Raw genomic sequence first — 72,089 nt, 5'->3', positions numbered from 1 at the left:
AAAGAAAATACAAAGGTAAAGCTATAAATAGATAAAGGAAAAAGAAAAGATTAAACTCTCTAGGTGGGAGATTACAAATTAAGAACAATAAGATTATCAGCATTATGGTAGTTAACATTAAAACTAGATGAATCATCTTGGAAGCTTTATCTTGGATAATCTTAAGAAGAAGAATGTTTGTTGTAAATGAAATGGAGTTGATAATTGGTTATTTATAGTGAAAATTTATAACCGTTTTACAACGGTTATATTACCGTTTTATAACGGTAACATTACCGTTTGTATGTGTGTGTGTGTATATATAATATTAATTATTTTTTAAGTAAAATAATAAATAAGATATTAAATAAAGTTTATTTTATAAAATATTTAATTAGTATGCATAATAATAAGAATAGAATTGTTAGTGTAAATAAATCTAACTTCTAAATGAGATATTAGTGTGCATATATAAATAAAAATTAGAATGGTTATTAAATTTTAATAACAATGTTTATACACATTATTGCTATTACTTGGTATATGTATATGCATATATATATTTCCAATAACCATAATTAAAGAAGTGTTTATGATGCTTATGTGGATACCTTTGTGTCTATTACCTTTCTTGATTAGGATATTAGCGGCTCGTGCTGATAACGTGTTATAAAATTAGCCATAATTATAACAATATTTCCGAAGTAATAATTGAACTTGAATATAACTAAGAAATATGCGAGTAAAGAAATATGAGATTTGTTACTTCTGGATATCAACCTTCATACAAATACATTCTATTTATAAAGCAAAAACTACTGTGCAAAAGTTCTATTTAAGGAGACAAACGAAATATAATTGGTGCATATAAAAATATAGTTGATAAAGTCATGGTATCATACAAATAATAGTGTTGGTAATTCATACCATAATAAAAATAATCTGTCGTTTTGTTTTTCTCGGAGGTTTTGTAAAATCCAAACTTATATAATATCTTAACAAAGACACCATACTGGAGACTCGCCACTGGAACTTATTAGTAAAGTCAAACCCTAACATCTGAGGTGATCCATAGGTACTAGGTACTAGGCTTGGACAGCAACACTGCCGACACATAGGTTGGATGGAGACACATGTATACATGTTGCTTGTTTATTCTCGTGTTTCTTGGCACACATGGGTTTTGATGGCGACATCACATGGTCGATCGAGTTTAATCAACATAACCTAAGCTTTGGCCTTCCAAATTCAATAATATTTCATTTTTATTAACATTTAACACAACCCAAACTACATCTAGATAATGGGTAAGCGAGCAATAAGTTGCGCAGCAACAAGCTACATATGGATAATTTCAATTTTCTTCAACTTGCGTTAATGATTTTGTTTCTATATAATATGAACCGATTTTGTCCATTACTTCCAGTAAATTCACTAAATCCTTTTGTTAATATGAGAGAAAACTGATACTTATGTGTTATTTATAATAGAATACAATTTTGTAGATTTGCTCGTCTGTGGTACTGTTATTCAATGTTAATCCAGACATAAGATCGATATAACACTTTATTGTTGCAAAAGAAAATTGACTTGAAAAATCGTTATAATAATTTTTTATTTATCACACATTTCAACCATCTATCCAAGCCACACAATTTTAGATCTATCTAATCAAAATCTTGATGACCAAGACATTATCATAATAATTATATTCCAGTTAGGAAACTCAACTCACTTGACCAGATTGTCAACTTAGATCCTTTCATGTTATTGACTTGTGCATATACAATCCAAAATTACCATCACATAAACCATTATTTTTGCCTTAGCACCCAGAACGCCAAACCTTCACAAGCCGCCAGGGCCGTCTTCGAGATTCGAGTGCCCAAGACGAATATAAAAATGGACCTTATATAATTTTTTTTTCAAAATATGAATGATAAATGTGATAACATAAATAAAACAAAGCGCGCCTCGATACGGTGGCAACCATTCAAACAAAAAATGGACCTCATATAATTTTTTTCTTCAAAGTATGAACGCTAACTGTAATAACCAAAAATACAAAGTACGAATCAATACGATGGCAAACATTAAAAAAAACACAACTATAAATGGGCTGATTGCTAAATTGCTTCTTGAAATATAAACCCATTTTGATTACTTGCACGATAACACCTGCATAAGTTTGTATTATTGATCAAAAAAGAAAAGAAAAAAAAGTCAACAAGCATATTGAAAAAGTGAGCAGAAAAGTACAAAATACAAAATAAAATATTAACTTCTTTTATTATCTTTTTCAATTCTCCAAACCAAAAGCTACTTCTCGTTGTAACATATACAAGCCGGAAAAATTTCCGGCAATATTTCTTTATCTTTTATCTTTGTTATATCATTCTTCTTTCTCCTTTTTTCATTGTCACTTTCATTTGTTAATGTTTAAAAAGACTTATATATAGATATACATATATAAAAACTTTTAAAAATTTTGTGCCCTTCACTAAAACCGTGCCCTAAACGGTCGTCAAGCCCAGGATAGGGTCTAAGCCGGCCCTGCAAACCGCCACTTAAGATTCAAAACTTTTATCTACAACCACCACTTTCTTCCACGATACCAATTAAAACTCCACAAACTCATTACAAATTTATTAAAATTATATGTATATACATATGTGATGTGAGAGACTGGGAGAGGGGAATCATCCACTCCATAGTTTGTAGCCATGGACTTGGTGCCCATAATGCCAAAATCGGGATTCTTAAGATCCCTAGCATGCCAATTGGATTCACACCTAGGGATCGCACTCCATTGTGGATGCTCTGGTAGCCCGATGCAAGGGCTTGCTCATTAGCTTGGCTTGGTTTGGTTTGCTTGTAAGCCGGCTCGATTAAAATTGATTTCAACCTGTTATGCATAGGTATTTTGAACTGTCTTGACAACTTGAACTGTTGAACTTTAAAAGTGTGTATTAATGGATTTTTATTTTTTGTTTTATATTAGTTAAACAAAACGATTATAATAAAATGACAGGCAAACGGGCAACAAGTTGTGTCGCAACCCCTTTTTGAAAAGCAAAGCCAATCCTACTAAAAACGAAGCTTTGAGACCTAGGAGTTGAAGATGTTCCGTGTACGACACGCTAAACCTTACTCAAAAAATTTACAGCCTCTGGGGCCAGAAAACCAAATGTATCAAACGCAAATGGGAGAAAGACATGTTGATTCTCTAAACAAGCTTTCTCGTGTTTAACAACTTTGTCTGATTCAGCCTTCAACGCAGCCTGACCCACAATAAACTCACGGTCCCTGAGCCCAACAAGAGGAGACACTCCTGTAAGATCAACACAAGCGTGTTTCCCCCCTGCCTACCCGAACACAAGAACTGAAAGCCAAGCCGAGCTAAAGCTTAATTTTCAGCACCGTTTCTTATTAGTCCGAGCTTGGCCTAGCTATCTTTGCTCGCCTTGTGAACAGCCCTATACCTCATTTGTATCTCAGGTAGCTATCGTGCTACTCAAATGAGGCTGTTCCCACTTTCTTGGCTTCCATGATTCAGCACATGGTAAAAAAAAGAGTAAAAACTGCCCTACCACAATTAACAAATTAAAAAAAAAGTTTGGTAAAAAGGTCCTAATTTTTAAAGTCTAAACCCATGTTTATTTTCTATACCTGTCGGGCTGGCCCTGGTTTTGCGGCATGTATAAAAACAATACTCCATCCGTCCCATTTTAAATGTCCATTTTGGTTGTTCCAATTTAAATGTTATTTCTAAACATATAAATTCAATTTCCAATTGTACACTTACTATTACTTAAAAGACATTATTGTCATTTTACAGCTCATAAATTAAAATGATCAAACATTTCTTAATTTGTGTATTTTGGGTCTCATGACATTTAAAATAGGACGGAGAGAGTATTATGATAAATGTTATTTGCATATAAACATGCAAAGCATGTTGGAATCCCTTGGTTAATCGATAAAGGTATCCCACGTTAAGGAAAGTCTTGATCAATAAGAACGATTGATCAACTTTCTCTATGGTGTTTGAATTGCTTATTAAAAGTACTTATCTTTTTATTATTTATTGAAATTGAAATATAATAAACAACTTTGAGTTGCTTGTTTCACTCATAAACAATCACATATATAAGCACTAATATAAAATTTTTTTAAACGACTATATAGATCATTGATGGGCCATCGACCCACCCAATTAACTTTATTTCGTTTTCAAGAGGTAACCCATCATAGATGATAAAACTCTCTGGCTTAACATAAAACTCCTTATTCTTTGTTATAGGTGAGACTTCCAAACCTCCTCTTTTTAATTGGTATCAACTAACGGGTATAAGATGAGTTTAATTTTAAGAAAGATTCAAGATCAAAGACTCAAATTAGTTGCATCTTGAAACAGTTATTGTGACGTCTATAATCTTGCTTCATCATCTATTTTCAATTGACGAGAAAAAAACACTATACATGTGTAATAAGACGAGTTTTGTTGTAAATACTAACATAGAAAAACACATTTTGCATGGTAAGGTGGTTGTTACAAATTACCAAAAGAGTCGTCTTAAAATATTATACATAACAGTTCATGTATATATGATTTTAGTTAGCTAGCAAATTAACCACAAATCTGCTTCTTTTAAGCACATATATACATAAATCAGTTAAATATATAAATTTGATTGGATTACTATATATCATGATCAAGAACCTCATATTCTCTTCACCTAGATGGTTGTATTCGAATTTATGGTTCTCGGACATAGCAACGGGGCTATTCTTCATATTCATATTCAAATCCATATGTCAAAGACTCGCTACAAATGGTCCGATGATATGGCCAGTTTTCGGTACATTTCCAACGGTAGCCTTAAATGCCTTCAACATTTATGAATGGGTTACTAAGGCTTTGATCAAATCTGGTGGAACCTTTTCCTATAGAGGTATTTGGATGAGTGGTACTTTTGGCATTGTCACAAGTGATCCTATTAAAATTGAATACATGCTCAAGACCAATTTCAAGAATTTTCAAAAAGGGAAAGCTTATAAAGAGAAGTTTTATGATTTACTTGGAGATGGAATCTTTAACGCCGACGATGAGTTGTGGCGGACGCAGCGTCGAGTGGCTAACTCTGAAATGCATTCGACTCGTTTCATCCAATTCTCCATGGACTCGATTAAGACGCTTGTGCATGATAAGTTGTTGAAGGTTTTAGATGCTAAAAAAGGGTGTGTGATTGATTTGCAAGATGTGCTTCTTCGTTTTACGTTTGATAATACTTGTGCGGTAGCGTTTGGTGTTGATTCGGGGTGTTTGGAAGTTGAATTACCGGAGACTTCTTTCGCTAAGGCATTCGAAAAGGTGACTTTCTTGATCTTGATGAGATGGTTGGCGCCTCGTTACCTATGGAAGCCAATGAAGTATTTTAAATTAGGGTTTGAGAAAACACTAAAAGAGACTGTCAAAATTGTGCATGATTTTTCTGAGAAAACCGTGCGAGAAAGAAAGATCGAATTATTATCCGACAATGGGAGTTCAAGGTGTGATCTTTTGTCAAGACTGATCATAATGGAACAAGATAAAAAAGACAAGTTTTTTACTGATAAGATGTTACAAGATTTTTGCATAAGTTTCATCTTAGCAGGTAGAGACACAAGCTCAGTGGGACTATCATGGTTTTTTTGGCTAATTGCCAAAAACCCCCTGGTAGAAGCTCGAATCCTCGACGAAATCTACAATGTCTTACGACAACGAGAAGAACCCTACGAGGAAAATCAAGAAAACATAGTATTTACCAAAGAAGAGTTGGAGAAAATGAGTTATTTGCATGCATCAATATCCGAATCCTTGCGTTTATACCCTCCTGTCTCGTTTGATTTCAAAGAGCCACAAGAAGACGATGTTTTCCCCGATGGGACTCCAGTTCAAAGGGGTGCACGAGTTATGTATATGATGTACGGCATGGCTAGAATGGAGAGCCTTTGGGGTAAAGATTGTTGCGAGTTTAAGCCCGAAAGGTGGATCAAAGATGGTGAGTTTGTGAGGGAAAGCCAGTTCAAGTACGCGGTGTTTAACGCGGGTCCGAGGTTGTGTGTGGGCAAGAAGTTTGCTTATATGCAAATGAAAATGATTGTTGCTTCTATTTTGTTAAGGTATAGGTTGAAACTTGTTGAAGGTCATAAAGTATGTCCAAAAGTAAACACTACACTTTATATGAAGCATGGTCTTTTGGTCACAATAGAGCCTAGGGCAAAGTTGATAAATTGATATGCTGATTTGGCATCAATATCGGATGGTCTGCTTTTTTTCTTTTATGTAATTGTTGTGAACTTTCAACGTTATAAACAATGTGAGATGTAATGAAGTTTATGTAGATTCTATATACTCAAATCATTTATCTTCTATAACATAAAATTTAGCTCATTTGTTTGATAATATCACTATTACAAATTGGGCTTTTGCAACCACATTTGCGGTCGCATAACGGTGGCAACTGCCTTGTTGCGACCGTTTTGCGACCGCATATGAGATTAGAAAAACACACGTCGCAAAAGGGCATTTGCAACCAAGTTCCGACTGCTGCTATGCTTTTGCGACCCTATTTTGCAACTATAAAAGCCGTCGCAAATGTTGCAACCGGAATAAAACGGTTGCAAATGTTGCAATAGTTAGAACGGTCGCAAATTTTACAACCGTTTTAAAGCGGTCGCAAATTTTGCAACTGCTTGTTTTTTAAAACTTGCGACCAGTTTTGCAATTGCTTGTCCTTTTACAGCTTGCAACCGCTTTTGCGACCGTTATTTTTTTTGTTTCAGCAAATTTCTATTTTAAACCTACTCATATTTATAAAATCCAAGCATATATCATAATTTTAAAGTTATATACAATTCCATAAAAGAAATTACAAACTAAAATGTCAAATACCCAAGTTATCCAACCATTCAAAACAAAAAGTATGGTATCTTGTGCATGTATATATAATCTTGTAATGCACCTAATAAAGAGTCCGCACTAGCAACTTCCTCCACGTGATACTTGTAACAATAGGCTCCCTGAGGATAAAAAAAAATTAAAATTGGTAATATGAAACATAAGTAATGATTAGTGGATACAACGATAAATACTAATATATTATTGCAAAATATAACTTGCATTCAACATGGCAGTCCATGAGGCGATCATTTGGTAGTTCAGGTTCACTTAAAAGAGTTAACAAGAAATACCTTAATGTAACGTATGAATCGGTTTCCAGAGTACCGAACTGGGGCGGCAAAAGGGCCATTGTAACCGAGGCTAGTTGGAAGCACGTGTTAACCTATAATAAGACACGAATAATATATTAGAACTAAAAGCAAAGGTTATACCATCCGAGAACCGGCCATAGATCAATCTGCTCATGAAAATGAAACTAAGGCCCGTGCAAGAAAAAAGTAATGCGTATTTGTAGATAAATGAACACCTTAAAAGATTCAACACAAATTTAGAAAAAAGTCATTAACTTATTGAAGGTTCCCAGCCGGATCTACACGGAAGTATCTCGTTCTACGTAGGTGCGGAATCCCTACGTAAGACGATACGAGCGTAGAAGACGATACACGTTAAACACAAGCAAACACACGTTACAATACACAAAAGACACGTTGTATTGCAACTAATAACACGTGATATGTCAATCACCGATTACACGTACTGAATCGTTAAAAACATACAAGCCGTATCCCAACCTTAAATACACTTCGACAACTTCGCCTAACATGCTAGGCGAAGTTGTCACTAACTTCGCTTAAACCACAAGTTCGCTTATGATGGGCGAACTTGTGAAACATATTAACTAACACATAACAAAACCAACTTAACACAATTACAGACACTAGATACTGAACTACTGACATCATGTACCAACAGACTCCCCCTTGGCAGTAGCTTCATATCTCATCTTCAATCACGTGTCTTGTAATCTCAAAAATCTCGTATCTCCCGTCTTCAAGCATGAACGCCTTCTCGTACACAAACTGAAACTACGCTTTGGTATTTCTTGGCTTCTTCTTTCCAAGCAGGAATGTAAAATATCTTTTTCTCGTTCAGCACCTGCAAGTCTGCTTGAGACAAATTCACTAAGTGCATAGGATCATACACTCTCATCAACTCTTGTTCATCTTCATCCTCCATCACTGCTTCAGCTGTTTCACTATCAACGTACCACCATTTCAGATCCTTGAGCACATCCTTGGGCATTTGTTTCATCGGCACTTCTTTTAAGCACCGGATCTGTTTATACTTCATTATCATCCAAGGCTTGCCATCTGCTCTCATTCCTCTGTCTCTGTCTTCAACGAGCTTTCCTTTCTGTGGTTTCAACAGCTCGAACTTTTTCTCCTTTATGCTTTCTTTCCAGACTATCTTTCCAATGATCCTAGCCATGTTATCATCACTCCTGTTTATCAATCCCAACCTGGCTAAGTCCTTCACCTCACACTCAGGCAACGTATTCAACGATCTCAACAACCTCTTGAAATACTGAACCCCATCATACCGTTTAATCACAAAGAGCTTCAACTGCTCATCATATAACCAGCAAATAATCCCCTTTTTCGATTCAGCATAACCTTTGATGTTGTAACTTTTCTTGAACATAGTAGGGACCGCCGGTTTCTTAGTCTTTACAAACCACTGAGCGTAGCCTTGTTTCCATCTTGGCTGCTCCTCCCATTCAATCTCATCACATTCCGTATCTTGACCCAGATCTGACTTTTCAACTGCCGGAATTTCATGCTCAATGTTCTCCTCCACAATCTCTCCTTCTTCAACTTCATTGTCAATCACGATCTCAGCCCCTATCTTCTCGATCTCTTCCAACGGTAACACATCCTCATCACCTATAACATCATCATCCAATACCTCCTCAGCATCCACAACCACCACATCATCACCCCTGAACCACCAGCTGCACTCGTTGACTCCCCCTGAGATGTGGAAGCCCCAAGAGCTTGTTCAGTTCTTGGCAACTCTCCACCTGCATCTTTCGATGCATTGGGATCATCGTCTCGATCATTTCTCTTCTTCGTCCGCAGCTCGTCACCTTTACAGCTCGTCTCCCCCTGAGATGCCAAGAACTGTTTCAAGGCATCAAAGATTTTACCATGCTCAATCAGGAGGGACGACTGAATTTGATTCTCTGCAACGAGGCGCTAAATAGCGTGAGTCTGGATTAGATTTACTCTTGATTGTTCTGCCACGACCCTTTCAAGCGCTGCTATTCTTTCCGAGTCGGATAGGGTTGCATCGAAATCAAACCTCATGTGAAATGTCTTGAGCGTACGGAGGAGGGATTCCCAAGGTAACCGGCACATCAGAAGCAGGTGGAAACGTAACCGCAGGTGGTATCGTAACCGACAACCCTGCAGTGGCAACAACCGTCGACTCAACAAACCTTGCAACGACCTCCGATGGAGTAAGAGTTGGAGGGGGCAAGGACACAATCGCCGGAGCCGGGAGTTGAAATGTAGTGGGTGGTATGCCAAAAGAGGATGAGGTAGTCACCACGGGAACATCCGCGGCGCTTGGCCCTGTAACTGGCAATGATGAAGGGACTATAGTCATACCAGACAGTGCGGGTGGAGAGAAATGAACCACCCTTGAGCTCTCACCAGCTCCCGAACCTGCACCCGCTCTTTCCCTTCTCGCTCTACGAACCAAACGATGTAAATCTTCCTCAAAATCTGAATCACTGTCATCGGTGTCTCTCTTTCTCTTTCCATGAATTCCCTTCAAATGATGAAGGGACTATAGTCATACCAGACAGTGCGGGTGGAGAGAAATGAACCACCCTTGAGCTCTCACCAGCTCCCGAACCTGCACCCGCTCTTTCCCTTCTCGCTCTACGAACCAAACGATGTAAATCTTCCTCAAAATCCGAATCACTGTCATCGGTGTCTCTCTTTCTCTTTCCATGAATTCTTTCTTGAGTAATCAAAATCTGTCTAGCTTCAGCAACATCATCATCTGAGGAATCAGAATCAGCCTCAGTCGTAGCTGCCATCGACACATCCACACTAGAAACCCGGGCAACCGAGACCTGTACCTCTTCCTCTGGATCAACACGTTCCATATCAAAAAATCCTTGACCACCAAACGCAGCTTCAAGGTCTACATGTGGTTTGATTGTTAACAGGGTAACACTGAGATCGATTTCTTTGAAATCCTGGATTAGTCCAATATCTGAACTTTGATGAGTTCGCATTTTTAACATTATAGTAATTACCGTTAGTTTTATTCTCAGTTTTCGGAGGCCTCATACCTCTGAATCTCTGATTCAGAGGGCAATCAGCAATCAGGTGTCCTATTTGATTGCATCTGAAACAACTCCTGTGTTCAACCTTCGTCTCAACAGTTGTTTCAGATGTTGAGGTTGCATTACTACCCGTTTGCCTAACGTATGGTGGGACATACGGGTTTAGAGGGGAATTCTTCTCAGTAGGCTTATATTCCTTCCCACGTCTTAGTAACACTACCTCTTCTTTTGTCTCACTAGATTCGAATGTCTGGTCCGAATTTGATGAGACAGAACTTGGAACAGAAATCTTAACACTCGAAGCAGGCTTACTCGTTTCCTTTTTACTCGATTCAGGTTTTTTAATTGAAACTTTGACAGGAACTGTCTGACTAATCTCAACATCAACAGATTTCTGATTACTAGGATCATAAGTATAGTTATGATTATAAGGTGGAGGAACTTCAGAATATCCAATTCCTCCCCTTTTAACTGGGGAACGTTGATCACTTACGAGGTGATCAAGTATTGCAGAGGAATTTCTAAACTGCTCAAGCTTTCTGTTTAGTTCCACCACGTTCACCTGGTAATCAGCTATCTGTTTATCCCTTTCAGCAATTAGTTTGGTTTTCTCTTCTAACACTTCATAGCTAAGATCAATTACTTGTATTTTTTCAGCAAGACTTGCTTTAAGACTTCTGATATCCTTTTCACTAGCCTTAATCTTTACTGAATAGCTATTTTCCCTAGTTTTAGTGTAATGATGATCTTCTTTTAACGTTTTAAATTGAGAGTCCAAACTAACAAACTGATCAGTTATCGTTTTCAATTGTTCAGACAGATTTTCACATTTCATACAAGGGAGTTCAGAACTTACCTCAGAGAGCTGATCATTCACCTCTGCCATATAAGCTTGATCTTCTCTTGTCTCTCTGTCGTTTCCTTCAGTTTCGATGTTAACCAAGTTGGCCTGTTCGAACACTTCCTCAAGTTCCAGATTCTAATTGTATCCCCCGTTCTGTCTGGATACCATCGCCCTATTCTCATTATTTCCCCTATTCGATTGTGTTGGCCTGTTCTGACTACGTTCTACTCTTTCATTTGTGCATTCTTTAGCAAAGTGGCCATTCTGTTGACAGTTATAACACCGAACCTTTGACTTATCAAAACCTGGTCTTTCGCCAACGAACTTTCTACCAGTCTTCTTCATAAACCTTTTAACTCTTCTTACTATCATCGCCATCTGCCACTGCAGATCCATCTCCTCCAGATCATCAGCATCGATCTGATCATAGTCTTCGTCTAAAGTAGCAGGGTCGACAATTTTACCTTTGATGTAATTTTCGTAAGAAGCAATGAAAGATGCATAGAGAGCAAACTGCTGTTCAGCAGACTTAACACTCATGGGCATCTGAGAGTAGTTGTTGTTCGGAACATTTGAGGAAAAACTACCAGTTGGTTTAGAAGAATTTGTTCCAGCAGCTACGAAACACACATCACCATCCATGTTGAGAGTTACATGACCATCTTGAGTTGAGTTAGCGCTTGAGTCTCCCTTTGAGTAGTAAGCAGATGATTCTGACTTTGAACTTGAACTTGACGTAACTTTCGCACCATACATTCCCGGATCCTGAACCTGATCAGTTGGTGTCTCTTTTCGAACCATGTTAAGTTCAAAAGTTCGTAGTTTATTGACTGCTGTTTCCAAGTCGATGTTTGCAAACTCTTTATCTTCTCTCATCAAGACAGTGTACATTTCCCATTTCGGTGGGAGAGCATCAAGAAGTTTTTCTACGATCTCTTCTTCTTTATAGTCAATTGAATAGTTTCTGAGTTCGGTCATCAAGTGGTAATACCTTGTAATGATATCATCAAGTGACTCATTCTTCAAATACTTGAACACCGAGAATTGGGTTTTGAGAAGCTTAATCTTGGATGCACGTATCCCCACATTACCCTCATATCGATTTTCAAGAGCTTCCCACAGCTCTCTGGCGGTTTTGTATTTCCTGAAGGTGTGAAGAATTTCTTGTGGAAGAGCCATTGTTATCGCAGCATGAGCTTTGCTTTCTGCCTCATACATCTTTTTTTCTTCCTCTTCCATCTTATTGTATTTCTTTATTTGTTCACGACCCTCAAACAGAGATGTTGGTGGAATGTATCCATCTTGAATGCACACCCACATCTTAGCATCTTGATATTTAACATATTGTTCAAACCGATCCTTCCAAGCCACGAAATCGGTACCCTTCAGCATTTTCGGAGCCTTAGTAGCTGAACCTGCTTCCACCTCCATTTTCACCAGTTCCGTAATATTTATAGAAGTCATCTTTGGAAGAAATACAAACGAGCACTCAAAGAAACCAAAAAAAATAATTTATTATTCTGAACAGTACTGTAGGCGAAGTTATTTTTAACTTCGCTTAAGAGTAACTTCGCTTGAAAAACACAACTTCGCTGTCTTCCTAACTTCGCCTGATGTTAACTTCGCTTGATGACAACTTCGCTTAAGTTAAGCGAACTTGTGAGGTAGGCGAAGATATTGATAACTTCGCTTAATCTTATATCTTCGCCTAAACCCTACAAACAGTGGCAGCAACTTCGCCTGATGAACACAACGTTTTTGCAGGTTTGATTTTGACGTATTGCGAAGTATTTTAGAGTGTAATGGGTTGTTTTTGATGGAGGGAGGTTAGTAGGACACAAAAACTCGGTATTTCAACGTTACCTCGTCCCGCGAATAGTCGAACGGAACGATTTCTACACCCGTGTGATAATCCCGAACCACACAATCACGAGCAAATGCTCTGATACCAATTGAAGGTTCCCAGCCGGATCTACACGGAAATATCTCGTTCTACGTAGGTGCGGAATCCCTACGTAAGACGATACGAGCGTAGAAGACGATACACGTTAAACACAAGCAAACACACGTTACAATACACAAAAGACACGTTGTATTGCAACTAATAACACGTGATATGTCAATCACCGATTACACGTACTGAATCGTTAAAAACATACAAGCCGTATCCCAACCTTAAATACACTTCGTCAACTTCGCCTAACATGCTAGGCGAAGTTGTCACTAACTTCGCTTAAACCACAAGTTCGCTTATGATGGGCGAACTTGTGAAACATATTAACTAACACATAACAAAACCAACTTAACACAATTACAGACACTAGATACTGAACTACTGACATCATGTACCAACACTTACTACTTTTACAATGACCGAACAAGATGATCATGGTGTGAACCAACAACATAATTTCTAGCTAAATGTAAGTGTAGGAAGATTAACTGAATGCCTTACAATGGAAAGAAACCCTAATAATACAATAGTAATAACTATGACTAACAAAATCCTTTATTAAGAATGCATAATCAATGCTAAACCTGTCATAAGAAGGTATAATTTGAAGTTATAAATATCCCATATCCAAAATGCATTTTTTGCATTGTATCTAAAGTTCATCTCTAACAATAATCCTCTTGATTTTAAAAGTTGGTCCTCTTTGACAATTATACTCAATAACTACTTACCAGGTAATTATAATTTTGTAATGGCTAACTTCATAATTTGATCACTTTTTGCTTAGTTGGTATTTTTTTCAAATGTGGTGGCCTATGTCACTAAATTACAAAAATAGTCCCTGCCAAATATGTAAAATAGTCAACTTAGTCCCTGTCAAATTGCATGTGCATTAAATTACCAAACAAGCCCATGTAAAAAAAGTAGAACTACCATGTTGAGACACCATTAAGTGTAACTACAAAAACAGGGCATCAATCTAACCTTGAAGTTAGACTTATCTGAAATGGGCTAATTTGGTAGCATGCCCGATGACCAGTGTTTAGCCTTTTGTATGGCATTTTAATGTATGGCCATCAAAAATGTTATTCCACTCATTACAAAGACGCCTAACTCAACTGTTGTGAAGTTTTAAAATACATGAAATACAACATAAGCAGCTCAACTAACTTAGTAACTTATTGCCAACATGATTAAAATCTTAAGAGCAAATATATTAAATCTAAAGTTCTTCAATTAAACAAAGATGAGCACATAAAAACATGGTTTGATGTCAGAATACAGTAAGTGAATCACAAATATAGATGGATATGAGCAAAAGATATAGTACCAAAACTTGAGACCAAAGCATCATATTATCTATTCAACAACATTAATGACTGTGTAAAGAATATAATAGAAAATAAAACAATAATACAAAAACAATAATCGAACCCTACATTCAAAACCCTAGAAATGGAGACAACCTCTAAAATCCAAGACTAGAAATATATTTCAAATAAAATCCTTAAATTTCGCATCAATTTTGGTATGTAACATTAAAAAGTAACATATTCACCAAAACTAAACCAACAGGAGACCCATATATACCATTTCAGCTATGAATACATTACAAACACAAAGTCACATTTAAATACACACCTAAGTTAGTATGTATATTTCAGGATCATCACTCCATCAGTCTCCATTCACAATACTTAGAATTCTCACAAAGTCCTTAGAATTAGCATCAATTTTGAACAAAATCCTTAGAATTCTTAATTAATTATCATAATTTCGAATAAATTCCTTAGAATTCGCATCAACTTTAGTATGCAAAAAAATATTCTTAGTTGAATTCGTGAGGCTACTGGCATGTGTATCTTCAATTGTTATATTCAAAATAAGAGTGTGAGAGAGATAAAGAACGAGGCCTGCGCGAAGGCTAATGGTGCTGCCATTGATACTGAACGGCCGCCGAGGCGAGGCGGTTGTGGCTGCCATTGATACTGAACGGCTGCGGAGGCGGTTGTGGTCATCTGGTGCAAGGCGGATGCAGAGGAATAGAGAACGACTGGGAGGAGAATAGTTAGGGTTTGAGAAATTGGGGGAGGAAAAGGAATAGAAGTGTAGAACGACGAAAAACAAAAAAAGTAATTTATTTAACCTATTATCTTTTATATTAATTTTGCAACCCGCTTAAACAGTCGCAACGTTTGTGACTGATTTCAGTGATTTGCAACCATGTTCGTTTTATGTTTTAGTTTTCTCATATCTTCGATAGTTTTTTTATAATTTAATTTTGTGTAATTAAATTTAATGATTTTTGCAACCGAAAAAAGAACGGTCGCAGAGTTTTCAACCGTTTTCCGACCAAAAGTGGGTTAGTTGTTAATTTTGCTACCACTATGATATCCGTAGCAACTCGGTCGCAAGTCTTGCAACCGCTTTTTTTCGGTTACAAACATTGGTGGCAATTGCCCAATTTTCTAGTAGTGTATCTTTTATTTAGTGCCCATTTAGATTTATTAATTTGTATCAAACTTAAAATAGGTTGGGTCTTCGTCTTACCGCATTATATCAAATATAGTTTACGTGTACATATTTTGACACCCACCACCATCAAATGCAGTAAAAACTTTGATTCCATTCAAGTTGGTAGATCGTTGTAAAACAATATACTAACATCATATAAGGAAAACAATTTTGTGTCAAATCCCATAAACCTAATCAACGCTCAATCGTTGTCAAACGTCATTATACCAAATCCAAGTTTGTCTCAAGGGAATTACACCTGATATAACGCCATTGTTTCCAACCCCTCAACTTCAACGTTCCTTGAAATATACTAATGCATGGTACTTATAAAACCCTAACCGTGTATCGCCATCTATGATAAATGTTGCTTGTGAGTCATGGAAACATCAAGGATTTCCTCACCTACAAGAAAAACCATGATGTATAGCTCTATCGCCGTGATTTGGCACACGATTAAGCACACCTATGCTAGTTCTTCTCATCCTCACATAATTGGGTTTTGTTAGCTTCGTCAGTTTGAAATAAATAGATGAGTTTGTTATGGAACCCGTATATTTTCCAAGTTAAGAATACTTAAAACAAAACACTTATTTGCTAGGGATTTTTATTTTTGACAAAATCAATTAGAGATTTTGCCGTTGGCTAGTTAAGGATTAGCTACGAACATCTTTTGATAATCTTTACCTATGAATATAATGTCAAAAACAAAATCCGTAGAAACATCCATAGCAAAATCGAGAAAGTTAATATATTAAAAAATTACTTAACAAAGACAGTTGTAACATCCGAACATGAATTTGTGTTTTTTATTAAAGAATATAGATGAAAACTTAACTAATGTTTTACCCGACGCGTTGCGTCGGAGTAAGTCGGTAAAACCCAAGCATTCAGTTGGTAAGTCGACAAGAATTCAGTTGGTTTGGTATGGTTACATGTGTTATTGTACCAGATCTAAAACCAAAATATTCGATGCTTGATCGGTAAACCCAGACGTTGGTAAACCCGAGTGTTGAGGTTGTGAGTCTACATACACGAATTCGGTTGGTTTCCTTCACGTTTATTACCGTAATGGAATTAAAACAATAAAAAACACAAAATTGACGTTATGTTGGCCATTTCGATCGCTTTCCATAACGTTTGTTACTGTACCAGAATTGAAACAAACAAAAACACAAAATTAATGTCCAGTTGACTTCTGTTATGTTACGGTATTATAACTAAAATATGGAGAAAAAAGAACCCAAATGTTGGGGCTATTGAAAAATAGGCTTTTTATTGGATAATTATTGTTGTTTGTTAGAGAATTTGGAATGCGAGAAACGATAAAGTTTTTTAGGGGTAAAGAGGCGAATATTGAAGAATTATAGGCGATATAAAGCCGTCAGGATTTATTGATGTAAACAAAGATAGAAGAAAAGGTTGATAGTCGAACTAGTGTAATTTTTTGTAGTTTTATGTGGTGAAGTGCCTCTCCAAGTTGTGGAGATCCCTATATTATGTTTTGGGTTTTTATAGAAGCTTACAGTAAAAAAAAAAAAGATAAAATTTTAAAATAGCCAATTTTGACCAAGTCTTACCAAATATTGTCATGGTTTTGAAAAATTCTAAAATAGTTATAGTATTCCGTCGGATCCGACTTAAACAAAAATTGATTCGACTAATTAAGGTAGCATGATAGAACTTGCCACATGTTAAGTTTTTCCGGCGGATCCGACGTTTTGGGCGAGTCTCTGACGAATGAGTGAAGGAGCCGACGAAAAATTAAACCATCGTGTCCAACGGTTTAATTAATTCTTGTTACCGTCGGATCTGACAGGTTAATCTCCATATTTCTCTGTATTGAACTCATGGGTTCGTCACTTTCTTGTGCGAATTTTTCAAAAACAAATGTGATTCATGGAAAACAAATGCTATGGTTATTTGTCCTCGAAAAATTAAGCGATTTACACTATAGAATTGCTTGAGATGTAGAAAATGAACTATTGCCTCGAAGGATGAACTATTGCGTCGGACGACGAAACAAGTTTCATCGGATGACAAAACAAGTTTCGTCGGACAACGGATTAGCTTCGTGTTTTGTCGGAACATCATGACATGTGGCAACATTTTAGAGGCTCATCTAATCCGTTGGATCAGTTCTTATTTACGTCGGATCCGACAAAAAATTAGCTATTTTGGGTATTTTTTCAAAACCATGGCTGGAGTTGAAAAAGATTGATTAAATATAACTATTTTGAGAATTTTCAAGAAAAATGAAAACATATATACATGAAAGATTGTAACATGCTGCAAATTCACCATTCATAAGTCATAACTCATAAGGACAAGGTCATTTTTTTTAACGTACGCAAGGATATTAAATCGTAAATCTTCCAATGGTAGCTTACCATCAAAAGCTAGCTGAGTTGAGACGCCTTTGTTTGTCGCTAATACCGTTAGTAATTGCACTTAGCAACGTAATATATGTAGCATATATACATATATATGATCCACGTTTTTCCACACGTAAATAACATAAGAGTTTTGTTCTAAAACCACACATTTTGTGTGCTAGCTAGTATGGATGTTACCAAACGATTCACTATATCCAAAAATGCATATATATATACTTAACCAAAATCCATAGACCAGTTTTACTAAATGTTATTATTTCATGAAACCAAAACTAATCACAACATGATCATTAACCTCATTTTCTCTTCAACAAAATGGTTGTATTCTCATTTATGGTTCTCGGACATACTTGCGGTGATGTTCATCGTCTTCGTCTTCAACTCCATACTTCAAAGACTCACCACAACCGGTCCTATGATTTGGCCGGTGCTTGGAATACTTCCAACGGTCGCATTATACGCCTACGACATTTATGAAAGTGGTGGCAATGTTTTGATCAACAATGGTGGAACCATTTACTTTAGAGGTTTGTGCATGAGTGGTACTTATGGGTTTGTCACAAGTGACCCTATTAAAATTGAGTACATGCTCAAAACAAATTTTAATAACTTCCCAAAAGGGAAAGCTTATAAAGAAAGATTATATGATTTTCTTGGAGATGGAATCTTTAATGCCGATGGTGATTTGTGGCGGACGCAGCGTCGTGTGGCTAACTCTGAAATGCATTCGGCTCGCTTCATGCGGTTCTCTATGGACTCGATTAAATCACTTGTGCATGGCAAGTTGTTGAAGCTTTTAGAGGCTAAAAGAGGGTGTGTTATTGATTTACAAGATGTGCTTCTTCGGTTCACTTTTGAGAATACTTGTGCGGTAGCGTTTGGTGTTGATACGGGGTGTTTAGAGGTTGAGTTACCCGATACTCCTTTCGCTAAGGCGTTTGAGAGGGCGACTAGCGGGAGTTTGGTCAGGTTCTTGATCCCTCATTTTGTGTGGAAGCCAATGAGGTTTTTAAAATTAGGGTTTGAGAAAAGACTTCATGAATCTATTAAAATTGTGCATGGTTTTTGTGAGAAAATAGTGACAGAAAGAAAGAATGAATTATTATTCTATAAGGAAGGGATAAGTGCTACTTCAAGGTGTGATCTTTTGTCAAGACTTATATTAATGGAACAAGATAAAAAAGATGTGTTTTTTACTGATAAATTGTTACAAGATTTTTGCATAAGTTTCATCTTGGCTGGTAGAGACACAAGTTCAGTGGGATTATCATGGTTTTTCTGGCTAGTTGCCAAAAACCCATTGGTAGAAACTCGAATCCTCGACGAAATATACAACATCATACGAGAACGAGAAAACCTTAAGAACAACAATCATGATAACATAGTGTTTACTGAAGAAGAACTTAACAAAATGGTGTATCTACATGCTGCAATATCTGAATCTTTACGCCTCTATCCTCCGGTCTCATTTGACCACAAAGAGCCGCTAGAAGATGATGTTTTCCCTGATATAACGCGAGTGAAAAAAGGTGCACGAGTAGTTTATTGCATGTATGGCTAGGATGGAGAGCCTTTGGGGTAAAGATTGTCGCGACTTCAAGCCTGAACGGTGGATCAAAGACGGGAAATTTGTGAGCGAAAGCCAGTTCAAATACACGGTGTTTAACGCGGGTCCAAGGTTGTGTGTGGGTAAAAAGTTTGCATATACACAAATGAAAATGGTGGCTGCTTCGATTTTATTAAGGTATAGATTGAAGATTGTTGAAGGTCATGTAGTGTGTCCAAAAGTAAACACTACACTTTACATGAAGCATGGGTTGTTGGTTACAATGGAGCCTAGGGAAAAGGAGTATTGATTGATGATAATTTTGGACATATGGAGGTGTTTGCTTCTTATTTGTTGTAATGGTTATCAATTTATTTGGATTGTTAATTAGGGTTAAATGCTATATTTGTAAGTAAAAGATAATGAAATTGTTTATGCTACAAAAACTTAATCTTCCATGATAAATGCATCCAAACTATTGTTAGATGCATCCTTGATACTTGCTAGATGATCTAATGCCAACATTCTCTATCAAACAAGCTTAAATCTTCGTCTCACCAAACCCAAAACCGATTTTTATCCGGTTTCGGTTTCTTATAAATATCCGGTTTGCTCACTTCTGTATGGGAACCAATTTCATAAGATTATACGAATATCTTGGGAGTTCTAAACTCAACCTCCTAATAAATACACAAAATTTAATTATTTATTTACTTAATATATCCATGGTCAATAGTTCAAAAAGTATATAGAAAAACTTGGAGCCCATAAAAGTCGACCTTAAGCTAGACCCAACACATTTATATTATAAACAATAGACTGATTTAATCATATAAACTAAATTAGTAAAAGTTTAAATGTTCCTTAATTAGTCTGTATAGCATATGAGTAAGAAAACAAAAAATTGATTATTTGATCAGAGTGAGATTAGAATCAATAATAGGTAAACTAAAATAAAGTAATATATAGTAATGAATCAAATTATGTGAAACAATTGTTCAAAGTAAGAAGTATAGGTATCTAATTTAAACAAGGTATAAACACCAAGGGGTAAAACTGTCTTTCAAAGAACCAGTATAAGAAAACCCCCAAATTATTTATCTTGCTACCCAAGATTTCTTTTATACATTCGTTCTTATTAGAATCAATCACTTCCAGATTTCAAATCGATTACTAGTCGTAAGTAAGAGCGAATCAACACATACATTATTCTAAATTTATATATTATTATATAGTACTAATAACCCTAATTTCTTAGGAAGATGTCAAGTGAAGCAATGGATGTACCGAAAACCGGGTTCAGTTTCGATCTGTGTAGAAGAAACGATATGCTTTCAAAGAATGGATTAAAGGCTCCGGGTTATCTTAAAACCGGAACTACCATCGTCGGTCTAATCTTTGAGGTGTGTTTGATTTGAATTGGAGTTATGTAGAGTAATTTTATTGTGTTTTGATCTGTATATTGTTGTAATTTTAATTAGTTGTGTTTGTAGATTGTTTATGTCAAGCCCTAGTCTGTGATTATTAGATGTTTTTGTAGATTGTTTGTATCGAATTGGAAACTGTGATTAAGCTGTGTTAGTATGTGTAAATGAATTAGGGTACAAAGAGTGTGTCACTTTAACGGGTCCAAACGAGTTGAGCTTGAATCGTTTTGATTTACTAGACCTCAAGCTTTAGCTCGGCTTGTTTCAAGCTCTTTTTCTAAATCTCGAGCTCGGCTGAAGACTCGTTTTTATAAATTCGAGCTCAGATTGGGCTCATTTGTTATTTATTAATTATTTTATTTGTTGTGAAAAACCTTAAATGGTCCTAATCTCGGATCAAACTCGTATGCAGTATCTGTAGTTTGTTGATAATTTTAATTTGATTTTTTGTTGATAGTTTGTGTCAAGCCCTAGGCTGTGATTAGATGTTGTTGTTGTAGATTGTTCGTATCGAATCGGAAACTGTGATTAACTTGTGTTAGTGTATATACATAAATGAGTTAGGGTACCAAGAGTGTGTCACTTCAATGGGTGCAAACACGCCCGAGCTGAGCTCGGCTAGTGAGTTGTTTATTCAGGATTGAGCTTAGCTCGTTAATTGTTTATTAATTAATTTTCATATACATTTTTGTTATTATTTAATTATGTTGAGCATAGAAGCCCAAAAGAGTTAAATGAGCATTGGCGTCGATTGAGCTTGTATGCAGTATCTTAAACACGCCAAAGATTGGCTCGAGCTTGGCTGTACAGTATGAAATAAATACATAGAAGCCCAAAAGAGTTAAAATTAAAGAATACACAAAGTGTGTTAAGGCTCGATGACGAGCCTAAACAATCTTCCCATGCAAGCCTCGGCTTGTTTCGAGCTTTTTATCTTTTGATTTTGAGTAGCTCACTAGCTCTCGAGTTGAGAGTAGCTCTCGAGTGACTCAACTTGTTTGCACCCCTAGTCACTTGGTTACTTTTCTAAAAAGTAATTTGACATTTGTAACGATTATACTTGAATTTAGGTCTAAGAGAAACTATTTTGAAGAAGACCCAACAGTGTTTGGTTTCATTGCTCTTATGCATATAGTTTCTCAAAATTGATTAATTATATATCTTTTGAATTCAGAAAAGTTATATGATAATTACAAGTTGCTTTATATATGTATATACATGAATATTGATTACAACAGTGCTAAGTATGATCACAATAGTTTCACTTGAGATGAACTATTGAGCGGGGAACAACCTCTGATTGTCTTTGTTTTATCTTCAGAACGGTGTCATTCTTGGGGCTGATACCAGAGCTACAGAGGGTCCCATTGTTGCTGACAAAAACTGTGAGAAGATTCATTATATGGCTCCAAACATCTACTGCTGTGGAGCTGGAACTGCTGCTGATACAGAAGCCGTCACAGGTACACTTTCTAGTCGTTAATATTGCACTTAATTAATTTTTTTTAAGGTTCCTGTGCAATAATAAACCTTAATGATTGGATGTCTCTTTTTGGTAGACAACATCAGCTCTCAGCTGAAACTGCACAGATATCATACCGGTCGTGAATCAAGGGTTGTAACAGCACTTACTCTACTAAAGTCCCATCTTTTCCGGTATGCTTAAGTGTTCATCTGAATTTTTCTTTTGTCTTTTGGAAAGTATCTTACTTTGAATTTGTTTTTAGTTACCAAGGTCATGTATCTGCTGCTTTGGTACTTGGTGGAGTTGATGTGACTGGCCCACATCTACATACCGTGAGTTGATTTCAATTTTTTTGTGCATTTGTGAAAGTTTTCAGCTTTCAAGACAATGTGCTAACTGCTAACTGCTAAATGCTAATGCTTTCAAACTTACTGTTTTTTTTAGATATATCCTCATGGATCCACCGACACACTCCCATTTGCTACGATGGGTTCGGGTTCTCTTGCTGCGATGGCTATTTTCGAATCCGAGTATCGTGAAGGGCTTACCGTGAGTTTCATAAGTATAGATCTAACCGTTAGTTTGTTACATAAATTGCTGATTAACGAGTGTTATCTTTCTTACAGCGGGACGAAGGAATTAACTTAGTGACCAAGGCTATATGCTCTGGAATATTTAACGATCTGGGAAGTGGAAGCAATGTAGATGTGTGTGTTATTGAAAAGGTCTGTTCGCTTTCTCATTTGTTCCCAATATATCAGCAGCACATATAATCTTGTTATAATTTTTTAAATCGCATGTGATAATATAATAGGGCAAGAAGGAATATTTGAGGAATCACTTGACTCCAAATCCCCGCACTTACATCAGCTCTAAAGGCTATACCTTCTCGAAAAAGACAGGTTAGTAATTTCTAATTCTGTTCAAGAATTCAAATTTTGGGGTTTAATATGCTATGTTGGTTTCGTATAAGAATCCAAATTCAAGGGTTAATATGTTGTCTATGTCACATTCACAGAGGTTTTGCTTACGAAGATTACACCACTTAAGGAGCTGGTGGATGTGGTTCAAGTGGGAGGAGATGCTATGGAGGAATAAGTGTAAGGTTTACCTCATCAAGTTATGCCTTCGTGTTTTAGAGTAAGTTGTTTTTGAGTGTTGAACCATGTTTGAACCCGCATTTAATGACGATAAATCCACTGTTGTTTGCCATCAGTTTATGTTAAGATTGTTTGGTTATAATTTGAAGAATGGTTTACATATGTTTGAGAAATATGATCTTTATATTTGAATGGAAACCATTAGGTATCTTTAAACAACTTCTGGGCTAATTTGATTCATTGTGTTCGGTATTAAAGTTCAGAATGGGTGGTTCGAGTGGGTTTGGTAGCGGGTCAAAAAGGGTTTTGGTCTAAAATTTTATTCTACATACTACAGTACAGGTTCAAATTATTTGGGTCATGTGCCAATTTTTTTAGTCCATTTCTTTAGAATTTGTAAATAATGAGTGCATAAAATAGCCCTTGTTAATACACTTAGTTAAGCATTTGTAAATCGAAACAGTGGTTTTTCAGTCTGTCTAAACAAAACAACGGTGCCATTGCTGATCTTGCTTTGATGGGGTGTTGTGCGATAGTCTGTGACCTTTATTGTTGAGGCGGAATGCGATCTCTTGGCCTCTGTATATGAACCCAAACTGTTTTGATTTATAAAATCATTGACTTTGTATGCATAACCTGGTAGCTGGCTGGAAGATGATTTTTATGTGAGCTTGAGTATAATAAGATATGCTGCTTACTAGACCCTTTTACATATGAGACTTGTTAGGCCATGATTTAGTTTTTAGTAATGTAAATGTAGCAAATAATAGGTCTTTTAAACCTGTTACACCCACACAAAACACTTTCATAGAAACACTTACCAGTTTGTGTAATCGTCCCATTTTTTTAAGTTACCAAGTATAGTTCAAGAATTTAGAAAGGTTTGTTAGTCAAGTTCAAAATATTAGTCTTGCTAACATACTAACATGTTTCAATTCTCAAGCTAACACAAATAGTTACTAAAGAACCAGGCACAATCGTCGATGTGTTTTGATGCTAACTTCCACGAGAAACGATTCTGAGCACCTCAGTATTGACTTTGTCGATCAGATGTACAACACAAATCGTCGTTAGCCTTGCAATAGGGAAAGAATTCTTTCCATGACTACCCTTCGGCATAAGGATAGTTTATCATCATAAAATTAGTATGTAAGAGAGACAGAACATCGAGAGAGTGAATGACCTGATTTGCATGAGGTCGCTAATATATATACTAGGTATTGTTACTAGTCATTGTCATGTATAGGTGGATCCCCTTTAGGTCATAATTATTTGGTCAAAGATCCAATTTTTTTAAATGGTCTCGAATTATCTAAATTATTTCATTGGGACGATGTAAATTTTTATACAAGGTAGTCAGGGTTAAATTATATATATATACTATCAAAAAAGTTCAAGGGGTGCAGGCATAATTCTATCTCCAATACTTAAATCCCGTACACTTGACCGTGTCTAACAAGTAACACCCTCTTGCAAAGAAAAAGAAATATACTAAAGCATATGTTCTAAATTGATCTTTGCACCTTGTTGCTCGTTTACGTGCTACTAATCAGTTTGTTCATATATGCAAGTCATGTTTATTATCAAAGATCAAATTTAAAGATCCAAGATAGCAAGGGAAAAAGTGAGGTAAAATTCATTGTAAACAACTAAACAATAATTTTTAGGTTATAACTAGTTATCAATACAATATCATCTTTGTTCTAAAGTTGGAGAAAAATAAAATATAAAACAGTGATTGTTGAGATGTGGAAGTCTCAAATTCGATAGTGATACAAAAACAGGTCAATCGGGATCATAACTAAAACTAATAGATTACAATTAGTATAAAATTTGTAAAGTACAAAAGGGTTAGAATTGCGCATAAGTGGTAAAATAACCGTTTCGGCGTGTAATTAAAAATCATACTTGCCGGATTTATTTAATTTTAAAACATACATCAGCAGGTTAACTTGACATGATCAAGAACATATTATGGTAACTAGAGATATTGTTGGTCAAAGGAAGGTTGTTGACTATGACAGATTTCCAAATTCCAAAATCATAATGTTAACTCCATTGAGTTTAACAGGAGTTAGCATATAGTTAACTACTACACCACATACTGGTAACAAATCCATCTTTATACATACATACATCCTAGTGCTATGGTGCAAGTTTATAACTTCCATACCTCAAAATTTGCCATAGCTTCCATACCTTCAAACATTACATTCATGTCAAATTACCGTTTCGCCCTCGACCACGCCCACGCCCACGCCCTCTTGAGGCACCACGTGACCACGGTTTACCACTGCCACGAGAACTCCCTGCACGCCACTCATTTTGTTTGTCCTGTTGAATGACCGAACTGCCCCTGGAGACGACAAATGTAGACCATGGCCTCCCCCATGAATTTCCATTTTCGCAATCATTCTCAGTGGGGCCCGTCTTCTTGACATCAGGCGTATTAGCAGCCAGCCATGGATCAGCAGAATTACCCTTTTGCCCTTCTTTCACCCCAGACGACTCTGCAGCTTCTGGGCTCGTACTTGTACTTGGGCCAGGCCCACCATATGAACATGGGCTTAGCCCAGAATAATTTGGATCGGGTATTTCTGTGATTTTAGAGCTGAAACGGTCCCATGGACTCACTTCTCCTTCTACTGCCAAACATTAATACGCTTATGAGAATACATATAACTACATATAGTTATAGAAAGTCAAAGTCAAGTTACCTGGATTCTTGTCTTTTAAGGGAGTTTGACTATCATTATTGACTGTTTTCGTAGCATCAGGATCATGTTGCAGAATGTTACGAACATCAACGAGAGCTGAATAATTGATCTGCAAAGAAAAGATATTTGTAATAAACCACGATTATAACACAATTGACTAGTCAATGCTGAAAGGTTTAACTACCTCTAAACTACCATCTTCTCCATAAAGAGAACCATTGGGCCCGTTATCGTAAATCGTTTCTGGAGCAATAGGGTATTCTGCCACTGGAATCAGAACAATGTCCTTGGCATCATAATATGATATTCTCCCAACCTGCAATATAAATTCACATTTTACCCAAATAAGGGAAATGTAGAGTATGTTATTTGACTAGGGGTGCAAACGAGCCGAGCTGCTCGCGAGCTACTCGAGATCGGCTCGTTAAGAAGCTCGATCGAGCCCGAGTCCGAGCCCGAGCCTAAAAGAAAGCTCGTTTAATAAACGAGCTCGAGCCTGAACTTCAGTTACCGAGCTCGAGCCGGCGAGCCTAAACTAGCCTATCATTTATATAATTTTTTAAAATACATATTTAAAAATTATTAATTAATATATATATATATATATATAATGTTATGAAAAAATAAATAAAAATAACTAAATAATATATGTTATTTTATACAAAAAATATTATAATAGAAAAAATATATAAATATAATTATAGTTATATAAAAACTAATTGATAAATAGTCAACAAGCCGAGCCCGAGCCGAGCTTAAGCTTTGATAATAGAGCTCGAACGAGCCGAGCTCGAGCTCGAGCTTTGTATAAGTTAAACGAGCTGAGATCGAGCCTAGTCGAGCTCGAGCTCGGGCTCGGCTCGGCTGCACCCCTATATTTGACGCACTTGAAATTAAAAAAAATAAAAAAAAAAAGAGCCAAAATCCATTTCGAGGAAAAAATTACCCGGAATGATGAAAACTCAGGGATCCATGAGGAATTTAACTCGAGCAGTCGATATGCGATCACATCACCTTCCTGCAAATCATATGAAATTTTGGATATGAAAAATGATAATAAGCGAATAAAACAAGTTAACTGTGTGTAGGGAGAGACAGAGAGATTACCTTTGGTTCGGAACAAGGAGGAAGCTTGTCAAAGTCATTAATGTCAATTACAGGTACCTGTGAATCTTTAAACAACGTTTTGAAGATTTCTTTATTTATTCTTTTAGATTCCTCCTTCTTTCTTTGATTAAAAAAGTTTTCTCGACCCCATTTTTGACCTTTTCTCTTGCTGCTACTACTACTCCACTTAGATGCTTTCTGGAACACAACGAAAGAACTTATAAACCTTGGCAAAATATGACAAAGTTGTAACTGATGAAAGTATGATTAACTGTGGGAAACATACATTTGAAACTCCGATATGTTTTGCAGGTTGATCTGCATGCATGACATTACACGTGAATAACAATACAGAATATATACATAGTTAAAAATATGGAAGGAACACATTTAGACTATTTAGATACCTTCGTCTAGTGGTTCAAACCTAATATGCCTTGGCCTGGTTACAACGGGATCCACATCCCCATTCTGTTTCCAGTATAGCTGCAAATTAAAAGAATTATTAATAAACATAATACTACAGAAATGCACGATTTTTCTTGTACACGATTGATTACTTACTAGTCCCTTTGGCTGACTGTTATCCTCTTCATTCTTATGTTTAGTTACTTCAGGCTTTGAATATACTTTTGGCTGCAATTTCAAAATCAAAAATGTATATAACTCTCGATATATGGATATTATTTCGCAAACTATAACAAATAAATAGTTAAATACCTTCTTTTTAGCAATTTTAGCATATTCTTTCATCTGTTTCCTTTTAGCCGTTTTTCGTCTAGAACTTCTACTAGGGACCTGACATTACCCTCGTTAAGTTAAATATATTAACCACATATTCTATGTAAACGTAAAAAAGGTAAAATCATTGTTGTCACCGTGCAATCTAATAAATTATGTCACATATCATTATAATGATTCAAAAAAGATTTACCACTATTACAAACCTTTTTAGCTACTGGAATGACTTCTTCAGCATTCTCTTGAAGGTCTTCACTCCTGTAAATCATGGATTAAATTACCAGAAGAATGGATATGTGCATATGATGATGATAATATTATGGTTACCGTTTCACAATGGTAGAAGATTTAACTTTTTTGTTACTTGTTGCAGCTTTTATGTGATGAGATGTGACATTGTTAATATTTTCAAGTTCATCTGCTTCAGCCTCGTCTTCATCATCATCCAACATCGTCACGCATCGTCTCTTTTTCCTGTGATTCAAAAAGCAAAACATTTTAGAAACATCTCGGTGTAATTAAACTTTCATAAATCATAAAGAGGGTACACAAAATAAGACTTACTTCATATTTTGAAGAATTGTCAAGGCTTTTCTTTTCTTAGAAAACGCTTCTTCAGGAGATTCTTCATCTTGTGACAGTTCTTCATCAACCTCCTCAGATTCGCTTGAGTATTCTCCATCCTTATCTAGTTTATTATTTTCCAAAAGTAGCAGGCCATTATCTTCCAACTTATCATCTTCAACCTGTGTTTTGCCGCCTTTTTTTTTCACACTAAAAAAATAAAAATGCATGATTAATAAGTAGGTTAGTTACATGTTAACCAAGAATGGTTAATATGAAACTAAAAAGTTAAACTGACCAAATAATATCCTTGTCTTTCAAGATTTCAGTTGACTCAAAAGGTGGCAATGTAAATCCTTCCATCTGCAAGTTAAAAAATAGCTAAATGTGGCAAGAATACGCACGAACTCAATACTTAATTGCAAGTACCACCACATAGGTCTTCATTATAGTTAAAAAAAAATGGTAAGATAGTAAATACGATCAAACAAAATCAACAAATGAACGATATATGGTAATGTAATAAAAAATGAACCAGTTCAGGTAGAATTAAGATTAACATCCTCTTTTTAATATCTGTTACCAATAATAGGTCATTCCAATGGCTACAAGAATGGTAATGTAATAAATAAGATCAAACAAAATACACAAATGAATATGGTAAGAGTAACAAAAACACAACAAATATTTGTAAAATTATTATCCTTCTTCTCATATTGGTTACCTGTTTTGCAGCATTAAAGCACAAAAACTTACGGTAACGACAAACATCTAAGAGATCTCTTGCATACATGTTAATCAGAACGAAGAAATTAGAAACGAACAACTCAAATTCGCTTACAAAGTCTAATAGGTTGACTTTAAACTTCAAGATTCACATGATTTTAAAGGTTTGCAAGCAAAACAAGAAGCACATATACAAGTACAGAACAATTAACAGGTGGAAAGTCAAAAATCAAAAGTCTGGAATGACAGCATCATATGCCCTTTATATTTAGTTAACATAAGTCCCGTAGAAGTAAAATAAATAATTATAATAAGCCATAATCACCAATTGAAGCATATAACATAATCATCCGCTGCTGTTTATGATAAAAAAAATAAAATAAAATAAAAATAAAACTTGGCAATAATTTTATGCAAGAACTGATCAACACCAAAACAACAATGTAAGCAAAACTAGCATGTTAAATTACTAAAAAGCCCTTATCTTGTTAACATTTCAAGTAACATTAGGTTTTAGCACATACATTTTGTAACACAAGTATATACTTTAACAACAAAATTAATTTTTTTAAAAAAATACCCACCTACAAAACCTAACAATAATCATATACACCAACACCAAGAACAACAATGTAAGCAAACATAGCATGTTAGATTACTAAAAAGCCCTTATCTTGTTAACATTTCAAGTAGCATTAGGCTTTAGCACATACATTTTGTAACACAAGTATATACTTCAACAAAAAAATTAAATTAAAAAAAAAACCCACCTACAAAACCTAACAATAATCATATAGACCAACACCAAGAACAACAGTGTAAGCAAAATTAGCATATTAAATTACTAAAAAGCCCTTATCTGGGTTAACATTTCAAGTAACATTAGGGTTTAGCACATACATTTTGTAGACAAGTATATACTTTAACAAAAAAATTATATTTTTAAAAAATACCCACCTACAAAACCTAACAATAATCATATACAACAACTCACCAACATCAAAAACAACAATGTAAGCAAAATTAGCATACGAAATTACTAAAAAGCCCTTAGGGTTTAATCATCTGCTGCTGTTTATGATATTGAAAAAAAAATCAAAACTTGGCAATAATCTTATGCAAGAACTGATCAACACCAAGAACAACAATGTAAGCAAAATTACTAAATTAGCATATGGAATTACTAAAAAGCCCTTATCTGGTTAAGATTTCAAGTAACATACATTTTGTAACACAGGTATATATTTTATTAAAAAAATAATTTTTTTAAAAAAATACCCACCTACAAAACCCAACAATAATCATATACAACTCACCAACACCAAAAACAACAATGTAAGCAAAATTAGCATGTTAAATTACTAAAAAGCCCTTATCTTGTTAACATTGCAAGTAGCATTACTATTTAGCACATACATTTTGTAACACAGGTATATATTTTAACAAAAAAATATATTTTTTTAAAAAAATACCCACCTCCAGAAATCAACAATAATCACCAAAAACAACAATGTAAGCAAAATTAGCATATGAAATTACTAAAAAGCCCTTATCTGGTTAAAATTTCAAGTAACACTAGGCTTTAGCACATACAATTTGTAACACAAGTATACTTTTTAACAAAAAAAAAAATTTATTAAATACCCACCTACAGAAATCAACAATAATCACCAAAAACAACAATGTAAGCAAAACCATGAAATGAAATGACTAAAAAGCCCTTAGGGTTTAAGCAAGTTACAGAGAGGAGGATGCCGTCAGGGCAACGCGAACGGAGTTTGAAGACATGTATAAGATGTGTGATGACGTCAGAGACTGTTGGGTGTTGCTGTGGTCTGATGAGAAGCCAGCTGTTGTTCATGCCGTCGGATCGCTGTGGTTTGGTGAGAATCGAAGGGTCTAGGAACACCAGACGGATGCGTAACGGTGGTGTTGTGGTTCCCATTGTACATGCAGAGGCAATTGGAAATCGGTTACTGAGAGTGAAAGATGGTGATCGAGTGATGATGAAGAAGAAGAAGAAGAAGAACCAGAGAAATGAAAAAGGTAACAAAACAAAAGGAGTGATAATTATGAGATTTGTTAGTTAATTAGAAAAGGGCAATTGGTACAATGTAGGGGTGTTTGAATGTCCAGTGGTTTGCTCGAAACTCGTTTGAAAAAATCTTGATTTAAAATTGAGTCGAGCTTGAGCCTGGGGTGGCTTGACTCGTAGGCTCGGCTCGGTAGCTCGTTTTATATATGGGTAAAACAATAGAGAATATTAACCAAGTTTTATGTTTGTTCCGGTTAAGTTACTTATATTTTGTTTTGTTTCAATTATGTCACTTAACTTTCAATTTGTTTCAATTAGGTCACTTAAAAAAATGGTTTTAGTGGCGTTTTAATCATTTATTATGAACTTATAATATGAAGGGAAAAAAGATAATATTAAAACATTTATTAAAAGTTGAGGGACTTAATTATGCTAAAACTGTAAGTTAAATGACTTAATTAAGACACATTAAAAATTAATTGATCTAATTGAGACAAAATTAAAAGTTAAATAATCTAACATAAAATATGAATGAATAAATTAAACAAATTTGAAACTTGATTAGTTTTCTATAAAGTTATCACTTTAAATTAAATGCATTATAATATATTAAATCTTAACTATTAACATTCTATTTAATTTAATAGTTAAGATTTAATACTAGACTTGCAGTATCTTACTAGACTCTATTTTGTTGTACTTATTTGGTTGTGTTGGTTGTTTTTTAATTAAGTGTTTTTTTGCTCATTGTTCAAAAAAAAATTAACAATGTTTTATACATGGTCAGATGACATCGACCTTCTAGTTTCCAGTTTCAAATTTTACTTTCTTAAAGTTTGTTCTTAAATCCCGTGCCTCCTACGTTCTCGAAATTTAATTTCCAAATTATGGCTTCTGATTCCCTCTTAGTCTTATATATACCATCAATTAAACTTTAAACGCTAATTCCTCGTAGCCACCGCATCTGCGCACATGACAAACCAAGTCATGTTAGCTCATTGAGCCACGATCTAGCTCGTGTTGAGTTTGAGTTGAGCTCGAGCTGGACCTTGCTCGGCTCGTTTAGAGCCCTAATATAGTGGTGTTTTATCTTTTCTTATGGGATGTTGTGGGATTGTGTCTCGTTCGTGATAAAATATCATGGGTGAGCTACGAGTAGATAGCCTTTTGTCAATGGCTATACCCGGATGACTGGGCTTTGTTGGTATTAAAAAAAAAGATAATTAGACCATTTATTTGGTAGACCAACGCAAAAGCCTTTGCCAATTGTGAGTCTTCCACCATCTCGACTTATTCTATGACGCCCCATCACAATGTTTATTGTAGGTTATAACCACTAACAATTAAGTTATTCGTATTATAGTAAAACAATCCATCAATGGTAGTTGTAACCAATACTCATTATATCAATGTTTGACCATTTGATTGTTATGTTCGGTTTGACAAAAGAGGAGTTCACAACAAAAGACGAATAGGTTAAAATCAAATGTTTTTGTAATGACTCATGGAGTCAACTTTGCAGAACTAATATCGGTGCAAGACGGTATATAAGCCACCACCAAAAGTCCATAAAGCCTGATAAAGGCCTGCTTTCTAAATCATTAGGAAACCCATATATAGATTTGGCTACATTCGTTGAAGATGTTGTGATTACCCGCCAAACCCGCACCGGGCTTCCGAAAGCAACGTTTCCTAAGAGCATTCTCATCCAACCTCTCATATTATGTGAGGAAGTGTTTTTATAATATACAGAGTGATTTAAGGTGTTGTGAGTGAAGAGTTTTTATATTATAGAAAACGTAGTGATTTTTCTGTATATTTGAAAACCTACTGTTCACCCCATATAATTTTTTAATATATTTTGAAAATGGTTGTGAGTGAAGGAAAGAGAAATGGTAATGATAAAGATATCAAAAAGTATTATTAAATTAAAAAGAAGAGAAATACGTTGTGTTCCCGATTTAATTAACAAGAGAAAAGAAATGAAAAGAAAGTTTTCCTTTCCATTCTTTTCCCTTTCATCTTCTTTCTCGTTTTCTTTTCCTTTCTCTTTAATTCTTTCCAATTTGGAAAGAGTTTTCCACCAATTTTTCTTCTTTATTTCACCCTTTTTTCTTTCATTTCTTTCCATTAATGAAACTTGGGAACACACCATTTTAAACTTTCTTTTTCTTTCTCTCCTAAAAAAAACTAAGGAACACAACAATTCTTTAATTTCCATTCAATTCTTTTCCTTTCTCTCCATTATTGAGACTCTGGAACACAGCAAAGATAGAGGGTTGGATGGAAATGCTCTAAGTCCTACCTTGCAATGTGCAAAGCTTGATTGTTTTGCTCTGAAGTGTAAGATCTTGATCTTTAACTACAATGTGACTATAAAAGGTTGACAATTGTGGATAATGTTGGTGTAAATATATTAGAGAAAAGCCTATGAAGTAGAGATGAGCTTGGAACAATACCTGTAACCGTATCAGTATCGGTATCCGAACAAAAAATCAATACTAATATATACTAATACTTGTTCCAAAATTTCCGGTATGGTACGGGTACGAGTATTGGTACGGGTATTTCGGTATGGTATCCGGTTTTGTACCACTTTGTTTTTTTATTTCCAAAACTTTGACGATGTTGAAACTGGTACCCTTACGAGTAACAAACAACCTGAATTAGTCCGGGTATCGGTACTTTCACAGGTACGTGATGGGTACCAAATTGGTCGCCGATTTAATGATAAGATAGTATTGAATAACCATAATTCAGTCACCGAATTTAAGTGATTTGCTTGTTGGTTCGAGTCTCGGATGTTATATTATTTAATATTGAAGAAACATTTGGTACTTGTTTAATAATAACATGGTTGCAGAATTTATTTTATATATTAAATATGAAGAATCATAATTAAACCTCTATATATTCCAAGCATGTACAAAATATCAAACGTACCTTTAGCGTACCTGTACATGTACCCAATTGTACTTGTTCTGAAATTCAACAAACTTGAGTACCAATACCCGTACCGAATAGGCTACGGGTACAGGTACTTGTGTAAGTACAGGACGTCTACGAATACGGATATTTAGGACAAAATGTTCATCCCTAATACTATGAAGCCGTCTTTTATATAAGGGGGTTTACTTTTTGAACTAACCATTGTTCTTGTGCAAATGGTGTGTATATTGCAAGAATAGTGATTTTCTTTTGATTATACAAAGAACCATCATTATAATTAGTTCTTGTAGTTGTAATAGACACTATGGGGTTTAAAACTTAAAAAGGTTGATGACCCCTTGTTTGTTGTATTCTGTTTGGGAGAAACCATATTTTTTCCTTATATATATTGTAAAGGTTCATTAAGGGATCACAGAATTTGTACCTTTGTATTCTTATTTTTATGATTTAAAAACCTTATTAATCATATAGAAATGAAGATTATTGTTGCTACAATTTCCTATTGGGCTGATCTTGGTTGCCGTGTTGGACCAGTTTTAGTATTTCTGTGTTTGGATTAAGCCTTCAACATACAAGGAAACCTGTTTAGAGGCATCCTCGACTATTGGTAACCCATTTATGATTTGTGTATGTGTATCTAGTATGCAAGAGTTGGTTAAAGTAGAGGTAGGGGTTGTAGCCTATTGGTATCAGGAGTGTAATGTGTTTGAGGTTTTAGTCTCATGGTGGACCAAAATAATGAAATATAGATTTAGGAGTAGGATTAATGGGTGTGTGGGTTCATAGTTCTAAAACTAGACAAAAAGTAGAGTTGAGACTTGAGAGAGGAAAGCCGAGGGGGAGCCCTCCCGAGTAACCGAGTTCTCCTCAACCAAGGAATAGTTCATCTCCCTGGCGCACTTGTTAAGCTGGGTAAAAATGTGGGTTGGGTAACGGGTTAGAAACTTAGAACAGGTTCTGTTTCAAATGAGTTCATGTCTAAACATGTCATCTGAAATAATCTCAACTTGAGTATGGTCAAAACGGGTAATGTCAAAATAGGGTTTAGTTGAAATAAGTGACTATTTGGGTAACTGGTGGACATGGCCTCAAGGTCCAAATTGAACACATTGTCTCCAAGTTAATTTTGTGAGGATTATAGCCGTTAAAATCTTAACAGAAACAAGTACTTAATTGTGTAAACTTCACGAATACTCAATTCAATCTCATGAGATACAAGTCTTTAATAGCGTGAATATGATGGTTTTTCAATTTAAACGTACAGAAATAAGTCCCATATGTCTCAAATCTAACTTGTGGGCAGCAAGTCCTCATTGACCTGTAAGTGAACATCTAAGTTTTCAATATATATGCATACAGTGGCATTTTTTTATCAAATCACTAGCATGCCATATATAACATGGAGACAATAGTTAATTTTGAATTTAGAAGATAAAGATCAACAAGTTATACTTAGTGAATTATTTATTGAGTTTTTTTTTAATTAGGAATACGATTGTTATTTTTATCAATTTATTTGGTTTCCTAGGTTGAATCTAATTAGTAGTCTTGAGCAAGTTAAAGTTTTAGTATAAATAGAGGGTTAGGGGTATTGTAATATTTGTGCTTTGTTGATCAATAATAAAAAGAGTCAAACACGTTATTCTATCTCATGTTTGTGTGTTCGATCAAGAGCCTGATTTCCAACGTAACATGTATCAATTAGAGCTAGCATGTTATTTAAACCAACATATATAGAAACATCACCCCTAAACATAAAGTTTTGGGTACTTTTATTCGCGTTTAAATTATATATTTACGCATGTATATAGCTAAGAAAGAAGCTGCTTAATTTATTTTGCAAAGATGATAGAAAAATAACTTTTAGGCATATTATTTTTTGTGGATGATTTAGCTCTTGGGTGACATCATGTGAATAAAAGAGGGCGACAATTGAACATTAAGGTTATGTGTAGTGGATGAGCTATAAAATGGGGCGTTTTGCGTCATGTGGCGCCCAGCAAAGGGTAAGTTTTTGTTTAGAGGTGTAGCGGTGTTGTAGCCCCTATATGTATATATATAACACTCACATATGAATATAATATTAATAAAAGTAAAGGAAGAGAGAGCGAGACCCCCCTCCCCCCACCTATCACCCGGGGGGCGGTGTTGTGGCCCGTCGTCGCCCCTCAACGCCCAAACAATCCGCCCACTACGGATGGCCTAAAAGGGCTTATTAAAATAGCTAATTGTGGTGATTTTTATTAATCTTTTAGAATGAAATATTTAACTCCAATATGATGAATATGACGTAATTTGGATTTTGTAATATAACAAAAAATCAGTTTAGATTGTAACGAACAACCAGGAAGAGTGCCTACAATTGATGGTCCAAAAAACATAAATAATTCCTTTCTAAAGTTAGAACAATCATTTGCCGAATTTTAAATTTAAATAGTGTTTTGGTGGGGAAACGAACTTGAATATGTAAGCGATGACGACACAATGGATTAATGGGACAAACCACATTCAACTCATATCATCATTATATTTTAGTGATCCTAAATATATATGTTAAATATAGTATTAACAAGAATTATATCACTTTTACTGCTTTCATAGTTTATAATTATTATATTTTAGTTACTTTTATTCCAAAAGTAAGTTATTTGGATGAAAAATGGAAATTTTAACGAACAACATTATCACAGAACTACTTGTTTTTTAGGTCTTTTTTTTTCTTTTTTTTTTTTTTTTGAAAGGCAATGCAAAATTGTATTAAAACAAACAGAAACCTCCAGCTAGAAACTGGAGGCCAGCCAAGAAACCTCAAGCTTCATTTTTTTGGTGTTACACAACATCATGTTCATGTGAAAAGTTTTACGTGTGCATCACCCCTTACAATATGTTACGTGAATCTCAATCATCTATTAAAACTCGTATTGGTGTATCTATATCAAGCTTCATTTATTGATATGTGATATGCGTAAGCGTCTCCGGCCATGTCTCTCCTCTCTTATAATATCTGAGAAGTATATTTGGTATAAAAATATTATGATAGATATTAGTCTCCTTATTTATCAGGTTAGATTAATCTTTAGTATTTGCAAGTCAAGGAATAATATCACGAATTCACGATGGTTTCAATTCTAATCTTGTTTTTATTTTACAGATTGTTTATATTTCATAAAATACTTTAAAATTTTATATTTTATCATTGTTATACAAAAATAGAACCTAAGTGTGAGACTGCAATATAATTCTAGTTAGTGAAGGATTTTAAAGTTTAACTATATCTCTCTTTCATCCTAAAGAAGCCAGTGTGGTTGGTAACTTGGTATACATTTATACTCTTGAGCAGAACTCTTAGAGATAAGGAATAGATAAGAACTTCTAAATATATCCCATATAAATATAAATTTGGTAAATAAAACGCATATTTCTAGTGATATTTTTAACTCAGAAGTGGTTATATGTGATTTTTGTTAGTAAAACCCAAACCAACTAAAGAAATATGCATCTTTTGTTTGAATTAAAGAACTTTATTTAGAAGGTGTTTGGGATTGCTTATATTGTGAGAGGAAAAGTTTCATAAGTTACACTTTTGTAACTTATTAACTTAATGATAAGTTATAAGGATGCAAAATAAGGAATCCCAAACACCTCCTTAATGAGAAAAAAATTATGTTTAACCACCTTATTTTCTAATATTTTTTAAATGACAGGAAATCTCACGTATAAATACATAATTTCGAGGTTATGTTCAAGATTGACTCACTGAATATATATATATATACACTGAATATAGGGGATGGATCTTGCGAGAAGTGAAGGTATAACTCTATTAATCCCTAATTTCACTCATTTTAATATGATGTTACATACATATATGTAGGTTGGTTGTATTTATGTCTTAATTACACATTCAAACCTACCTACAAACATATAAATATACCGAGCCACATTCAAACCTACGTACCTGCACACATACATACACATATACAAGCATACGTACACATATACACACATACACAACGCACCTACACATAAGAAAGAGAGTGAAATTAGGGATTAATAAAGTTACACCTTCACTTCTCGCCCTTCTCGTGGTAAAAAATTTCTGAAATGATCCAATACCACTGAATATATATATATATAAGAGAGAGAGAGAGAGAGAGAGAGAGAGAGAGAGAGGTGTTATATTATTAAAAAGAACTACTTTCTAGTTTTGGTATATTATATTTCCTATTTTATATTTATATTTAATATAAAACGTAATCATTTTGAGTTCTATATTAAGCATCCCCTCCTACTCCATACTACCGGGATCAATCTCATCCTCCACTGCCGCCATCCACCGGAAAATGAACTCCACCTCCACCGCCGGCTTCAACCCACCAACCCCCACCATCCTCCCACCACCAAACCCAAACCGCAAACCAACCCTCAAAGCTCCACCACCACTCACAGTCACCGAAAAATTCAACACCCTCGTATCCGAATTCAAATCCTTAACCAAACCCATCGACAGAGTCAAACGCTTAATCCACTACGCCACTTTGTTACCCGAGTTCCACGAGTCAAACAGAACAGAATCCAACAGAGTCACTGGATGCACGGCTCAGGTGTGGTTAAAAGTGGACATGGATGTTGATGGGTCCATGAGGTTTGTTGTGGACAGTGATTCGGAGATTACTAAAGGGTTTTGTTATTGTTTGGTTTGGTTGTTGGATGGTGCGGATCCGGTTGAGGTTGTGGAGGTTAAGGTTGGTGACTTGGGGGACATTAATGTTGGGATACTGCCGGTTAAGGTTAGTAGTAGGGTGAATACGTGGCATAATGTGTTGATTAGCATGCAGAGAAGGACTATAGATTTGGTTGTGGATGGTCATGCCCATGAATATGGTTCTTTGTTATAGTAGGAAGATGAATAATTTGATTGTTGAAAAATCTTGGTTTTTCACTTATAGTTATATAATTGATAATTCCATGTTTTAAGTGTGTAAAGATTTTTTTTAAATGTTTTTATGGTTTGTTATGACCAAATACATTGCACCGCCGTCCTCTTCACTGCCTCCGGCCAGCGCACGCCCACACACGAGAGAGATTGAGATTGTGAGCAGTGGCGAAGCTTGGACGAAAACGTCGAGGGTCAGACTCAAACTGTATGAAGTGGGGCTCAGATTTCCGGCCGAAAATACGTAGAGAAAATTTTCGGGCAAAAAACGAGTTAATTTACACTACTACGCAAAAAACAGGAGAGTGGGGACCACCCTGGCCCTCAATAAGTTTCGCCCATGATTGTGAGAGGAGGTGAGCCATCGTTGTCTGCCCATAGCTGAGCATTTGTTAGAAGGGCGTGCAAGCTGATGTGGCATTGGATGGGGAGGATGGGCACCTCTCAGCGATGGAGGTAGTCTCTGCTCATATTCAGCTGTGCTCTAACTCAAGCACCTCATGACTCGACGAAATAACTTGGTTTTATTAACTTATTGTATATTTGTTCAATAGAAACCTCAAGTAACAAGAAAAAAAGGGTCTTTTTGACCTCTCAAATAGTATAGTATCAAATGCGCCATGTATAAGAAGTCCGAAGACATGAGTTAACTTATACAACTATACTAGCGAATTACTCAAGCCAAATTGGCTTGCATGAAATAAACTCGAGCTATTTATATGATCACATTTGTTACTCGTGAGTTAATAAAAAGAAGAGATGAACATATGTTGACTGTTATGAAAACTAATACGCATTACAATACAAAATAAGGTTCTTGGATTTAAATAAGTAAAGGAAAATGTGTGGGCTAAGAGATAGTGACGGAATCTAGAATATGTGACGATAACTTTGGGCCTACAGAATCGTTGTTAGGAATGATATCCAAGGCGGCTTTGTGGTGTGGCCTGGCCGTGTGGGTTTCCCAAGGCGGCTTTTTAAACATTGTATTATATCAAAATGTAACATGTCAATTATTTTCTTTGTCATTACTGTTTATTCACACTTTCATAAATTGAAAAGAAAAGCTAAAATGAATAAATAATAACTACTACTCAATAGCTTTTTCTATTTTTAAATTAAATAATCTTCCACTTTAGATAGTTGGAGATTCTTCAATGGAGAGAAGCGGACATCCATGTGGGGAGAATGTGGCAAAAGGGGGAAATCTGTATTGGATAGTGATATAAGGATTTGACATTCAGTGAGAATCGAAAGATAGATTAAAATCTTAAACCTATTTTTTTGTCTACAAGTATTGAAATCGGAAGAGAAATTGGAGTATTATGAGATTCTTTAGAGTTATTAAAGTACATGATAATGTAACAAGTATTATAGTAACTTATTGATTTTTGTATTCGCAAATGCATTAGATAATCACTCCATTGGGCTCTTTTAATTTAAATATTTTTTCTATCCCAGTTTCTAAGTCTATGCTCCATATGCATGACCTTTCTTTGATTGATACAAGCTGATGGATTTGCTATTGTCTTCCCAGGTATGTTCATTGTGTATATATGCATAACAAGTTTTATAAACAAAATAAACAATAATCATAGATGTAAAGCATGGCCTTTTGGTTATTAATTAGTTAACTTGATATCATAAAAACTATTGTAACATGCTGATTACAGACCGTGTATAGTTCCGTTATTAATATTTATTTATTGCTTGCATAAAGTAGGGTTCTATGCATTAAAAGTATTTGTTGTCCCGTTTGATTTTATAGATGCTCATTTATTGCAGCTTGATTTCTGAAATTAATAATATGTGTTCGTATTATTCAGGAAGGGTGAACTCACCATGGAGTGACACAATCGGGCCTGGCGGATTCTTCGGGACGTTAAAATCGATATGTCAAGCTGGACTTAAGGATTTAGATCCATCTATTGATTTACTAACTGTTATTAGATGCTTCTTTTCTTAACACAAGATTTGATTGCTAAATTGTATTCTAATGTGTGCGTTTTTGTAGGTCCGAGTGTATGTTCTTTGTTGGATATCATGTTCTTATATTTTTTTCTGGCAACACAACGTGTACAACAAGCTCTAGATGAATATTAATTGTAAGAGGGAGCAAAGATAACACTGTAAGCTCTCTTTTTGTCTATATTTTTCGTGTTTTCATATATTAGTTTTTTTAGGTGATTTCATCAATTTACAGACCCCATTTATTTTATTTGGGAGGAAAGTTACGGGTTTCATAGTCAATTTGCATTGGTAAACGAGTCAAATTTAGCATTTTTGTCTGAACATGTCAAAATTATACTTTAGTATAGTAAACAGGTTAAAATTGTCGTTTTTTATTATGCATGTTAAATTTATCATTATAAGTAAAAAGGTCACAAACTCGTCATTTTTAATAAACGATTCAAATACAACATTTTTTGTGAATCAATATTATTAAACAAGTCAAATCAATTATTTTTTTGGGAGGCAGGTTAAACTTAAGATTTCTCATTTTTAGGTCTTAACTAAAGATTTTAATTAACCAAAATACATTTTTTATAAACGGGTCTAAATAATTATTATAACAAATAGGTCAAAAGAAGTTTTTATTAACGGGTTTTCTGTAGGTGTTTTATAAGTTTAATAGGTTTTTTATAAGTGTTTATAAATTTAACGGGTCAAATGAGCAAGCCCGAAGTTCAGTACACGTAATGAATTGTAGAAAACTTAAAAAAACCCAATGATTTGTTGGTACCCTAGCACTCAGTATTTACCAAAGACTTATGCTATTTGATTAATTTAAAAGTCCCCTCTTAAATTTTAATAATCGCAATGGTTATATTACATTGTGTTCTTTTGTTTACAGGAAGTTCATCCAACATGGTGGATGCAAACCTAGGTGTGATGAGAGCAAGAATGAAACTGCTGAAGAATGAGAAGTTGGATGCGGTGGGAGTTCTAAACTATTGCTGAAAATTGGTGAAGAATGAGAACCCGGTTTAGACTGAAACATTTTCTGATGCATTCCTTATTGCTGAAAATCATTCAGTAGGTGATAACAATCTTGATAAAGATCAAGAAATATTGTTGTGTATGATTCTCAAGATGTATTTTTTAAATGTGCAATAAGATCAAGAACTTACTTGATCAAATTGGTCATTGAACTCATGGCGTGAACTTGGGAGTCGACTAAACTTAGCGATTGTTGTACTTTGTTTTGTTATTTGGAATATAAAATAATGCATATATACCATGAACTATATGTTTGGAATATGGTAAGCTGGGTATGACAAAAGAGCCATTATATGAGTAGGATTTTTTGCTTAGTGGTTGGGAAGTATTTACTTTAAAGTATAACAAAAAAAAAACAAATATTATGTGGTTTAAATTGTTTAGTAAAATGGTTCGTAGTTCATAAATAAGTAATTAATTAATCAATTATTTACTTATAAATAAGTTTTTAAATGGTTCGTAGTTCATAAACAACTTTTATTTTCTAATATAATTAGCTCAAAATGGAATAAAAATATCCGTGAAGAATATGTACCACATTTAACTTTGAAATAGTCAAAAGAAATTAAACTTGATGCGAATAAGCCATTGCTGATAAGATCAGTAGAGAAGGAACTAGGAATAATAAGAGTAATCTTAATTTAGTGGGACAACCCTATTAAAGCTCTCTCTAGATAACTAAAGTGCGATTTATTTATGTTTTAGAAAAATGATAACCATAATACTCATATGATCCTATTAGCAAATTAAACAAAATGTAGTTTTTACAGGTCTTTGGGCTTTCTCTTAATACGAGTTCATTCTCATGTCCGTGAACAAAGTTTTATACACATAACCAAGTCTGCCTTTATAAATGGTGACAACAATTCTTTTTATTATTAAATACCCGTTACATTTTCGTTAAAAAAGCCGTTGTGTTCGTTTAGTTCGTGTACAAGGCTACATATACGAACAACTGTAACACCCAAACCCGAGTGCAATTAAACGATTCTATAAATGGATGTTTTGTAATATGGCTTTACGAACACAAAGACCATGTAGTGAACACACTAATATGTATGTATTAAATCTAAATAAACTTCCGTTTAAAAATCTCTATTAAAATTAAGTAAATAAATCAACAACTTATTTAAACAAAAACTAAAATACATTGAAATTTAAAAATTAGCCATACCTCACTCAAAAAAATAATTAAAAATTAATAGCATTGGATATGAATTAGATGCAAAACGAAACATTAATTCACCTCAACTATAGAGAACAAAACAGTAAACATGACACAAACAACAAACATTGAGTCCTTACGTATATTTGAAATTAAATTATAAATACACCCCATCTTGGTCGAAAAAAACAACACTCAGATGACATTAAAAGTGAGAGTCATAGTCCATATAAGCCGAAACTATTATAACAAAAACAACAAAAACAAAATAATTTGAAAACAAAAACAAAAAAATAAGCCCACTCATTAACCATAGCCCATGTAGGCCCGAAACATTATAACGCACAATTAGTTAAATTAAATATCAAAAAATTATATATTCAAAATAATATGTAAAAAAACCTAAATAAACACGCGTAACACGCGGACTAAAAACTAGTAATACATATATGATATATGGGTATTCAGAAGTTGGAGTTGCCTCAAGGAGAAAATTTGTGTTTTCAATAGACATGTAAAGAATGACATGGTACCTGACTTGATATGTTTGTGAACGTTTGAAAAGTGATGTATCAAAGATGCTTAAGTGAATTTAGCTTTAAATAAAGATAAAATAGCTTAGTATTTCATTGATACTTTTTAAATTTTTTATATTAATATAAAGTCAACTATTCTTCGAAATTTTCATAATAAAGATAAAATCAACCAATAGAAACAAGACGCTTGTTGCGACGGCAAATGCAATCCCCGTTTGGTTCCACATTTAGATGTGGATTATTAAGCCTAACAATAGAAGGATAATATCAACTACTAGCTATACATTTTATAATTTATACATTATTCAATATCAATAAAAAATTTCAAACCATACCTTTACCAAAATACACGACACTAATCCATGATAGGCGATATTAACATCAATGACAAACTACTGACTTCCACGGTTCCACCACTAGTCCACCGTAAAATATAATATTAATCGACGTTTTAAAATTTGTTGAGGGAAAAAGAAGCATTGATTGATATGATAAACATTCAAATACCAAGTATAAATTGGTTTTCTTTCCGGCACATAATTTCCATACTCTTGCACGATTGTCACACAACGTATCTTGTCAATTGCTTTGCTTCTTAGCACACAACTATGAGTGTCTTGTTGCATGAGACAAAAATATTTTAGTTGATAAATGACAAGTGATACATAATAGACTCACAGTTTCGTTTTTATCCGCCACATGTTGCACAATATACACATAATTATTTTTAAATACTATTAAAGCAATACATTCTTTCACATGACATTCTACTAGCTTGTCCACCTAGGCCTCCAACTCACCATATTTCCATTCTAAGAGTCTCTCTAATGATGTCACGTGTCATATTTACCACAAACTTAAAATACATAACCCGCTCCATTTTCCATAACCCACAACCAATGCAACCAGTCATTTTTCTCTCTAACCTCTTCACGAACATACTAACCCTAATTCCGCCGCTCAAATTCAACTCTAATTCCGGCGCTCATATTCCGACTTCTACATTATTCACCATCAATTTTTTAATCTACCATGTTATTCTTCACTTCCATAGGTGGACAGGTCTCCGGCTAGCTTTTTATTATTTTGTTTGTCCAGTTCTAAAATTCTGTCTACTTTATGTTTTTTTTCTATCCAATTTTTTATTTTTTTTTCTTTACTAAATATTAAGAAACATAATTTCCGTCCAATTTTTAATATTTTTCCAGCCAATTTTGATTCAGTACTCTTTAATATTTTATTGGGTTATGATCTTTAATCTTTAATTTAATATTCCTGAAATACTAATTATAAAATTACTAATTTTTTATTAACATTTACTAATTATAAATATACTAAATTTACTAAACTAAATATAATATTGATTTTTAAAATTAAAATACATATTAAATTATAATATTCACCTTCCACATATAAGAATTTATAATCTATATTCAGTTATTATCTATAAATATATTGTCTTGAGTTATGCATGTTGTTACGTCTGGTATTAAATTTCATTTATAACAATTTCTATGTTACGAACTTTAACAAAAATAAACTATTATCCAATCAATATATAACATACATGATGTCACACCCCCATCTTAGGGCCTAGGCGTGTGACCAATAGTTGGTACCTGTTTTATAAATACATCAGAGTTGCGGTTTATAGCGGAAGTCTTTAAAATATTATTATATTGAAAACTTATTAAAAACTCGGGTTAAATACCCGTTTGATATTTCAAATATATTTCTTTATAAAACATATCTCCTTTTATAATATTTCCAAAAATATCTGAGCCACCAGATAGCATCTAATGACTATAACTCCAATCTTCTATTCCTTCTTGCTTGTCTGTTCTAACCTTTCTCGTTCCCTGTAACATGAGTGGGAAAATACGTCAGCACAAAGCTGGTGAATAACGCTGACTCTAAAAATATCTTTTCAATACCTTTGTGAAACCAACAATAATACCTTTGTGACTACTCATTAGGCACCCAACTAAATTGGGATAAAATTACCCTAAGTACCTTGTACAATTAATTATATACACAATATCATTTATCTGAACAGTCCCGTAGACCTTCAGAGGCATGTTGATGATATGCATGGCCTCGGGGAACTTCGAGTCACCATGTATGTTTGGATCCAGACACATGTATACTCTTAATCAGAGTGTCCGTTTCTTATTATTGTAACACAAAGTTTTAAGGATTCGTAAATCCTATGCAAACATTCTGACTCAGTATAAAAGGTTTGGGGCGTATTCACCTTTTCTGTTTATAATCAGTTTCTGTTACTGATTCATGTTTTCTGATTCCTTCTTCTTGTTTTGTTACCTCGGACCTATAGTACGAGAATAACCTTTATATAAATAACTAGATCATCGATCTAGCTTCAGACCTTTAGTCCGTTTTGTATAACTTTAACCTTGATAAAAATATTTGTTTATTCAAAACATTTGGACCTTTAGTCCCTTTGTTTGTTTATCATATTCATACTATATTTCTTCTTCAAGAAGAAACATTAACTTTATACTCTTTCTTTATGAATATTATATTTCTTAATAATAAATAAATACTATTTTAACTATAACCTTCGCTTAAGAAAAGTTATTTTATCTTACTCGTAATCAAGGTTTGGGCTATACCCCGACTATGGTCTAAGCCATTTATAATAATAATAAAATAATAACTTAGGCAGAACCCCTACCTCGCACGGGTATTCGGAGTTAGATATTCCTAAGTTTATACGGGCAACACTTCTACTCTATACGCACGTTTATCGAGGCGTTCTTGATAAACCCTTCTTGGCATGCAAATCGAGACGATGTTCAGATGTCGCAGGGTCGTGCACGTGCTTCGAGGCGGAATGTCGGGTTACTTTTGGGTGGCACGCACTTCTAGTAAAACGCCGGGTATTTGGCACGGATTACGAGGTAATATTTGTCGGGTTGGTGGCACGCAAAACGATGTTCGGCACGCAAACCGAGGTATAGAGAGAGTAATTTTCTAGAGAGAGAGTGAAGGTGTGCATGCAAATGAGCCGTGACCCCCTCATATTTATAGCTGAATTTGTGTCCCGTCGCGGTACGCGATGGGCTCTTCCCTGACTCCGTCGCGTATCGCGACGCCCACATTTCTGAGGTCTTGCCACGTGGCCTGACACGTCTGCCACGTGTCGCCACGTGGTCTGACACGTTCTGCCACGTGGTCTGACACGTTCTGCCACGTGTCTCGTCGTATTGCCACGTGTCCCTGACTCATTACGGTCCATCGCGGTATACGATGGCCGTCTTCTTGGACTCATCGTGTAGCGCGATGGGTCCCTGGACCATCGTCTTCTTGGACTCGTCGCCATCGTCCTCGCCTCGCCCTCGCCCTCGCCCAAGCGCGTGAGTGTGCGCGTCGGGTGCTACGCATCCTCCGATAAGATCACTTGGTGCATGATATTTATAAAAGAATATTACTATGGAAAATCTCTTCATTATAAAGAGCTTCCATTTCTTTACCACTTTCCATGTGGGATGGAGTTTCCTTATTTTTTTCTTATGGAAATACTTAACTTATAAAATATTTTTATTTCCTTATTTTTCTTATATTTACTTATTTAATATTTTCTCATGACTTGTCTTTGATTATTTATTTTTGATCCCTCAACTTTTCGAAGTTGTTAAATTTGGATCGAAAATTTGGGGATGTTACACATGATGAGTAGGCAATTCTTCACATTATTTCCATCATCGACCCCATAACCTACCCTCTACAATGTATGTAATGTAAATAACCAAATGACCCATTTTTTTTGTTATGTAGTAGGCACGCAGAGTTGGTGAAGATAACCCATTTGGATGGGATGCCACAAATATCTACATTAGTTTATAGCAAAGGTTGTGGTGCGCATAACCCTCTATATCTATTAGTCATGTTGTGTTGTATCATTCGATTATAATAACAAAAACAGTTCCATCTTGATTTATATTTTTTGTTTGGAACTTAATTGCATTTTAAAATTTTATTATCTTTATGTTCTTTTTGGTTTTTTCGTGCAGAATGGACTTTGTGAAACAAATGCTGCAATTGAATTCTTTATGAATAATCTTCAAGTAAGTCTATATATATCTGTACTATATTATTTACACTTTATTTGGTTTATTCTTATATTTGTTTAGTAAGTCTCATAAAACAAAGTTTTCCCATCGACCAAAATCTTTGCTCACATATTTGGATATGTTATATGATGATATCATTAATTTTGAGAATTTGGTTGAACTCATTTATAGTTTTCTATTACTAGGCAATGGGCAACTTCAAACTTAAAATATGTGCAACAATTCGACGTCAATTGCAGGTACTAATTAGACACATGGTTTTTTTTATTACATGTTTTTCTTATATTTATTATTTTAGAAATATGAGCAACTTTGTGTGGCTTAAATGGTGCTGCTTGGAATGATGCATAAGCCTTTTGATTTCAAAGTTTTTAAAGTCTGACATTGGTAAATCTAGAAAGCTAGCCTTGGATTTCTAATCGTTTAAAACTGACCGGTTTACCCATAACTGGTAAACGTATCGGGCCACCTTTTCGTTTTCAAAATCAACATATTTTATTATTTATTATTTATCTCAATTAAACTAATTATGAATTTCTTACGATTATATTATAACAGTCTCTAATTATCTAGATATTGTTATATGAGAAAAGATTGTTAAGGTGTTCATTCGTGATCTGAAATTATATAATATTACATAAAATTATATAATAGTATATAATCATAGATTCTAAATATACTTTGTTTTATGATCAATCTTTTATTTTTCCAAATATAATATATTCTAGAAGTTTCTAAAAATGTTAATATTTTATTTTTCACTAATTTGAAATTCAAATATATTATAATGTTTGACTATAAAAACGATAATTAAGGAGAGAGTTTAATGTTTATATATTATTCTTATTATTATTATTTCATTTTTAAATTAAGCAACTTATTATTGTCTTTGTTAACTGATTTTGATTCATCTTAAATATAGTAAACCATTCTAAATATACATTTTCAATATAAATTCTTTAGATATTGTTGTAAGATTTAATACAAGTAGTAGATGGTCAACACATCTTTACACTTTCTAATAACTATAATTTGGAAGTTAAGATTTATTGGTTCTATATAACACATTTAGTAATGTTTATATGTTACTAATTATTATACATGTTGTATTGTGTGGTTTATATTTTATATAATTTGTTATTATGTTGTAACAATTTTCAGGTGTATTAGGAAAAATAATTTTCTTTTGTTTAATGTTTTCAAGATGTTGATGATGGTTTAACAACAAAAAACATTATGAGTTATTTTGTTGATGTGTAATGGTTGTTATGCTTAAATTAACTTCTTGTAATTTGAAAGTTTTAATATTAAGACTATGTAAATCTATTTATTTTTGGTTGGTATGGTGATGTGTTTAGTGATAATGTAAATCTATCAAATTTTAATAGTTAAAGAAATATATGTTTGTCTAAATTGATGTTTAAGTTGATTATTTTAAGTGACATGTTATTTCACCCACGTGTCATGCGGGCTATACCCTAGTTTTAATTATTTTAACTTATATTCTGACTTAGCGTACAACATAAATGTGGACGCACGCCAGTATTTTAGGCGACAAAAGACTTTAATAAGCTTAAAAGTTTCACTTGAAAACTTGACTGTGACTAAGTGATTATCCACCTACCCAATTACCATTCGAAGCCAACTTATGCTTGACAATCGGACCATATTACAAATTATATATATAACAATTTGAAAGGTTTGATGACATTATAGATTGTACAACATGTTGATGATGTAGTACCCACCTACCTTAATTGCTACTTGAATTCTATACATCATTAGTTTGTGTTCATGCACCATTAATTTTATTCAATTTTAAATATAAAAATAAAGACTATAATCAACTTAAACGAACCATGTATTAACTTTGATATTTATATAGTGATTATTTTACATTTAGTTCCAGTAACCGGGACCGACCTAATTCACGTCTACTCGCCGTCATAACGCCCGGTACCAACAGGTGTTTTTTGTTTTAGTTTCGGTACAGTAAAAAACTTTAACGAAATTGGCCCAGCCCACGTCTACTCGCCTCCGTACCGCCCGGGCCAATTCATGTCTACTCGCCGTCATAACGCCCAGTCCACGAAATCCACCCCCCCCCCCTGCCCGGCAACGTGAGGGTCCAAAATTCTACTTTCCTATATAGAAACTTTGACATATTCAAATATTTGTAATCCAATTCACATATTCAATCGTCTTACCTAATCATATTCAATCTGATTCGCAATTTCAATCGGATTCGAACGATTCACCTTCACATCACAGGTTAAATCAGGTTCAATCGATCGATCTTTATGATTCTATTAACAGGTTCAATCGATCAATCTTTGTAATTGTATTAATCGGTAAATAATTAAAACGCATATTCTAATAAAAACATATTTTATAAAGATAATGTTATTGTAATTTGAATCAAATAGAGCTTGCGATTGAGATTTTAGATGAATGATTTTGATTTAGGTTATTGTTATAATTATATGGATGATTTTGATTGTAATCGTAATAATGATATGTGTTAGATTGACTAGGTGTTGTATAATGATATGTTCATCTTTTGTGACTTGATGGTATGTATAGCTAATTTCATTGATACCTAGAATTTGATCAATTTGTTCTATCAAACAAAATATTCTGGATTTCTGATTATAGCTATTTTTTATTCATAATAAATCAATCACACACCACAAATATCAACCTCAAATTCAAAATGTTAAATATGTGATATGTCCATATTATGTCAAATAGTTATATGTTGTTTTAGTTGATTACAAGATATTGTCGCGCCCGGTAAGTTTTCTAACCTATTTTTTTAACGGTGTTCGGTGAGTTTTCCGACAACATTATAATTTGGAAGAGGTAGAACGCCAATTGCAATAGGTCAGTTATATGATGTCATGTGATTTTGTGAGGTGTGGCACCTTATCCCACATGAGGCATAAAGTGTGTATATTGCATTCAATCAAGTTGAAACATTTATAGTTGATTGGGATCTTAATATACATTAGAGATTTGTTTCATTTGTATTTTTTTATTATGTTTATGTTAACCTTAAAAGCATTTAGTGTTACGTTATTTCTGTTTTTTAGTTTTCTTTAACAAATTTAACGCAGTTACCAATCAGATTATGTCTTCTTCATCCGGGTAATATCGGTTCCAAAAAGCCTATTTACAATAGTTCTGTCATCACTTCTCTGGTTAATAATATAGGACTAATTGTGTTATAAATTATCCAATAAATGTCTTCGGATAGGCAATGTCAACGATGAAATTCGGAACATAACACCCTCTGACTTAACAAACAAAGACGTCAATCAAGTTTGTATTTATTTTATTTTTACAGAATTTTTAATGAATATTTATGGACTTTTGTTGTTTTTACGGGGATGATGTCCTTCAACGGTGACACTATGATGTCTTCAACATCTATCAATATTGATAGTAATGATGGTAAATTTCTCTAAACTCTAATTCTTATTATTCATTATTGATATTGATTACCTCCGAATGTTTATTTATTCGGTAAAATTATCATCTTTCGTTTTCTTAATACAGGTATCACCAATGAGAATTTCGCCTCTACACAACAAATTACACAATGAAGATTGACAAAAAATTGTAAGCTTAGTTTTATATATTCACCTTTTTATTAATATTGGCCATGTTGTTAGAATCATTATTATATTGATTTTTTTTTACTTTTAGATATATGTAAGGAAAACCGACGGATAATGAGGATTTTCTAGAACGAATACAACTTAACTTAATAGCAAAGATAGAACTTGATAATGCTTCTACATATTGTATTTAAACTAATGTTAGGATGATTTTCATAAACTGGTGATTATGCATCACATACAATTTTTTATTTCTTATCATACATGTGAGAATCTAAATTATGCATTTTATATTGAAATGATTGTCGCTAATGAGCAAGTAGTTTATTTTCTTTTGATAGTTTTTTCCATTTTGTCTTATTTTGTAATCTTAATATTTATGCATGTTTAATGCTTTTACCTTTTGTTTTTTAATGTTTTAGGGTACAGGAATGGCATATGCATACAAGTTGCTTGAGTAAATATAAAGAAATACAGACATTGTTTGGCATCAGGTAAAGGATCAATAGACTGCAAAAAGGATTATTATGCACCAGGGGCATTTTGGTCAAATGTTAGTAAGGGAATTTTTTTTACAGATTGTTTATGGTGAAACTGATAATTCGGGATTTCTGTTATGTGCAATTTTAGGACTTTGGTTTCGGGTCATAATATTTGAATTGCGAGTCGATGATTAGATCTTCTCAATTTGAAAATAAGTTATGTTCGGTATATTAAGGTGAAGATAAGGTTTAGAAACTCAGAAAACTAATCAAGCAAAAAGGGTAATATACTGCATTAAATAGGTAAACTTTCTTCTGGAGTTCCTTTCTAATGAAGTTATCTCTTTAGCTATATTTATTTTGAAACCGATGCTTTTCGGTATTAATCTAAATCTATAATATACTGTATTGTTGGTATATAAAGAAATTGGCATAAAGTGGGACTGTAACTCAAATGGCAAAGATGTTGTATTGACAAAGTTATTTTTGTATTCATTTGTTTGATCGATTAATGGTTTCATACGATTATTAGTTTTAAAGTTCAATGGTTTTGTTTGGTTAATTAAAACTATTAGTTGCTAATTACATAAAATAGTTAGTTTATTTAAATTATACCTTAGTAAACTACTCAATGTTGACTTCAAAAGAACTAATTAACATATGATGGTGTGTTACTTCATAATTTTTGTATGTGAGTGTGTTTATATAAAGGTTTGATAAAACATGTAAAAATTACATACATTCAAATGGTGACACAAACTGTCAAAGTTCTCCGCCATTCAATTTAAAAAGGAAAGTTGGAGATATCTATGACATTGATTATGATGTTGTTGCAAATTCAAGTAATAAATCTAAGGAAAAATAGGTTTCGTGCGACGTTGATGATTGTTTGTTTGGTTGGTTTGACAGTATAAAAGTTTTAATGGTTTATGAGTAATAAGAGTTTATGGTTTGCAATAACAACACAAAATTTGAGTTTGTTTTAGTTTGAGGGTTCCAATTTTGTTTTACGGGTAAACACATTTACGTTGGTAGTTGTTGTTGTTATTATTATTATGTTTGATTAGTTGGTTTGACATTTGACAAGTTCTAATTATTGTTTAAGAATAATGCTTTATGGTTTGCAATAATTAATTTTGTAATATTTGTTTTTAAATTATCAAAACATTTGTTTGCTTTAAAGTTGTTTTTTTATTTAATTTAACCCGTGTGTTACACGGGTTCTAACCTAGTATATGAATAAATATGTTAAAGCAATAAAAAAATAATAAAATAAATATGTTAAAGCAATAAAAAAATAATAAAATAAATATGTTAAAGCAATAAACAAAATAATAAAATAAATATGTTAAAGCAATAAACAAAATAATAAAATAAATATGTTAAAGCAATAAACACAATAATAAAATAAATATGTTAAAGCAATAAACAAAATAATAAAGCGACTCCGCTGGGGATCGAACCCAGAATCTCTGGTTTCGTAGACCATCGCCTTATTCATTGGGCCATGGAGTCCTTTTGTTAAGGCAGTTTCATTCTTTTAAGTAAACTATAGGTAAGCCCATTCATGTATTCAATATCTGTTAATGTATACACTCTAGAGATGTATAGGTGGCTTAGGCTCAAAGTCATACCATTGGACTATAGTGGTCGATCATATTTATTTTTTAGCATATCCTGAAAATCAAGATATGGGATCGCCATCGTCTAAAGGATACAAAGAACATTAGACTAAATTTAATTTAACACACAATCAAAGTTTTACCTTTAGATAGTGGCAGGCCCGAAAATTCTTATTCACCGTGGTCATGATTTTTCGGTGTTCTTATGGCTATAAAGATAGACTTTTTGTCGGATCAGGACACCAAAATATATGTACCAGGTTGAGTCTAAGTAATTGAAAATATGTTTTTTGAAAGTGGAAGGGTAACTAAATTAGTTGTTATGAACATGAACCTAAACCACATAAGGCCCAATTAACCAGCCCATTTGAAGGAACTTAATTAATTTGATTATTTTCTCTGATGATGACGAGAAGGAATTAAATAAAAGGGATTATGTTTTTGTAGTTTCTAGGGAGTTGAATTAACTCGAATAAGAGTAGAAAACTTATAAACAAAAAGAAAGAAGAAAGTTCAGGATACAACACACAATGTTTTAACTAGGTTAACGGTTGCATAGCAAACCACTCTTAGGTATTACAAACTAGAATAATAATAATAATAATAATAATAATAATAATAATAAAATAAAAAAAAACTAAATATTGTGGGGTCACTTGGAAGGTTTGGGAAAGCATGCTTGTGTGGACTCTGCTAAAGTGTCTCTTTGTGTTGGGGTCATGCCGGGTTTGTTGCTAGACATATTATGTTAAAGGTAGAATCCGGAAAATTGTTAAGCAAGAGAATGCATGTGTTGAAAATCAACATGTCTTCATTTGTTTTTGATACATTTGGCTCTCTTGCCCCATATGTTGTTATATTTCTGAAAAGAGTTCAACTGTTTGTGTACAATAACATATCGACGCAGAAGAACTATAACTTTGTTTTCAGTATATCGGATTTGCCATTCAAAATAGGGTTGCGACACAACTTATTGTTTTTTTTAGTGTTTACCTCTATTGTAATAGGATATTTTTATGAAATTATCAAATGGTATTGAATATATGACAAACCATGACACCCTTAAATTTGACGTTGTCTTATTACCACTTCAATAAGTATGGAACCGATGGTGGTTTTCTAACTTTCTTTACATGAAGGAATTTGAATTAATTCTTTATTAACATATCATGTCATCTTTAGAATTCTTACGACCATTTAAACATATTTTTACCAAACATATTGTATTCTGGTGAACCGCCGCTGAAATTAAGAACATAGATTTTAATCACACACATAATTAACTCTTTTAAATGTCCACTAACGAATATGGAAAATTCCTAATTGTTTTTTTCTCCGTGTATTTCTTATACTGGTTGAAGTGAGAACATTAGTTATAACTTACAACACAAGTAGATGACCCCATATTTTGGAACGTGTAGAAGGGATAAAGGCCATGCTGCCTACTCTATTTGTTTGATTTAACGTACATTCATGCATTTATTAGTTGACCTAGAATTATACTGTATTATGTTAACCACCGGTGTATCCATGAGTTTTATTCACACGTTTGTCTTAAAAATATTTTAGAAGTACATTTAGTGTTATTATATGTATTAAAAACCAGGGTGGCGGTTAAACCAACGACTCTAGTTGTTGAATTGAGATTTTGAACTAACACGATAAAAAATAATGGTTAGTTCATAAAGAAGGATACAAATATCAAAAGTTTCACCCGTTACATGATTTTTCACTAGGTTTTTGTTTTCGGTTGGTTCATTTGTTTATAAGTACATTTTTAAACTTTCTCTCTAAATTAGGTTTTTTTTATTTTTTTTCTTTCTCTCTTAAAAGGATATATAAAATCAGAATATATAATTTATTGAAGTTTGAATAGTCGTTGACCAGTTTAACACGCCAAGACAATACAAAGAGTTTGTTGACCAAACCAGTTGCCATGTGGATTATTATCATTCATTCTTTTATTCAAGCCTGCCTCCAATCATATTATAGTGTTTGGCCACGTGTCCAAATATTAAGTCCTAGTGGAATTATTCCTATTCAGAATGCTGCCATAGGAAAAGTCAAATCGCCATTCCTTTGACTTTTTGTTTGTTTGATCTAGCGGCGTTAATATACCCATAATTTACGTCTTCGAGTTTTATAGTTTTTTTTTTGTACTTTAGAGAAACATGTATCATTCTTCATGTCACATTTTATTTATTGTTATCATGAAAACGAAGGATTAATCTTGAATATTAATAAAGTTAAAGGTTTATTTTGTTAAATTATAATTTAGTTATTTGAATTGTAGTAGGTTTAGAAAAGGTATATTTTGGAGAGCAAGTTTAGTGGGTCTATAAATAGGGTCTAGTTTATTAGTTTTATTAGTAAGACTTGAGAGAGAGTTGAGAGAGAGCCAAGAGAGTCAAGGAGTCTCATCTCCATGTACGTTTGATAAGTTCGTGAGGTTCGTTTGTTATGTTCGTTTGATTATATGAAAAGAGTCGAGGGTTGTTACCCTAATATCGCGTGTTTGTTTGTTTGATAAGTTCGTTTGATTAGATTGTTTGATCCGTCTGGGCCAACAATTGGTATCAGAGCTTAGGCTCATTTGTTTATCCTGATTCAAAGATCGAAGTTGCGTTTTTGGTTATCGGGGTGTTTGCTGATTGAAAAGTGAGACGTCCGTTGAAGTATCGCTAGAATTTTTATGCTCCTTGATGTTTGTGTTCGATCGAACGTAAGGTGAAAAGTATCTGTCCTTTAATCTCTTTTAGAAATTTATACTCTAGCCGCCGCCATATTGATTTTATTGTTGTTCATCAATTAAAAAATCATTGCAACATATTACTCACGAGCTACCTCCTACCTGCTTTGGTTGGCACAATTTTTGAGTAAACACTTGATTCATACTATGAGAATTAATTTGTTATTCCTATGAGTTTTCAATATTAATCGGAAGGTTCAAGCGCATACATTAATTAGTTTATTTTAGTTGCTATAAATCAAGGGAAGTAGACAAGGTTTGTGAAGCTTCTTTTTATATTCAACAAGTGCGAGCAAGAAAATACGCAATAAGAAAGTAATCAAGTGTGTTCTTAAAGAAAGTAATAAATAACGTTTCTTGACGAAAGAAGGAAAGGTTTGTGGTGTTTGGTTATTTATTGGAGATTGGTTTCAAAATTAGGAATCAATTTCAATTGAAAATAGCAAAGCAGAGAAGAAAGTAAAGATAGGAAAGACGCGATGGTGAATGAGGGACTTCCAGTATTGACAAAATCGAACTACAAAGTATGGTCGACCAAGATGGAGGGATTCCTGAAAGAGTATGGTTTTTGGGACGTTATTGAACATACAGTCGGCGTGACTGTAGATGAAAGGAATATGTACACAGCGTTGGGGTTCATATGTCAAACCCTACCGGATGATATCTTGGTACAAGTTGGCATACTTATGAATGCTAAAGAAGTATGGCGTGCTTTGAAGATTCGATTTCTCGGAATTGATTATGTACGAAAGATAGAAGAGGAAAAAGCAGCTCAAGAAGCCGCTGAGAAAGAAAGGTTAGATGTGATTGTTCAAGAAGAACAATCACATAAGAGAAAAGTTTGGGAGGCTCGGGAAGCTGCAGAGACATAAGAAGCTTTGCAAGTTGTTTTAGAGAGTGAAGGAAAAGAAATGTTGAATGAAGAAAAAGAAAGAATTTCTTCAGCAGAAGAAGAAGAAGAAGAGAAGACGGAGAATCTTAAGGTATGTTTTTATGACTCAAACAACCTTGAAGATGAGAAAATTGATAAGATAAGTGAGAAGAAAGGAAGCAAGAAATCTGCTACTGATGATGATGAGAGGAAGGATATTGTACTGAATGAAATGAATGATGCAACTAACAAATCTGCAGATTTAGAACTATGTGTGAAAGTTAACAATCGAGCAGTTGTTGATGAAAAGTCAGAACCGAATGAAAGTTTGAGAAGAATTGTCAGAATGGAAGGCCCAGTAGGGTCTGATAAAGAAAGAAAGAATAACCCATCTACAAGTTTTGATGAGCAAAGAAAGAAAAGAAAAGTGAGAAAGAAGAACGTGGAGAACAAAGTTGTATTTGAGATCAATGTAGATGGTTTGAATGATGAATGTGAAGAATTTGTTAAACAGGTTTTTTACAAACAACTGAAAAGAAAGAGCAAAGATGAACCAATGATTAAAATTGGAGAGTTGAGAGCGTTATTGGGAATTCAAGACCTTGGTGGTACAAAAGAGATGGATAATTCAACATTAAGGGGGTGAATGAAGGATTAATCTTGAATATTAATAAAGTTAAAGGTTTATTTTGTTAAGTTATAATTTAGTTATTTGAATTGTAGTAGGTTTAGAAAAGGTATATCTTGGAGAGCAAGTTTAGTGGGTCTATAAATAGGGTCTAGTTTATTAGTTTTATTAGTGAGACTTGAGAGAGAGTTGAGAGAGAGAGCCAAGAGAGTCAAGGAGTCTCATCTCCATGTACGTTTGATAAGTTCGTGAGGTTCATTTGTTATGTTCGTTTGATTATATGAAAAGAGTCGAGGGTTGTTACCCTAATATCGCGTGTTTGTTTGTTTGATAAGTTCGTTTGATTAGATTGTTTGATCTGTCCGGGCCAACAGAAAATACATAAAACTAATATTGTCTTGTATAAATGTATAATATACGTGTGACACGTTTAATACAAAATCAGTAAGTAGATAAATGAGGTAAACAAATAACCAATTGTTTGCCAGGTAAAAAGATAATCATATACCACAGAGAGAGTAATATATACGATTAAAAGTCTTGTATATCACATTTTATAAAAATAGTGTAAGTGTATATATGTGGATATATCCCAATGCAATCCACATTCCGTTTATATATATTCTTGCTGCGAAGTTGAGATTCATGTTAGAATTTTAAATACTTGTGATAGAAGTCATGTTTCATGGAAGGATGTGTTTCTATAATTGATTTGCAAAGAAACTTATTCATGTATCAAATTCTTGTTACGTGTAGCATCGGGATTGTTGTTAACTTACCAAAAAGTATTCACATGTAACGTTACATAGGTGTAAATTTGAACATAATGAGATGTAGCAAACACCATTCATTGTTGTAACGGTGAATTTCCTATTATCGATCTCAACCTTCTAGCTATTATTTGGTGCTTTATTACAATTCAGTTATATCTCATAGTACCAATCTTATTAATCTTATTGAAGTATCGATTATTGAAAAATGAAAATCATTCAATTATTTTGATTAACTATATAAAACAGTTCAGCTAACAGACCACTAAACGTTCGATTAACCTACCGCCAAACATTCACTTCTAGACTTAGCTTAAGTCGACCATTTTTAGTATATAGCCGAAATCCATAATAGTAATTTTTTTACTAAATTTAACAATACTCATGTCTTAACACATATTGAATTTACGAATCCACTCCATTTCTTAATCTTTTATTAAAAACACAATAAATTTTTCGTTAGATCATCTATGTGTTCGATTAACTTGGTATTGTGCGCGTACAATCATACATAACAGAAAACAAAACGGTTTCAAAAACGTAAAAACACAACCGGTCGCTAATCAAAATTGAAATATGTTTCTAAAAAAGTATTAATTATTAATTTTTTATTTAACAACGAGGGAATATTTATATTTAACAATTATTTAAAGGGTTAGTTTAGACGTGGTCAAAAAAACCGGTCCCCGAACCGGTTTGCCGGTTTAAACCGGAAACCGGTTATTTAAAAAACCGGTTTTTTTTAAACCGGTTTGACCGGTTTACAAACCGCCGGTTTGTATATCGGTTATACTTTTTCGAGCCCAAACCGGTTTTCAAACCGGTTATAAAAAAAACCGGTTTTATAGCAACTAAAATAAACTAAAATAAACTAACCGTTAGTTTACCCTCTATCACCTTACGAAAATCAAATACTTAAATTTAGGACCCCACTTAATAAGACTTAAACTGCTTCTATTCACTTTCCATGTTGAAAGTTGAAACTGATGCAACAAAGTCTTCTTCTTCCCAAAAACCATCTTTAAATTTATACACAAAAAGCAACACATATTCAATCATTCACAACACAAAAAACTCAAACTTTTCCACAATCAAAGCAATAATATTCGTTACCCATAATTTCTTTTGCATAAAATCATCAACCCCAAAAACTGTTTTCAGGTACTTTTTCTAATAATAATAATAATTTTACTTTTTGGTAGTTATTAGTAACAGAAAAGAGTGAATGGTTTTTATGTTTTAAGCAAATGATCACATAAAGTTTGTGTCTTTGCATGTAAGCAATCACATCATACATGTTAATAACTTAATATGTTATGTTTTAATTTGAGTATTTTTGTATTTGACTCTAGGGATTATTGTTTTATAAAAAAATGGTGTTGGGGATAATATGTATATCATGTTAATTTGGTAAAAGTAGGCACATGATTAGTTCAATAGCCTGTAAATCAAGTAACTTGTGGAGGAAATTGGGGATGAAGCACATGAATTTATTTTTAATGGGCATTTCATTTGGTCTTTTTTTTTTCTTTTTATGCGTGGAATTTTATTTTCTATAAGTACCTTACAAATAATGAACAAAGGAAGAAAAAGGTGCTAGCTTTATTCCTCTGTTTTTCTGGAGATATCGAGTTTGTTTCGGTTTTGATTTAAAGTTGTAGTTTTGGTTGTTTAAAAGTATTATATCAAGTTTTCTTGATGCTTTTATTTTACAAGTGTTTTTTGGTTTTTTCAGGGTTTATAAAGAGAATGCAAAGCTGGTTTTGCAGATTAGTTTGTTTTTGTTAGAATGGATTTCGAAGGAATTAAACGAAAGGGAAACGCTAATCGAAGGTTTGTATATATGTCGAATCTTTTTGGATATTTAATAGAAGTTATTTTATGTTTATTAATTTCGAAAAAATGCAACTTTCAGGAAATCAAATGAGTTTGGAAGGCTTCTTGCAACTATATCACTTGGTGTTCTTTTCGGTTTCTTCATCGGGTCATCATTTCCAGCTTTCTCACCATCAAAGGTACTACCTTTTGACCCGTTACCCGACCCGACTTGCATTTTTGCTTACTTTTATAAATTATAACAAAATTTTTGTTGGTTAAATTTGATAGATTAAACTCATTCCTCCGATCGATACATACCTTTGGGACAAAAACTCAGGCCACTCGACACAAACGATATTAAACGTGATATCTGTCACACAGGATAATAGCTCAAAGGCAACACATGGTGATCCATCAAAGGTATACATATTTGATTTTAGTCTTTATTTTGTTGGTAAAGTTTATTATTTTTGAATCAAGATAGAGTTTTTATGAAACGGGCTCTAAAAGTTTTGTGAAATGATAAAAATTATGCAGATTTGGGTCTCGTCTAATCCACGTGGCGCAGAAAGATTGCCTCCTGCTATTCTTGCAGCCGAGTCGGATTTCTTTCCTCGCAGATTGTTCGGTAAACCTAGCGAGGACATAATGATCAAGCCAAAGTATCTTGTAACGTTCACTGTCGGTGAGAATCAGAAACCTAACATAGATAAGGCAGTCAAGAAGTTTTCGGAGAATTTCACAATTCTTCTGTTTCATTATGACGGTAAAACAACCGAATGGGATGAATTCGAATGGTCAAAACGCGCCATTCATATAAGTGTAGCAAAACAAACAAAATGGTAACACATTTTCACTATTAAATCCACTTCATGAGTTTGACTTTGACTTTGTGAACGTTTACATTTTTGTTTTAAAGGTGGTATGCAAAAAGATTTCTTCATCCCGACATTGTCGCGCCATATGACTACATATTTATCTGGGACGAAGATCTCGGGGTTGACCATTTTGATGCTGAAGAGTGAGTGGTTTTAGTGAATTTTTATTTATAAATTTCTTGAAGTTTTTTAATTTTTTTTTAATATATCAGATATATTAAACTTGTGAGGAAGCATGGATTAGAAATATCTCAGCCAGGATTGGACCGTAGCAGTCGGGGTTTAACATGGCAAATGACCCGAAGACGTGGAGATCGTGAAGTTCATAAGTAAGTGTTATATTTTTTTGGTTTTTAACACAATAATATTGTTTGTTGTTACTTGTTAGCATAAGTAACTAAAGATTTTTAAAAGGTTATATCTTTTCGCCTGTATGCTAGTGTTAATATTAATGTTACTTGTAGAGAAACAGAGGAGAAACCGGGCTGGTGCAGTGACCCGCATTTGCCTCCATGTGCTGGGTATGTTCAATCTATTTTGTCGATGAATTTATAAATAAATAATGATTTAGTTGTGATTCGAGAAACAATTTATATGTCTATAGGTTTGTAGAGATTATGGCTCCGGTTTTTTCACGAGAGGCTTGGCGTTGCGTGTGGCATTTAATCCAGGTATATTAATAGAAATAGCAAAATGGTCAAAACGTTAATTTTGTTACTTTTTTTGAAAATTTTAACTTTTTACTAACAAATAATAAATGCAGAATGACTTGGTTCATGGATGGGGTCTTGATTTTGCCCTCCAGAAATGTGTTGAGGTATTTAACCGTCTCTCGTTTAATCTAATCTCGCCATTTTATGAAAAAAAAAAAAGCGTGAAGCTAACCGGTTATACATTATTTGTTTATATAAAATTTGCGACACAGCCTGCACATGAAAAGATTGGAGTTGTTGATGCACAATGGATAGTTCATCAAGGCCTACCTTCACTTGGAAATCAGGTAAAAAATAATTTCCAGTTTTGCCCTTGTGAGGTTTTGTGATTTTTAGTTTTAGTATGGACCAACTTTAATTGTTTTGTTTGTAGGGCCAAGGAGAAAATGGGAAACAACCATGGCAAGGGGTGAGGCAAAGATGCAAAAGCGAGTGGAAAATGTTTCGTGAGCGTGTGTCGAACGCTGATAACGAATATTATAAGTCAATCGGGGTTGACCCATCGAATATTACAACACATTAGCGAGAAACTTAACAAAATCTATTGCCATATATAATATCTCATTGTGATTATTCAGATGTAAACAGTTATAGAGCTAGATGTTTATAGTTTCTTACCTTATGATTTACGAGGCTAATAATAATAATAATAATAATAATAATAATATAACATTCCTTATTCACTTCCAATGAGTTTCGATACATAAGTAGTAAAGAAGAAAGTACATCATACATCATACACACACGTTATTAAATAAACGGTAACTTGAGCTACCGTCAAGCTACTAAACACACTTATTCTTATATTCTTGTTTCATAGTTCGATGCTTATTCGTTATCAAGACTCTTTACGGTCCAAGTCGTGTTCTGATAACCATAGTTGACGCCATTTGCATAACCGTTATTCTCATGGTAATAACTCTCATATGGCCCATGTTTGGAAGTATGGTAGTAGACCACCCGGTGGGGGGTATGTGGCTCCATTAATGCCATGGTAGCCACTACCAGTGGACCAACCGGCTTGGTGGTGCTGGGAGTATGGAGTCGTGTGGCTGCAACCGTTTTGGATACTACCACTAGACGCTTGGTAAGTTGAATAACTTTGTTGTTCGGATGAAGAACAAGGGCAGCGACAACGTTCGGCCCAGAGAGCCATTGTATTAAAGATACAAAGTTTTTTATAAACTTAATTAGTTGTGGTTGTGATGCTTATTTTGGTGCTCTTATATAGAGGTTTTGATGATTCCATCTTATCATAGATGACTATGTATTCCAATATTGGCATCAATAATTTGTTAAGCATCTTGTCTCATGTCACTTCATAAATAAGCATTTATTCTCATTTTTTGACTAACAAATTTTAAAAGTAATCCCAGTTTCAAATCTATTATTACAAGTAAGATATTATTATTTTTTTTGTAACAATAAGATTCATAAACCTTCTTGTGTTTGGGTTAGAAGAAAAAAAGGGTATGTTATTATGATTTTTCATTTGCAATATAGGCCCATAATCCATATCTCATTTAATCTGGCCCAACAAGTTTTATAATCAGAACCAGTGAACCACACCTACAGATGAAAAAAAAATCGGTTTGGAACTGGTTCACTGCAAACCTATCGAACTGGTTTGGCAAAAAAAAAAACCGGTTTCAACCAAACCAAGTCCCAAACCGACCAAATTCGCCGGTTTTATCACCAGTTCCCCTTCTGAACTACCAAACCATTTTAAAACGGGACCGGTTTGAGAAAAAAACTGGTTTTAAACTTAACCGAATCGATTTGGACCAGTTCGACCTTTCATGCTCCTAAACCGGTTTCTAAACCGAACCGGTTTAAGTCAAATCGGTTTTGACCATGGTTTGACCATTCGGTTCGCTTTGATAAAATGTTTGATTACTTTGTTAATAAAAAAAGCTATATTTTAAGTAAAAGAGTAATGATATATACACTTAAACTTACCTTTTCTTGAACGGCGAATTTTTTGTTATCTGGGATACTTTAACCCAAAACCTCTCAAGCCATTAATGTTTTAAACTTGTGCCTGCCTATCTAATGAAATTAATATTTATCTCGACATAAAAATAATAAAACTTTATACATAATGGCAAGTGTCTACACTGATAAACTGGTAAGGAAAGTGCTTCTTTTTGTGAGTGTGGATATAAGCAGATGAAAGTAAAAACAAAGGAAATGTGAGCCAAAAGTTTGCTCTTTTTCTGAATACATTAAACTCTTAAAGTAACTTACATTAAATAGGAAACAAATAAACATAAACGTGGGCAACACCCACTTCCTTGAAAACAGCAACTACTTCAAAGAAAAAGTAAACCACTACTCAACTACATACTTATTCTTAGGAACGGAAAAATAAAACCAAAACATAAAATTAAATGCTGACTCATTTCCACCTGGACATCCACATAGGGTGTGATATTGACCATTCAACATACACTACAAATTTCACAATTATTACCAATACTGATATAAAATTATTAATAAAAATGGTAAAGGAGAAAACCGGAAACAACCATGGCAAGTGGTATGTATACTTACAAGTTACAACTCGATCAGGGTTAACCCGTCGAATGTTACAACTTACATCACATTAGCTGGAAACTTAATAAAATCTATTGCTATTCCCTCATTGTACGTGATTATTTAGATGTAAGCAGTTGTAGTATGATGTCTTAAAACATGCGAATTTAAATACATGCACATGTTGACATAAGTGAACTAAAACATCAACGTACGAACAACATTCAGCATTTAAATACATGTCGACCTAGTATGATATGTCTAAAAACATGTGAACATATTCAATCCTATGCATTCAGAAGCTATTATGTCGTTATGCATATCCGATGCACTAAACTAAATAGATGCGCTATTATCATATAAACTGATGAAAATAAACAACCATGTTTTTGTGATTTCTTATTCACCGCTAATGTGTTTTGATACACAAGTAGCAGACATGAAAGTACATCATATCGTACACAGTACACTTGTTATTTAAAGGTAACTTGAGCTAACGCCAAGCTACTAAACACATTTGTTCTTATATGCTTGATGTTTATTCTTAATTTATCAGGTTCTTTAAAAAGCTGGTACAAGTTTCATAAGTCTGCGAACCACTCGACCATAGTTGTCTCCATGGCCATCGATGCCACTATTGCGACTAGACAAACCTTGCATTTTGAAGTGGTCGTCAGGCCACAATTCCCGCCCAGTATACGGATCGACTTCGACCATTCTATTGAATTACAAATGTATTTTTAAAGCTTAATTAGTTGTGATTTTAATGCTTATTATTGCTCTATTTATAGGGGTTTTGGTGATTCCATCTTATCATCTAATTGTGGTAATGATGACCAGCCATATATATTCCAATATTAGCATCAATAGTTATTAAGCATCATTACACTTCACTAATCTAAAGCATTTATTCTCATTTTACATGTCGAACCCATTTACGAATCACATGTTAACACCAACACGACTAGTTTAAATCAACTAAACCAGACATTTTTAAGGTAATTCAAATCTCCAATCTATCTAGTATTACTAGTATGGTAGGGCATACTTCTTTGTGTTTTGTAATGAGAATTCATAAACCAAGACAATAAAGCAGTTCAACTTTGCAATAAGTGATCTTGGGCTTTACGTATTGGGCTTGGGCCCATAATGGCCTAATAATATTATAATCAGACCCACTACAAAAGGTAATAATATTGAATATAATCATATAATAATATACACTAAAACTTATGCCTGCCAAAGATTAATCTCATAAATTTAAAATTAATCAGTGCACTTAAAATAATAAACCTTTATTCACAATGACAAGTGTCTACACCACATCTCATTAAAATAAATTGAGAAGCAAGTAAGTTATTATATCATAAAGTTTGAGCAATATTGTAAAAATGAAATTATTTTAACTTTTGAGTGATGTCGACATCCTTAAATAAAAAAACAAAGATTCTTCTTCATGAAGAAACATAATTCATGTTCCATGACCATAACTATCAAAGCAAATGCAACTTTCACTATGTCTTTAAAACTCCTTTTACAATAAACTTTAACAGAAATCATCATATTTATTATATACTAGTTTTTATCCCCGTATTACAGGGACTGTTTTATATTGTTTGTTCTAATATTTATTTATTTGTTGAATTTATATTTTTTTTTATTGTATGAAAGTTAATAATATACTTATGGTTTGATGATAAATTGTTTCACAAATAAATGAGATGTTATAACCCGGTTTAAAAGTTATATGGTTTTGATGAGACCCAAGACCCATTTATTTTTTTTACTATAAAATTGGTTTTTTAATTATAAATAATATTTTTGAAAATTAATAATATACTTATGGTTTGATGAAACACAAGACCGTTATATTTTTTTTACTATCAAATTGGTTTTTTAATTTAAATAATATCTATATTTTTTTAAAATAAATAAGATATTAATTGTTATTATATCCTATTTTATAGGATTTTTACATCAATAATTTGGTGAGAATAATTTTTAATTTAATGAGATATTATAACCCGTTTAAGGAATATTTGGGTTTGGTAAGACCCATACTCATGAATTCGGGTCAAATGCATGAGAAGCCACCATTTAAAAATCAAGCAAATCTGGTGACTCCAAAAAAACGAGGAGTGACCATATCACGACACGTAAGATTTTTACATTTTCGTTTATATATTATTATATATATAGATAGATAGTTGTGGTATATGAATAGTTATGGAATTACTTTACATGTGTGGTGTGGAGCACGTGACAGCTTATATTGTTATATGTACCGTAAAAGTTTTCTAAATGTACTTGACAATTTAGTCCTTTTTTAGTTAACCAGATTCATAACTTTTTAAATACCATGATGTAAAAGGTAACTTATTCTAATCATCTTTAGAAAAATATTTGAAACGCTTGATAGAAAAATGTAACATTCTGTTTATATTTAATAATAAAGTGTGATTTTCGTCTACGTGGTTTGTTTAAATATCTGGTTTTAGTACAATAGTTTTAAAGTTGCTATTTTCGTCCATGTGATTTCATTTTACTTGTATTAAACATGAATTCACTAACCCCGTTAAGTCTAGTCGTTAAACCCATCAGCGCGCCACTCAAGTGAGGGGCAATTTTGTCCTTTTTCTTCCAAAATACAACTCAACCCCTCACGTGAGGGGGCTTGCGAATTAGGACTGAGGTTTATTTTGGGAGAAAAATGACAAAATTGTCTCACGTGAGGGGCACGCTGATGGATTTAACGACCATACTTAACGGGGTTAATGAGTTTGGGTTTAATTGCAAGTAAAATGAAACCACATGAAAGATAATCACAAATTTAAAACCATTGGAATAAAACCGCAGATTTGGACAAAGCATAAGAACGAAAATCACAGTTTACTCTATATTTAATGTGGTGTTTATTTACTTATTTATTTTTGTTTTTCCGATTGGCACACATGCTGCTTCTAGCCCGGATTCTGACTTCAACCGTCACGAAACATGTTAGTTTTACCGTATAGATGTCAATGTCGCAATAGTAATTTTAGTAATTTTACATAGTACAAGAGAAATTGTTTCACATAACTTCACACTTGGTTGAAAAGCCAGTGGCATAGTATGCTGGATTATGACTTTTGGTATAAAGATGAAGTAATTTGGAGATCAGTTATCATGTGCTTCAAGTTACATTAAACAGTCAAACTCACTCATAGAAATCTTGAAACTCAAACAAGCTAGAAATAGAAGATTAAACAAGAAAAACTCAAGTAACAAATCATTAAAAAAATATATAAACATAACTTTGAATAATTATTTTGTAACAAATCAGTCTCACATTCAAAATTTCCTAATATAAGAGAAAGCCTGACTATATACACTACCACCCCACAAAGCCCATCAAGAAACCATATCAAAGTTGACTTTTCTCGGTCAAACTCGTCGGATATCGTCTTTCAACAATAAAGCTTCAATCTTTACAAGAAACCCGCGTTACCTGATACCCGGTTGTTTACCCACTTTCTCTTATACAATTTCCCGGTAACAAAAACTTGTATTTATCAGCATTTTCAATAAGATGTGCAGGAAGATGAACGGCTGAATATGAATGCGGTATAGGCCCCATTTTCCCGATAATTTCTTTAAACGTGTATTCTTCCGGTAACATATCGAAAAGATCCGCCCCTTTGCAGATTACTTTCTGAACTCGGTTAGGGTTTAAGAATTTGTTGAACCTTATTCTGTCAACATGACTATAAGCTTTCATTTTGAAAATAAACTCGCTGACGTGGCGAAAACAAAAGCTGCAATGCCACCCTGCATCCGCCAAGATCGTGTCAGACTGTCGGTAATGCGCATAAGTCGTTTTTCCCGACTGGTACCGATGCACTGAAGCTCGCCAACTTTTATTATCCAAAAGAAACTCGAAAGAATATAAATAATTCTTTAAACGAAGATGAAGAACCGGAGGTATGTCGTCACACCATCTTAAAAGATTTATCGTATGTCTACTTGGAATCTCATCAACATCCGACATTATCAACAAATCATCGTCTTGAATTCCCGCTTTCTTTAAAAGATAATCCAACGCGAGACGTTGATACGCTTCTTCAACGAACGGGTTCTCCCCTTTACGAAACCGACCCGGGATTTGACCGTACGTTAATCTGGGTTCGACAAATTTAAACTCGTCTTTATGACTAGCAAACACGAGCGGTTTAGGCAACCCTGTGAACGTTGAGTTTGACTCGAGGAGCACAAACTCGTTAACGTAAGGGTACAACTCGTGCCACCTAATAGTCAAAAGGTCAACTTCATTACTAAACAGGACAGCATCAAACACGCGTCTTGGAAACTCACGAATCCCCCATCCGTGAAGCTTGCAGAGATTCTCCATCGACACATTTTCGTGATAATAATGTGGGATTTCGTTGAATGGTTTTGGCGGTGACTCCCATAACGGTCGTAAAAAGTAGGAGACTTTTTGACCGTGAACGTATAAACCAACTATGATCATTGGGACCAATACTAGAAAAAAGATGATGGTTTTTAATTCAATCCCGCGTAGAATGCACCTTATTCTTGTTATGGCTGATGGTTTTCCTGAATCCTGCAAATCAAAATGTTCGTTTTCCGATTTTCGATTAGTAACGATTTCCATCAAATTACAAAAAAAAGTAATAATCTTTCTTTCTAATTCCTTCATTGATTCAATTTTTTGGTGAAAAAAAACATCTTTTTGGTCAGATTCTTGTCAAATGATTCTTTTAACAAAAATAGAAGCTACAAATAAGGACCCAAATTGTAATAAACCTAAGGTAGTAATTATAAAAATCATACATCACATCATCACAAACTTATAACAAAAACATTAAAAGCCCTAATCATAAACAATTCTTTGAAAATTTGAAAAAGTCAAAATTAAAAGAGGGCAAAAAACCCCTTTATGATATTAAATAATTATCAACCAACACCAAATTTAAAATTTTTTTAAAAAAAAGCTTTTAAATTTACCAACAAAATCATCAAGAAAATCAAAACCCTAGACCCAAATAATCAAATCAAGACAAATAATCAAATACCCACAATGCAGAAATCAAAATAAAATCAAATACCTGATCACAAATATCAGCACCACCACATGTATCATCAGACTTTTTAGAGCAATAACGAGATCCACCTTCAGCCATGGCGTAAACTTTATCAAGAAATTTGGATAAAGTAAACATCTTTGGAATGAATTGGAATCTCAAACCCTCAGTTGATTAATATTAATTGATTACAGATCTAAAGAAATGGAGGGTGAGAAGAATTAGATAAGCCCAGATGAGATCGTTGGCCGCAAAATAATATCAAGATTTATATAAATTTATATATGTATATGCAGAGAAACAAAAACCCAAATGTGGAAGAGCATAGGGGATGTGGAAAAAGCTGTGATGAGGTGTTTGTTGTTTTGTTTCTCTTTGGTTAACTAACAGATGGGATAGATGGCAGTTGTTTGTGGATGGCCTCTACAAGGATTATTGTTGTTTAGTTTCTAAATGCTAAGCTGTTTATATATATTTTTGTTTTTAAGATGTGGGTAGTTGTGAAATGACGGAATTAGCCTTGGTGTGAGTGGACTCGGTCACTACTCACCAAGTCTATGTATGTGGGCACTTGCTTATTTACTCATTCAAGACATTGTTGGGTAAGTTGTAGCATAAATAATGGATGAGAAAGGGGGTGTTGTTTTAGTCATGAGATGCTATTTTGGTATAATTTATATACTTTTGAGGATAGAAAGAATAATTCCAGAAAGACTCTGGTTTTAAAATCATAACTGTATATTAGATTTATTTTAATTCAAATAAAGCTAAGATAAGTATGTGGTATTCTTTAAAAGTTTTTAACCTTAATTTTACGACTTCACAAAACCCTATCCTAGACTATGTCATCAGAGAAGTGTAGGTCTAACAAATCATTCATAAACAACTCATTTCATGTTAGTTTGGGTCTACCCAACTCCTCATTCCCTCTAAAGTGTGGTTTTCACTGCAATAATTGGTGTAGTGTTCTGTTTTATCCTTAGGGGCGAAGCGTAGTAAGGGCCAGTGGTGGGCCCCTCCTGTTTTTTTGAGCAGCAGTGTAAATTTAGTCGTTTTTCATCCTAAATGTTTTATACGTAATGTAAAGTTACCTGTTTTTCGTGGGAAAATTTTTTAGCCCGGCCGCCCCTCGTTTATGAATTTTTTTTTCGTCCAAAGTGTTTTATACGTAATGTAAATTTATCTGTTTTTCAGGAAAAAATTTTAGCCCGGCCGCCCTCGTTTATGAATTTTTTTTTCGTCCAAATTTTTTTATACGTAATGTAAATGGATATGCTTTTCAGGAAAAAATTTTAGCCCGGCCACCCCTCGTTTATGAATATTTGTCAATACAATGAGTCCAGCCCCCCGACCTTCTTGTCCAAGCTTTGCAACAGTCATCCTCACATGTCCAAACAATCTCAATATCCCCTCTTTAATCTTATCTAATATATTAGTCACCCCTAATTTGCTTGAAAAGCCTCATTTTAAGTATAGTCATATCTTGTGTGTCCACACATCCACCTTAGCATCTGCATCTCTACTATATCCATCTTATGCGCTTCAGTTTTCTCGATGGCCTAATAATATATGTCATATTACATATACGGTCGAGCGACAACCCTATAAACTTTCTCTTTTCATCTAGTTTGGAACATCTTGTCGCTTAATACCCCTAAGGACTAGGGTTGCTCTCCATCTACCCTAGCGTTGTGAGCTATATCGCTATCTGTGTTTATATTGTTTTGAACAAACGATCCTAAATATTTTAACTTTGATGGTTGCAAAATCACTTGACCTTCGATGGTGATCTGGACACTCTTTTCTTCGTTCATATCGCTAAAATCACATAAGGTACTCAGTCAAAGATCGACTAATTCTTAAACATTTGCTATCTAAGTTGCTCCCACTACTCTAGCCTCACATTAAGGCTTTGTTTACTCTCCGCGACTAACACGATATTGCCAAGGAACATCATACACCACGAATTGTCTTCTGAATTGACTTTAACAACTTGTTTAGTACCAGCAAAAAGAAGAAGACTCAATGCAGACCCTCTGGTGTAGGCTTACTCGACAAGGAAAAAGTTGGTGTCCCCCACGGGCACACAAATGCTTATATATATATATGTAAATATATATATATATATATATATATATATATATATATATATATATTCTTGATGGATGAGTATCATTACAAAACTGTTAAAATTATTTAAGAACTTAAAGGAACCCTTGAAAA

At 33.8% G+C, this 72,089-nt stretch overlaps 4 protein-coding genes, 1 non-coding gene and 3 pseudogenes across 6 annotated transcripts; 5 read left to right on the top strand and 3 right to left on the bottom strand.

Moving 5' to 3' along the window:
• The first annotated feature begins 4,575 nt into the window (after positions 1 to 4,575).
• Positions 4,576 to 6,259, top strand: LOC143540057 (cytochrome P450 86B1 pseudogene; annotated as a pseudogene).
• Positions 6,260 to 18,261: 12,002 nt separating this feature from the next.
• On the top strand, positions 18,262 to 20,051 carry LOC143540056 (cytochrome P450 86B1 pseudogene; annotated as a pseudogene).
• A 700-nt stretch (positions 20,052 to 20,751) lies between these two features.
• Positions 20,752 to 23,702, top strand: LOC143540055 (proteasome subunit beta type-7-B-like). Its single transcript, XM_077033215.1, has 8 exons — positions 20,752 to 20,940; positions 22,286 to 22,427; positions 22,524 to 22,620; positions 22,692 to 22,761; positions 22,874 to 22,978; positions 23,056 to 23,154; positions 23,244 to 23,331; positions 23,448 to 23,702. Exons 1-8 carry the CDS (start codon positions 20,800 to 20,802, stop codon positions 23,525 to 23,527), a joined length of 822 nt encoding a protein of 273 aa, XP_076889330.1. The 5' UTR covers positions 20,752 to 20,799; the 3' UTR covers positions 23,528 to 23,702.
• A 1,969-nt stretch (positions 23,703 to 25,671) lies between these two features.
• Positions 25,672 to 31,392, bottom strand: LOC143540054 (coilin-like). 2 transcript variants are annotated; one of them, XM_077033214.1, is made up of 14 exons: positions 31,126 to 31,392; positions 28,957 to 29,021; positions 28,659 to 28,868; positions 28,422 to 28,568; positions 28,301 to 28,352; positions 28,074 to 28,151; positions 27,918 to 27,989; positions 27,761 to 27,839; positions 27,640 to 27,671; positions 27,354 to 27,551; positions 27,193 to 27,264; positions 26,431 to 26,562; positions 26,247 to 26,355; positions 25,672 to 26,174 (listed from the first exon to the last, which is right to left on the bottom strand). In XM_077033214.1, the coding sequence occupies exons 1-14, from the start codon at positions 31,327 to 31,329 to the stop codon at positions 25,744 to 25,746; spliced, it is 1,881 nt and encodes a 626-aa protein (XP_076889329.1). In that variant the 5' UTR covers positions 31,330 to 31,392; the 3' UTR covers positions 25,672 to 25,743. The 2 variants fall into 2 exon arrangements, with proteins under 2 accessions (XP_076889329.1, XP_076889328.1); XM_077033213.1 differs by having other exon boundaries at positions 27,761 to 27,989.
• Positions 31,393 to 38,711: 7,319 nt separating this feature from the next.
• Positions 38,712 to 39,266, top strand: LOC143540098 (sufE-like protein 2, chloroplastic pseudogene; annotated as a pseudogene).
• Positions 39,267 to 53,643: 14,377 nt separating this feature from the next.
• On the bottom strand, positions 53,644 to 53,716 carry TRNAR-ACG (transfer RNA arginine (anticodon ACG)). Its single transcript has one exon. It is a non-coding gene; the product is annotated as a tRNA-Arg (tRNA).
• A 6,076-nt stretch (positions 53,717 to 59,792) lies between these two features.
• Positions 59,793 to 62,833, top strand: LOC143540080 (uncharacterized). The gene is made up of 12 exons (XM_077033231.1): positions 59,793 to 60,002; positions 60,577 to 60,674; positions 60,757 to 60,856; positions 60,948 to 61,079; positions 61,197 to 61,501; positions 61,579 to 61,680; positions 61,750 to 61,866; positions 62,002 to 62,058; positions 62,142 to 62,208; positions 62,301 to 62,354; positions 62,463 to 62,537; positions 62,624 to 62,833. Exons 2-12 carry the CDS (start codon positions 60,631 to 60,633, stop codon positions 62,771 to 62,773), a joined length of 1,203 nt encoding a protein of 400 aa, XP_076889346.1. The 5' UTR covers positions 59,793 to 60,002; positions 60,577 to 60,630; the 3' UTR covers positions 62,774 to 62,833.
• A 5,052-nt stretch (positions 62,834 to 67,885) lies between these two features.
• Positions 67,886 to 70,231, bottom strand: LOC143540079 (uncharacterized). The gene is made up of 2 exons (XM_077033230.1): positions 69,891 to 70,231; positions 67,886 to 69,385 (listed from the first exon to the last, which is right to left on the bottom strand). Exons 1-2 carry the CDS (start codon positions 70,002 to 70,004, stop codon positions 68,288 to 68,290), a joined length of 1,212 nt encoding a protein of 403 aa, XP_076889345.1. The 5' UTR covers positions 70,005 to 70,231; the 3' UTR covers positions 67,886 to 68,287.
• Between the last annotated feature and the right edge of the window lie 1,858 nt (positions 70,232 to 72,089).

Source organism: Bidens hawaiensis, unplaced genomic scaffold (assembly GCF_021521415.1).
Source record: "Bidens hawaiensis isolate Kalapana, Puna unplaced genomic scaffold, B.hawaiensis_p1.1 tig00012136_1, whole genome shotgun sequence".
In the NCBI taxonomy this organism is placed as follows: Eukaryota; Viridiplantae; Streptophyta; class Magnoliopsida; order Asterales; family Asteraceae; genus Bidens; species Bidens hawaiensis.
Note: the sequence above shows the minus strand (reverse complement) of the source record. Positions and strands in the feature narration are given on the sequence as shown.

Bases quoted from the DNA above. Each gene is read 5' to 3' on its own strand.
- LOC143540055 (XM_077033215.1), top strand. From the start codon at position 20,800: ATGTCAAGTGAAGCAATGGATGTACCGAAAACCGGGTTCAGTTTCGAT. The intron at 20,941-22,285 runs GTGTGTTTGATT...TTTTATCTTCAG, and splicing joins TCGTCGGTCTAATCTTTGAG to AACGGTGTCATTCTTGGGGC. The intron at 22,979-23,055 runs GTGAGTTTCATA...TCTTTCTTACAG, and splicing joins AGTATCGTGAAGGGCTTACC to CGGGACGAAGGAATTAACTT.
- LOC143540054 (XM_077033213.1), bottom strand. From the start codon at position 31,329: ATGGGAACCACAACACCACCGTTACGCATCCGTCTGGTGTTCCTAGAC. The intron at 28,569-28,658 runs GTAAGTCTTATT...TTTGAATCACAG, and splicing joins ACAATTCTTCAAAATATGAA to GAAAAAGAGACGATGCGTGA. The intron at 27,552-27,639 runs GTATGTTTCCCA...GTTGTGTTCCAG, and splicing joins AACATATCGGAGTTTCAAAT to AAAGCATCTAAGTGGAGTAG.
- LOC143540080 (XM_077033231.1), top strand. From the start codon at position 60,631: ATGGATTTCGAAGGAATTAAACGAAAGGGAAACGCTAATCGAAG. The intron at 61,080-61,196 runs GTATACATATTT...AAAATTATGCAG, and splicing joins CACATGGTGATCCATCAAAG to ATTTGGGTCTCGTCTAATCC. The intron at 62,059-62,141 runs GTATGTTCAATC...ATATGTCTATAG, and splicing joins CATTTGCCTCCATGTGCTGG to GTTTGTAGAGATTATGGCTC.
- LOC143540079 (XM_077033230.1), bottom strand. From the start codon at position 70,004: ATGTTTACTTTATCCAAATTTCTTGATAAAGTTTACGCCATGGCTGAA. The intron at 69,386-69,890 runs GTATTTGATTTT...TTTGATTTGCAG, and splicing joins GTGCTGATATTTGTGATCAG to GATTCAGGAAAACCATCAGC.